At 47.7% G+C, this 69,299-nt stretch overlaps 4 protein-coding genes across 7 annotated transcripts; 1 reads left to right on the top strand and 3 right to left on the bottom strand.

Annotated features, from left to right (window-relative positions):
- Positions 1 to 9,557: 9,557 nt before the first annotated feature.
- On the bottom strand, positions 9,558 to 15,117 carry SAXO4 (stabilizer of axonemal microtubules 4). The gene is made up of 12 exons (XM_016200355.2): positions 15,009 to 15,117; positions 14,481 to 14,598; positions 14,082 to 14,235; positions 12,894 to 13,022; positions 12,284 to 12,347; positions 11,713 to 11,825; positions 11,250 to 11,309; positions 11,040 to 11,126; positions 10,624 to 10,737; positions 10,443 to 10,537; positions 10,060 to 10,224; positions 9,558 to 9,627 (listed from the first exon to the last, which is right to left on the bottom strand). The coding sequence occupies exons 1-12, from the start codon at positions 15,115 to 15,117 to the stop codon at positions 9,558 to 9,560; spliced, it is 1,278 nt and encodes a 425-aa protein (XP_016055841.2).
- A 14,615-nt stretch (positions 15,118 to 29,732) lies between these two features.
- Positions 29,733 to 40,222, bottom strand: SDHAF2 (succinate dehydrogenase complex assembly factor 2). The gene is made up of 4 exons (XM_016200480.2): positions 40,123 to 40,222; positions 37,143 to 37,366; positions 36,950 to 37,059; positions 29,733 to 30,211 (listed from the first exon to the last, which is right to left on the bottom strand). The coding sequence occupies exons 1-4, from the start codon at positions 40,156 to 40,158 to the stop codon at positions 30,081 to 30,083; spliced, it is 501 nt and encodes a 166-aa protein (XP_016055966.1). The 5' UTR covers positions 40,159 to 40,222; the 3' UTR covers positions 29,733 to 30,080.
- A 71-nt stretch (positions 40,223 to 40,293) lies between these two features.
- CPSF7 (cleavage and polyadenylation specific factor 7) lies at positions 40,294 to 61,836 on the top strand. Of its 4 annotated transcripts, none has more exons than XM_016200475.2 (10): positions 40,294 to 40,395; positions 41,013 to 41,121; positions 47,088 to 47,306; positions 48,146 to 48,249; positions 48,629 to 48,801; positions 51,621 to 52,035; positions 52,514 to 52,632; positions 54,776 to 54,944; positions 55,596 to 55,763; positions 59,820 to 61,836. In XM_016200475.2, the coding sequence occupies exons 2-9, from the start codon at positions 41,068 to 41,070 to the stop codon at positions 55,756 to 55,758; spliced, it is 1,416 nt and encodes a 471-aa protein (XP_016055961.1). In that variant the 5' UTR covers positions 40,294 to 40,395; positions 41,013 to 41,067; the 3' UTR covers positions 55,759 to 55,763; positions 59,820 to 61,836. The 4 variants fall into 4 exon arrangements, with proteins under 4 accessions (XP_016055961.1, XP_016055964.1, XP_016055963.1 ...); XM_016200478.2 differs by having other exon boundaries at positions 40,295 to 40,395; positions 48,629 to 48,774; XM_016200477.2 differs by lacking the exon at positions 40,294 to 40,395 and adding an exon at positions 40,439 to 40,468.
- A 1,707-nt stretch (positions 61,837 to 63,543) lies between these two features.
- TMEM216 (transmembrane protein 216) lies at positions 63,544 to 67,937 on the bottom strand. The gene is made up of 5 exons (XM_016200422.2): positions 67,872 to 67,937; positions 67,197 to 67,298; positions 66,382 to 66,474; positions 64,396 to 64,597; positions 63,544 to 64,113 (listed from the first exon to the last, which is right to left on the bottom strand). The coding sequence occupies exons 1-5, from the start codon at positions 67,885 to 67,887 to the stop codon at positions 64,098 to 64,100; spliced, it is 429 nt and encodes a 142-aa protein (XP_016055908.1). The 5' UTR covers positions 67,888 to 67,937; the 3' UTR covers positions 63,544 to 64,097.
- Positions 67,938 to 69,299: the final 1,362 nt, after the last annotated feature.

Genomic DNA, 69,299 nt, shown 5'->3' with positions numbered 1-69,299 from the left:
TCGTGGGCTCCTGGGGACCTAGTCCAAGTTCCTCATTTGGCAAAAAAAAAAAAAAAGAAAGTGACAACGTCCTTCATGCCATGGCCCACTCTTACCTGCACCCCCCAGAACTCCAGTCCTGGCCTTCATTCTGGTATTCATTCAACAAACAGTATGTCCCTACTCATGTGCCCAGACTATGAATGTAAACATATTAACAGACCCAAAACCCCTGCGTTTGTGGGAGTTATAGTCTTGTGAGTGGAGATAATACCAGAAGGCATTTCGGTGTGTCAGGCAATGATCAGGCTGCAGGCAGCAAGGGAGCGTGGCAGAGAGAGGAAGTGCTGGGGGCAGAGCTACCGAGGGCCTGTGGCTGTCGTGAAGGCTTTCACTTTGACTTTCGGGGAGAGGTCGCTGGGGGACTTTGAGCAGAGGATTGAAATGATCTGACATACGTTTTAACAGGATCCCTTTGGCTGCGGCTGCAAGAAAGGTGTGTGTGTGTGTGTGTGTGTGTGTGTGTGTGTGTGTGTGTGTGTGTGTGTGCGCGCGCTGGGGGTAGGAGTTTGTGTAACTCACACCCCTCTCGTCCTGGGCCTGGGCCTCTTGAGCAATAATGACGCTTATCACGTCCTGACCACCTTCAGCTCGTCTAATTTACCTTTCAGCACAGCTTTGCCAAGCCGGTGCTGAACTCCCCTTGCTCTACAGATGACAAAACGGATTCAAAGAAGGTAAGTAGCTTGATGAAGGTCACAGGGCTGGTGAGGGCAAGGCCAGGATTCAAACCCAATCCATCTTATTGCAGAGCCTGGACGTCTACTACATCTTATTGTCTCTCTCAGCTGGGGGAGCTTAGAGAAACCACCCAGGATGCCCAGATGCTTGCCCCGATCCTGCAAACAGCAAGAAGATTCCCAGGACTGCCCTACTTGGAGATTTTGACCCTGCCCCAGGGCTCAGTGTGTTTGCCCAACTGGGGGCATCCTAGAACCCACAAAGCAAGCCTAAGAACCCCAAAGCAGACTCAGGAAGGCACAGCAAAGAGGTCCCCAAGTCCAGGGTCAGCCTAGGGCTGTGATCTGGGCTCAGGGTTTGCCGTTAGCAAATTCCAGGCAATGCCTGGCCCGCCACTGGCCCAGAGCCCTTCATTAGGTAGCCAAACTCATGAGGCTAGCTCAGCCACTGCCACCCTGCTCCCCAGGCCCCCTAGAAACTGGAGGCTACATACACCTTGGGGATCACATTCCCTGAAACCAGAGCTCTTGAGAGTGACCTGGCAGGTCTATTGAAAGTTGAGAGTCCTCCCCATCCCTCCCAGGGACACAAGAGCTGGAGCAACAGAGGCCAGGGACTGAAACTGACTTGGTGCCGGGGATACACCTCCATGCCACAGACAGAAACGTAACCATCCTAATGGGTTTCGGGAGGACTCTACATTCTAAAATGGTTTCTGACAGGATGGCTCCTTCCCCCTGGAAGAGATCACAGTGGTCATGCTGGCAGCTGCCCTTAGTTAATACCTTCATAGATCTGTGGCCAAGTTCAAGTTGGATCTTCTGCTCTGAGACTGCAGACTCAGGTCCTGCCATGACCGCCAAGGACTTGTCTGGCATAGTGCCCCTCCCTGTCCAGGGGGGGCCAATGGTCACCAATTTCTGTTTCCCCCTTTTCTTCCTGAGCACTCAGCAGGCTCATGGGGTTGGACCCTGGAATGAGCACTGAGCCAACAGATCCAGTGGGCAGAAGTAATACACGCTGCATTAGTGCACAATCTTCCACATTTATTTTCTGCAGTGTTAAAGGTGAAAAGGGCCTGGATCCCTTTGTCACCATGTGGAGGTGAGCTATCTGACCCACATTAGACTCTGAAGCAAATGAGAAATAAATTTTAACATGTTCAGCCATTTAGATTTAAGGGCTGCTTATTACAGAATCAGCCTGGACTTACACATTTCCTCTCAGTTTCTCAAATGCACCAGCTTCGCCCCACCCCAGGACCTTTGCATATGCTGGTCCCTCTTCTTCCCCCTCTACCTGACTTCTTTGCTTATCCCTTAAGGTTTCAGCTGAAACTTCCCTCTCTCAGAGAATCCTTCCAGAATCTCCAGAGCAGGACAAGCTCCCATGTTATACATTCTTGAACTCCCATATTTCTCCTTCAAAGTACCTATTCCAATTATAATTATAAATAATTAACTAACTTTGCATTATTTTAAATCTGTTCCCTCCGTACTAAGATACAAGCTCCATGAGGGTAGGGACTCTGTTCAGTGATGTTCCATAGTACTCAGCACGGTACCTGCTGCATTGTTCCTACTTAATCAGTATGTGTTGAATGAGCGAACAGGGAGCTCCCTCTGTCCCACAGATTCCCTGGGGCCATCTGTTCCACTTGATCTACTCTCCCTCTTTGAACCTCAATTCTCACATCTGAAAAATAAATCTGAACTGGGCCTAGGGTGAGGTGAGCAAGGCACTTGCCCCAGACACAGAATTTAAGGGGGTGCCAAATACTCAGTAATCAAGATAAATAATAATTTAATGTAATAAAGACGGATCAGTACCAGTGCCACGATGAGCCCATAGCAAGAGGGGAGATAAGTAGTACTAATTCTGCCTGTACTTAAGATTTTTACATTTTGTTCATCATGGATTTTTCGCATCAATTTTGATATTTTAAATGATTGCATTAAACTGTTTTTTATCTGGATTACTCAGTTTTCTGGGACTTAAAAAATGTTTATTGTTGAGAGTGTTATAGATGTCCCCCTTTTCCCCCCTGCCCCCAGTGTTTTGGCACTTCAAATTTTGTGCCTGGGAAAGTGCCTCACTGACCTCACCGTAGTCCTCGCCCTGGAATGGGCACAGTCACTCTCTCCTTGAAGAATTATCGGGAAGCATCAGTGAGACAGGCAGTAGGGAGCCGGGAATTATCCTTTTGCTCCACTGTAGACAATGTCCTGGCATCCATTCACCTCCGTTCTTCCTAAATTCCAGTTCTCCCAAGGAAACTCGGAACAAAGAGGCAAATCATTGGCTTTGAGTTGCAAGAGGCTTTGAAAGCCAGAGCTGAGACTATAGCCTTGCAAGAGCTGAGTTTTGAGGGAGAAATCTTTTGTGTAGGCCCAAAAGCGTGGCTTTGAACTTGGAGAGCAGGGAGCTGATGCCGTAAGCCCTGGAGTGGGGAAGCACGCGTCATCACAGAAGCCACAGTCCCACCCAAAAGGGGATAAAGGCTGGTCGGGCAAGTGGGAGAGAAGAGGCAGAGCAGCGTCCCTGCCATGGATGCCGGCTGCCAAAGCAGTCCCTGGCCCTCCCTGCGCGGAGCTGAGCCTGAGGGTGGCATGAGACAGTTGCAGGTATATTTGGGGGACACCAGGGCAGAGGGGACCTGCACTTCCTTACCAGGAGTTGCCTGGGGATGCAACAGGCCTCCCACAGGCTTCCCTGACTTTCTGGAGAAGCCTGGGCAAGGCCTAAAGGGAGGTGAGCTGGCTCCTCCGCTGAAGCCTCGACATGGCCCTGTGTCATGAGGGGGAACCTCAGAAGCTTCTGCGCCCACAAAATGAGCAAGGTGTGGTGGAGAGCAGCTGATGGGCCTGGAGGAGCTGCGTGAGTGGGCCAGGTAAGGCAGCTGACGGGTTGAATGTGTGACCCTGGCAACCAGAGGTCAGCGTCACAGTTGCTTCTGGGCAGGTGTGGGAAGGACAGGGGGGACAGTCACAGCCCTCAGAGCTCACGCTCTCAGAGGGAGTGAACACGGATGGGGCCCCCCCTCCAACAGCAAGCTCCATGAACCTCTACACACACCCTCCCAGGAGAAGAAAGTGAGGAGGAGGGGCAGGGTCCCCGACCTGTTGGATTTGAGTCCCAAATGGACAAAGTCAAATTCAAAGGGGACTGACTTGGACTGGAAGCGACACCGCTGAGCAGGGGGTGTGATGCACGATGGACCCATGCCCAAGGGCCCCGTTTGCATTAGGGACCTCGTGGGTTGGGATACCACTGGGGCAGCTGAGGAAGGGCATTCTTTCCAATGCCCCACAAAGGGCCGGCGCATCCCGCCCAGGTGTGCCAGGCACTGGTCACACGGCGCACCCCACAGTGCTCGTCTTCTCCATGGTAACCCACGTGTGAAGGATGTTTGAGTCCTTTGGGCTGTCCAGCGTTCACTGCGCTGGAGAACCCCAGCTGCCCTACAATCCAGAACCCGCATGTGCTACTGTGCAAGCTGAAAACGCTGGGAACTCACCTCCCGGCTTCCTCTGCAAGTTGGATGCAGGCTTGTGATCTGGAAGCCACCCATCAGAAGCACCCACCCTGATTTTGTATTGAAAATGAGAAATGCTGAGAGGAAGGGACCAGGTGGGATCTCTTCTGAGGACAGTGGGCCCTGGCAGCAGGAGCAGTGTCCAGTGCCCACCAAGGGGGGAGGCATGCTGTCCCCATGGGCCCAGGCCCACGGGGCAATTTTGACCCTGGTTCTTGGCTGCATAGCCTCTAAGCTTTGTTCTCAGGGCCACCTGAAGATTCTGTGATCTCTGAAACCCTTTCAGTAAATTCATCTTCTGCTTAAACTAAACTGAGTTGCTTTCTGTAGCTTGCAAAGAGCTCTGGCTGTTGCCCACAGGCCAGGCTTCAGCAGGTGATCACTAAGGGAATCACATGGTCACAGGGAGGGACCTCTGCCCCATGACCCCAGAGCCTCCACTGTCATACACAGGAGTCCCCACACTGCCAGATGCTGCATATGTGCTCAGGAATAAGTTTGCCCACGTTCTTCAATGCCAGCCTTCTGCCCCTGATGCTAGAGCCACCTGCTGCAAGGCTCTTACCATAGGGACCTGAAGTGGCCACAGGGACCACACTGTGTCACTGGATCCATAGTGAGGCTGCTTGGGCCCAGAGCCTCATAAAGTCTTTCCGGAGTGCGGTTCCTTCAGCATCTCATCCAGCCTCTCTCAGGACAGGTGAGGGAGTCAGATGCCTTTCTGGGTGGTCTCTTTACCTGGGACCTCTGAATACACTCACACTCACACGCTCACATTCTCACATTCACACTCACATACTCACATTCTCACACTCATTCTCACTCTCTCACACTCACACACACTCACATTCACACTCTCACACTCACACCCTCAAATTCACACTCACACACACCCCCTTTTTTCCACAAAAGAAAACAACGCCCCATGCTTGTCACTGGCTGCAGATGGGACACCGGCTCTCCAGGGAAGCTTTCAGGCCCCACTTCTGCCCCCCCCCCGAGGCCTCAGTCCAGTGATGTGGTGTGAAAGGCCTGCACTAGGCGCAGACACCTGGTGTGCACACTAAGCCTGCTGGCTGGGAAGGTCGCTCCATCTCTCTGATTCAGGTTGACCTCGTTCTCACAAAGTTCCTTCCAGGGTCAAGTTTTACAAGTCAAAGAAGTTTCTTGGTAGAGCCCTGTCTGTAGCAACATCTTGAGAAGCAAGAAGTATGGCCCTCCTGGGAGAACCCAACAGACCCCACCAGAGCCTTGCAGAGGCCTTAAACAGAGGACGTGGGTGGGGTTTCCTGGCTGTTCTTGCATATTTGGCTGTTCAGAGAACATTTCCTCAGGAATGGGTGGCCCTCCAGATGGTCAGAGAGGAAATTGGGGATCAGATTTTGAGATTCAGGCCCTCCATCTGTCTGTGTAGCTTACCCACCCTCCTGCCACCTTCCCACACAGGGCTTCCCGCCACCCCTCTGGGCTCCAGTTCCCACGGGCAGATGCCTTTTCCCAGCTGGCCAGCTGTCAAGTCCATGAGCTGGTGGCTCTGCATGTCACCATGTGACCCAGGCCAGATGGTACCTGTCAACATCAGCTGCCACGGTGCCATGACGAGCAGCAGCCTCAAGCATGTCCATGTGCGTCAGAAGTGGAGCCTGGTCATGTGGCACCCAGTGTCTGTCCCGATCCTGCTGTCCCATCAGCCCTCGGGACTCCACACCCCCACAGCCATGCCGTCAGCGCAGCACCCACCTGTGTCCCCAAACTTCCCCCAGGGGGAGGCCCCTCTGTGTTCTTGCTGAAAAGAGAAAGGCCCACGGAAAATTCCCAGCACCAGGAAGCCGTGGGGGCTTAATAAAGGTTAATTATCGTCATTGTACACCTCAGAATGATTTCCAGAATATCCGTGGGGAGGGCGGGGCAGGAAGCTTTTGGCAGCAGCTACAGTTGGCACCAGCTGGAAGGAGTGACTCACCTGAACACCTAAACCCTGGTTTGCAGGCAGCTTCCAAGAAGTCCTGGCAGAAGCTGGCCTCAGGGAGGCGGCTCGGCCTCCAGGTAAGGCCTTGCTGGTGCATCACCCCCCAGGCTCTCCCAGGCAACAGGGGGCCTGCTCCCAGAGAAGGGTCCTGAAGGGCCCTGTCCAGGGCCAAGCAGGAGGAGAAAGGCCAGACCCTGCAGTGTGGCCTCACCAAGTCCCTGCTCCTACCAAAGTCTCTGTTTCCTCTGCTCCAGCATCAAGGCAGCTACTATTCATGAGCTAAGCACTTTATATGTCATTCGTTCATTCATTCAGTCATTCATTCGTTCATCTAATATTTACTGAGCCCATGCTGATGTGCTGGGCACTATCCTGGGCTTCAGAGTTTCAGCTGAGAATAGACAGGTGTGGTCTGTGTCCCCGTGGTTTCATAATTGAGGGGGGGACAGAGAAGGGCTCCTTAGCCTGGCTGACAAGGCCACTGAAACCTGGCCAATCCGTCTTCCCACAGGGATGCCCACCTCTCAGCCACACTTGTTCTCTGCCCCCTCCTCTGGCCAAAGCTTGGGCTGGCCCCTCCTCTGTGCCCTTGTCCACAGTCTTGCCTCCCTCAGTGCCCCAAACTGGCTACTCTGCCTTTAAAAAAAAAAATAAGTTTTTATTCATTTCAGAAGAGGGAAAGAGAGATGGAAACACCAATGATGAGAGACTCACTGATCAGCTGCCTCCTGCAAGCCCCCTACTGGGGTATTAAGCTCCCAACCCAGGCATGTGCCCTGACTAGGAATTAAACTGTGACCTCCTGGTTCACAGGTTGACGCTCAACCACTGAGCCACGCTGGCCAGACCACTCTGCCCATTTAATTCAAGGTCTGCTGCAAGCGGCAAAGACCAGGAAGCTCGGTGTGACTTGGGGTCCACTCTGGCTCCCACCAGGCTGCTGCCACTCCAGACTCTCCCTCCACCCCTCACCAGCAGGTCCCCACCCATGGTCCTCACTGGCCATGTGACCTGGGGCGAGTCACTCCACCTCTCCACATCTGTCTCCTCACCTGGAAGATGGGAAATCTAGGCCCTGCATCAAGTGGAGGCTCCAGAACCACTCAGGCTTGATATTGGCCCCTCCTAGACCCCCTTCCTGCCACCCCACACCCTGGGCCACCCTATCCTCACATGGTTTCTTAGGCTGGGGCCCAGTACACAAAGAGGGAGGCCAGGATGAGCTGCCCGGAGAGAGGCTGCAGGGGAGAAGGTGGGGGCTAAGGGATCACAGGGAGGCTGCTCAGCCCCCTCCCCTTGGGCGGGGCCCAAGTCTCCAGCTCAGGAAACCATGAAGCAGCCCCAGCTCACATGGCCTGGACAATGGGAGAAGGGGTGGTGACAGAGAGAGGGAATGGTATAATCAGGCTCCAGTGTCCCCGACACTGACACCGACACTGACACCGTATCTCTTACTGAGCCAAAGGGGGGCGGTGAGCAGGAAACACCAGCTGTTAGAGGACACCAATGGGAGGAGGAAATGGAGAAGTGGCATGGGGCAGAGGGTGTCTGTCCTGTGAGTCTGTCCATCTGTTTTTGTGTGTCTGTCTATGTGTGTTGATGTGCCCATGTGTGTACGTGTCTACATGTAGAAGCATCTTGGGTATTTATGTGAAGACCTGTGTTTATGTACATGGTTGTTTCGTGTTTCCATGTGTTTCCATGTGCGGTTGTGAGCCTGTGCATTTGTCTGCTGGAATTTTTGTATCCATATGTATTTGTATGTGCGTGTCTCCAGGGGTCGCATCCATCTTGTATTTGTGTGCGCTTTGGGGTGTGTGTGACTGTGGGTGAGAGGGGTTGGCTGACCCACCTCTCCCCACCTCACTGTGGCCAGACCTAGGTTGGGGTCCTGCCCAGGTGGCAAATCTTTAGTTTGGTGACTCACCCCTAATGTTGGGTGCCATGGACCAGCTGGCTCCAACCATGGTCTGTGGGGCTGTCACTGGGTCCTGAGTCTGGCTGGGTTTGTAGCTGAGAGACTCTGTGTCCCCTCCGCCTCTCCTTCAAAGCTGGAACCAACCGGAGCCACCCACATCCCACATGGAGCCCCAGCCGGGCCACGGACTGCTCCTAGGCCTGCTGCTAAGGCTGCTGTGTACAGCAGAGCTGCTCCCCAGACACCCACCATGGGCCAGGGGAGGGTGGGGGAGCAGCTGCTGGATCACTGAGTCACCCTTCTGCTTGCTGGGCTGGCCTGCAAGCTGCAGGGAACATCCTCAGCCTAGGGCAGCTGCTGCCTTTCTGTCCTGTGTGACCTTGAGCAGCTCATGCACCCTCTCTGGGCCCAGTTTCCTCATTTATAAAATAAGGCTCTGGTGCCAGCAGGGCCCCAGCACACAGCTGTAGAATTGTGCACCGCACAAATGCACCTGGAGAGGCACAGGTGCTGAGTGGCAGCCCAGACTCCGCCTTGCAGGCTGGGGGCTCCCGTGTCAGGCAACCACCTAGGGGTGCCTTGTTCCCATTCTCCCAAAGGGCCCACCCCGAGGCACCAGCCTTTCCTCCCAGACCCATTCCTCCTGTGTTGGTGTCCAGGTGTCCATCCATTATGGACTCTCCTCCTTCTGTCTCTGGAGAGATCTCTGGGGCTCCTCCTGACCCTGTCCCCCCCTTTCCTTTCATCCACCCAGTGTGGGCCCAGAAGAGCCTGGAAGTCTTCCTGTTCCTTTCTATAGACCAGGTATCTGAGGCTCTCAACACCCCCCATCTCTGCCTCCCCCTCCTCCCTGGCCCACCTGCCCTCTCCCCCGGGCTTTCTCCCTCCACACTTGACTGAGCACTTAGCACAGCCCATAGGAGACCCCTTAGACCCCTTGACAGGAGAGAAAACTGAGTCTCAAGAGTGAAGTCCCTTGTCCTCAGTGTCACAGTGAGTCCAACTAGGCCAACCTGACTCCACCCCTGGCCCTCCCCCACCCCTGCACCCCTCCCCCGCCTTCACCCCTCCTTTTCCCAGCCAGCCCCGACAGTGACAGACACACTGCTCTGCTCTACTGCTCTTTATTTCATTAGGAAAGTCACTGGGGGACTCCCGGGGGCACTGGGGTGGGGACAGGGACAGTAGCCGGCTCCTGTCCCATTGGCTTGGCAAACCTGTGGGGAACGAAGATAAGGCCTGAGGGGCTCTGGGTGGTTCTGTGCACTCACCTACCCCCCCCCATTCTGGGGCTGGGGTCCCCAAGCAGGACTTCCTTGGCTCAGGGCTTGGGAGGTGGGCTGGCCCTCAATAGCCAACCCCAAATGGGAAGCAGCGGCAGGCGGGACCCCCCAGCCCTTACCCAGGCCTCAGGCTCAGTGGGGTGTGTTGAAGCGGCTGCTGGGAGGGGCGGAACGGTAGAAGGGGTCCGTGGAGATCAGGGTCCTGCAGGTTGGAAGGGGACGAGACGAGGGAGGGCTGGGGCAGCGAGCCGGGCCTCCTCTCCTGCCTGCCCCTCCCTGAGGGGCCGGCGCTCAGCCACAGCCACCAAGCCACAGACATCCCTTGCCTGCCAACTCGGGGCCATTGTTGGTATAAACGTCATTTTTGAGGAATTGAGTTGAGCCAAAAGGTGTCAGAGTGAGGCATAGCCACAGGCCATTCAGTTTCGTGTCCCCCCTCCTCCCATCCCCTGCACACAGCTGGCCGCTGGTCCCTGGGGAGAGGAGGGGAGCGTGTGGGCAGGAAAAGCAATGAATGAGCCAGCGAGAGGAAACGGGCTCTCGGAAGGACAGGCAGATGGAGGGAGAGAGCAGAGGCTGGGGAAGGGCCTGGAACCAGCCAAGGACGGGGGGGTGGGGGGGGGGGGCGTGCTACCTTCCCACGTGGGGGTGCAGGTGCCTCAGGGTCTCCGCGGGGTTGGGAGTGGCCTCCATGCGGGTGACTGGATGGCTGAGGGTGTAGCCTCCCGGCTTCTGCGGCTGGATGCCCCCTCGAGTCCAGCCCTCACGGTCTAGACCCTTGGGGATGTTCTCGAAGTACCTGCAGCACAGGAGGGTTCGTGGGTGGGCAGCCGGCCTCTGCCCACCTCTGCAGCCTCTCGCTCCCCCAGCAGGACTCAGCTCCGACAGCGCACAGGCGGCCTCGGTGTTGGTCTTCCTCACAGGCTGTGAGCTCATTCCTTATTACTCGTCCTGGCTTCGGCCTCCGTCTGGAGCGCCGGCCTCACAGCCCCAGGTTCGGGCAGGGAGGGGGCTCACCCTTGGTTGTAGGTGGTCAGGTAGTGATTATCCACGTCAGGGTCGTAGGGGCTCCGGACATAGCTAGTGTTGTTGAGGCTGTACCCTGTGGGCTCCTGCAAAAGAGGGATAGAGGGGGGGGGGCCTGCCAGGTCAAGAGTGGGTAGGGATCGGGGGTAGGGGTGGGTGTCCCAGGCTTCACCTTGTTCCCCACGGTCTCCCGGCCAAGCAGGGCAACATTGGTCTGTTGTACCCGCTGAGGGTGCTGGTACTGCCAGTGGCTCATGCTGCTGAGCTCTGGGCCGGGAGGGGGCACCTGTAGGGACAGAACCACAGACGGGTGGCTGAGTGGCCAGGCTGAGGCAGCATGGTGGAGGGAGGTCAGGCAGAGGCACATGTAGCCACAACCTGCCCCAGACCCACCAGCCCATCCATGCCCTCCAGCCCCACTGAATTCACTTTCCAGCACACCCTTTCTTTCCAGCCCCTAGGCCTTTACCCTCCACAGGGGAACAAATATCCTGACTCTTCCCATCCTTCAGGGCCAGCTCAAGTCCAAGAGCCCTCTGCCCCTTTCCCCTGAGTGCCCCTTCTCTGAGGGAGCCCAAGGCCACTTACTCTGGAGTTGAGCATCCTCTCGTTCACTCGGCTGAAGGCTGTGTCCCGCTCGGAGCCTCTGGCCAGCTGGGGCAGGACCTCGTCCCCCTAAGGCAGCAAAGCGGCCGCTAGCACCGAGCAGGCCCCTGCTGCGCCTCCCGGCACACTGTCCTAGCTGCCCCACAGAGGACCCCAGCCTGGGGGGCAGCATCCCTCCCCCGCTGCGCTTACCCGAGGGTGGGTCATGGGGAGAAAGTCCGACTTGGTGACACTCCGGCCAGGAAGGAGGACCTGGAAAGAGGCCGGCAGAAGAGCGTCAGCCCGACAGAGGCAGTGGCCCCTCGTCCTGAGCACAGAAGAGGGCTCAGCACAAGGGTATTGCTGGGGCAGCTGAGGAAAGGGAAGAATGTGGGGGAAATTGAGGGGAGCCATGATGCTGAGGGGCGCCGGTAGGCAGGGTTCTTGTCTGAATGCTGAGTGACCTTAGTTGGCTATGCAACTTGTCCTCTTTAGGCCTCAGTCTTCTCATCCATAAAGTGGGGATACTAAACCAAAGTAGTAGTTTTCACTCAGGCTCTTTCATCTTATGTTTGAACAAAAGGTTCTGCAGCTCACATGTTTTTAAATGCTAGGAATTCCCAGGCTGGAGGGCTTTCACCTCCCTGAGATTCTAGTGGGGCCCAGCCCAACTTACCGGGTCCCCAGGGAGGACCTGGGAGGGCGGCTGGAAGACAATGGGGTTCTTAGTGGATTCCTCAGTGAAGCCAGTCTCCTCCTTGGCCCCGATTGATTTCTTCTGCAAGAGATCTGCAAAAGACAGGGCCCTGTGCTCCCTGGCCACCTGCCCCCACCCACAAGGCCACCAGAGCCTCAGAGGTGGGTGGTGTGGGGGGGTGGGAAGGGAGCTGGCTCCACGGATCTGGAGGCCTGAACCCCCAGGATCGTGGGCACCAGGAGGAATCCAGAATCCAGGACAGAGAAGGAGACAGGAACAGAAGGAAGGGCAGGGCCGACAGGCCGGTGGGTGGCTGTGGTCAGGCTCAATCAGCCCTGCAAGGTGAGTGACCTGTCCTTTGGGCTTTGGCAGGCCTAAGGCACTGAGGTCGGCCCGGGGAGATGGTTCCCCCACACTGCCTGCAAGTCCTTCTTTCTTCCACTGAGGCCCTCTTGGTGCTGTGCCAGCTCCCGTCTCCCAGGGGTCTCTCCTGGGGTCGGGGGTAGGGAGGTCCAGTGGGAGGGAGGTAAGAGCTCAGACAAGTGCCCACCTGGCTGGTTTGAAGGCTCCTTGAGATACTTGGAATTATACTCGGAAGCCATGAAGCGCGGGCCCTGGAACACAGAGGGTGGAGCATGGGGGACGCAGGAGGCCACGGCCCAGAAGGCGGCCGGTGGCAGGGGTGGCTCTTTGGAATCTGTGCCCTGAGGGGACCTGCGTGTATGTTCTGAGCCGTGGGGGCCAGTATGACACCCTTGACACAAATTCCTCTCTGATCAGGCATCCCAGTGCCAGGAATTCACAAGGTCACAGTTCCCCTGCAACAATGAAGACGAAGTCACATCCTGTGCTGGTCTCCTAGTGATGAGCAGCAGGGCCTGGGACCCCCAGGACCCAGACCAGGAGGGGCCCAAAGAGGAGAGAGACCGAAGGAAGAAGATGGTGCTCATGTGTCCGAATGCGGGGAGGAGAGGAGGGAGCCTGCTGTTAAATCCTAAGACACACCTGAGGGCCGCTTCCACACTCTCTTGGAAATCAAATCCTTTGCTCGTCCCAGTGAGCCAGCATTTAGTGGGCTCCTTGGGTGAATCGGTGCAGAGGAAGGAGAAGGGAGTGTGCCCTCACCCAGTCCCCAGCCGTCCTGGGGTGCAGCCACTCACGTGTCCGGCATTCTCCCGCTCCAGGGAGCCCTGGCTCTGCTGCTGGTGGAGCAGGGGCACGTGCTTGGGCTCCAGCCCCGTGATGGCCTGGGGCCCGTAGTCCTGGGTATCAAAATGGACCTTCCGGACCTGGGAGGAGGGGGACACCAATTACCCACCTGGTGAAGGGATGGCAGTCACTTCCTAACTGATTCTGCCCTTGACCCCTACAGAGTATCTGCAGGGCAGCCTAAGGGCTCCCTTTACAATGAGGTCCTGCAGTATTCGCAGCGCACTCAGAGTAGAACCCCACGTCCTGACCACAGCCCGGGAGGCCTCCGGCTCCCTACTCCTCTCCAGCACCTGCCTCCTTGCTGTCCCTCCTCACACCAGACATCCCCACCCCTGCCTCAGGACCTTTGCACTTGCTGTCTGCACCTGGAACACTCCTCACATTGCTGCATCTGAACGGAACCTTAACCTCCCTCAGGTCTTTGTCTAACGTCTCCATAGCAACCTTGTCTGACCCTCCTGATCTGCAGTTGCAGCCCCTTCACTCCTGCCTCACTCCCTGCCTCCTCCCCGATGTAGCTTCCCCAGCATTTATCACCCTCAAACGCAGAAGAGATGCTCAGAGCACTGGCCGAATGAATGAATGAATGTCTGGTGGTGATGGTGACGATAAGGATGGTGATCATGACAAAGACAGGAATGGAGAAGATGGGGATGACAATGACAAAAGTGACAGTGCCAATGATGGTGGGAATGGTGAGGCGGGCTTAGAGATGTGGGTGAGATGGTAGAGAGCATGAGGATGGGGTTGGGCTTGGAGTTGGGAGGGAAGGGACTGGGGAAGGGCATGGGGAGGGAAATGGAGGGGGCGGGATGGCAGCGGTGATAGTGGGGGTAGGGGTACAGGAAGAGATGGGGAGGGAGAAGGAGATGGGGTTGGTGGAGATGATGGTGATAAGGGTGGGGACAGAAACGGAGGGGCAGGTGATGATAGGGACAGGGTTGAGGAAAAAAGTGAAAAAGGTGAGTGGACGCCCCTCTCCCAGCCCACACTGTGGCTCCTTCATGCACAGACATCTCAGCCTTAATCAGTTCTTAGCAGGGCAGTCCCAGCCTGCTGGAGGAATCCCCATTCTCTCCACCCCCAGCCCTTCTTCCACCCCCCAGCTTCCCCCCTCCCCCCGGCCCAGCACTGACCTCCTTGGTGGAGGGTGCCGAAGTGGCCTTCTCCATAGAGTAGCCAGAGTTGGCCTGGTACACGGTACAAGGCAGTGGGCTTATGCCGTCAGGCACCTCCAGGGGGCGGTAACTCTGACTGGTTACTGTCTGGAAATTGTTCCGGGCTTGCTCCCTGAGGGTAGGGCAGGAGCAGGAGCCATTACCCCCGGCCTGCAATGCTTATCTCCAGAAGCTTTCTGCCTCCCTCAAACCTCCGCTGATGCCTCAGGACTCCTTTGGGCCCCAGGCTAGGCGCCATGCCCTGAGTCCCCCAGGGACCCAGACCTAGACAGGCAAGGCTCAGGGTCCCCAGGCATGGATGTCCTGAGAGCTAAAGCCCAGCAGCACAGGGGGTGAGAAGGGGTATACAGACCGTACCCCATGGCTGGGTTGTCCGGGGCATTGAGACCGGCTTGGTATGAGACCACGGGCCGGTAATTCGATTTGTAGCCAGTGCCTTTATGAGTGCCTATGCGGGGCTTGAAGTCCTCCCGACCTGCCGGAGGGGAAGCAGGGAGGCCGGGCCCTGGGTCAGCAGAGTGGGAGAGCAGAGGGCAGGGCTTCCCAGGCAGGGTCAGCTTCCCCCAAGGCTCAGGGTCCCAGTGATGGAGAAGGCACAGAGCCAGGGGCAGAAAAAAGCCTGACCTGTTGGGATTCTGGCAAGGGCATGGAGTCAACAGGAGGGATGAGGTCAGTATGGCAGAATCGCAGGATGGGTTCAAGGGCAGGGACTACAGGGCAGGGCCAGCCAGGCAGTTGGATGTGGCCACAGCCCTTAGGGGGCTAAGGGGGCTGGTCAGTTGAGTATGCTGGGGTCGCCCTGCATGTGTGATAGGCCAGGGGGCTGCTTCTCTCCCAGCAGGAAGGCCTCCCTCATCCTGCCTGTGTTCTGGGGTGGCTCCTCACCATAGGCTGTGCAGTAGCTGGTGGCGTAGAATTTCATGGGGTCTGTGCAGCCCCCTGAACTCATCTTCACATAAGGGGAGGCAACCCCCAGGGGGAGTTTCCCCATCATGATGCTGTGGGGCAGGGCCCCTGGGGGCCTAGGAAGGAAGCACAAAGAATCTCGGACGTCCAGCAGCCCAGAGACCGGTGGCTCAGACTGTGGAGACCACAGAGGTGGTGATCGAACCCCACCCAGCTGGCCCTTCCCCCAGGCTTGTCCCTCTCCACCAACACCCACACCTCAAACTGAAGAATTAGTCATTGTCAACATTCATCTCCTGTACACTGTGTCTCACTTCACTTCCCTCACACCTTATTATGAACTCCCATTTTATAGCTGGGAAACCGAGGTTCCAAGTGATGACGGATTAGCTCATAATAGAGGGTAGAGCCAGGACTCAGGCCCAAGGTACCTGACTCCTCTGTCCCTGATCTTAACCCCACACAGAGTCCTCTGGGGGCTGATGGCCGGACAACCTCTGGCCAGTCTTGGCTACTCTAGCCGAATGCCCATTCCCAGCCCCAGGCTCCCTGTCTCTCCCTTCGTTCCCTGGGCCTTGCCCACCTCCTGCCAGAAGTTGGCTCTGCTCTCTCCTGGGCCCAACCGCAGCTGCCCCACCCTCACCTGCCCTCCGCAGTGGCTCTGAGGTCCGGGAGACGCTGCTGGAGGCAGGAGCTGCTCCCAAGAAGCCTGGGCCCTCCCGGAGGTGGCCAGGGCACGAGAAACAGTGAGTTGCCTAGCAACCGGCGCCTAGCAACCGCGTCCCACGCCTCTGAGGCCCTTCTAGGGCCAGGGCCCACTGAAGGGCCGACCTGGCCAGGAGGGGAGCGCCAGGAGCTGTCCAGGCCAGGTCTTGCTTCCCCGGCCTCCCCCTTGGCCACCCTCCCCACCAGGGCCCTGAAGAACTGTTTTCTGAGTGACTCGAAATAAAAGATAATCCGGAACGATCACTCCCATTTATTGAGTACCCACTTCTCACCAGACACTTTACATCCTTTATCTCCAGTGCTCTCAGCAGCTCTTCCAGTAGCTATTATTCCTCTTGTCCCATGGGGAAAATGAGGTTAGACAAGCAAAGTGGCTGGAGAGCTTGCAATCAGAAAACAGAGCTGACAGTCAGACCGGGTGGGTCCAGACCCTACTCTCAGCCTCTCGGTTAATTAACGTTGGCTGTGTTCTGCTAGCGCCAGATCTATGCCCAGCTCCTCTCCACACATTATCTCCTATAACCATCCCCAGACCACCCTGCCAACTGGGTACTGTGTTTAGAGGCCCAAGAAACCACAGCAGTCACCAATGTGGTTCAAACCGGATCTGTAGCCTTTGATGAGGTACTTACCCTCTCAATGCCCCCATTTCCTCTCTTCACCGAGGGCTGTCACTGGCCCTGCCTCACAGGGCTGTTGGCAGATTTGATGAGAGCATGGACTCAGCACCTGACAGGTCATTGATGCTCAGTTTTTAAAGCTGCTATTCTCAGCCTTATTTTACAGATGGGAAAGGTGAGGCCCAAGGACAAATTGCCCTGACCTCACAGTTGGCGGGGGCAGAGCCTGGACTAAACCACTGGGAGTGAGCCAACTCCCAAGTCCCTGCTCCTACTGGGAGGGCCCACTTGGCCCACATTGGCATGTTAGACCTTGTAAATGCTTAACAGCTGGATCTCTGGAGAGGTGAGGGCGGGTGGGGGCCCTGATTTGTAGCATTTACCAATTTCTGGAGTATAAAGACTCCCATCATGCTGCTTTCAAACTACCAACGCAAAGTCACCGAACTGGAAGCTGGGAAGCCGAGCTTAGTGGCCCACTGCTACACAGTATTTCCACCATACGGGAAGTCATCTCAAGATTACTTACGAATGACGGAAAATGTAGTTACCTCACGAGGAGGTGATGACTTTGAAGTACTTATTTTATTACCTTCATTTTTAATGTGGCCAGGTTTTCCTTTTTAACAACAGCTGAGTTCAACAATCAGCTTGTAAACTTCCTGGAGGTTTCCCCTTCAGCTCTCCTGCTCAGTATGAGCACCCCTGCCCCTAGGGGAGAGTGAGGTATGAACCCAGGGGAGGGGGGAAGGGGGTGCCCTCACCCAGGAGATGCCCTTGCTGCACTCACCCTGAAGTGACTGCCAGGGAGAGGGCCTGTGTCTACATCTGACCCCTACAGTTAGGCCCTGGACTCAGAGGTGACGAGGACCCAGGGGAGGTGTGGTAGGCACCTACCCTCCAGAGTCAGGATTCTGTTCAGGGATCAGAAGCTGCAAGGACAGGGGTGAATGCACAGCCCTGCCCTCCAGTGAGGAGCTCCCCGTCCAATGGCCGAGGCTTACATGAGCCCCACCCATGAAACACAAGATAGGGTCCCATGGGTGGGGGCTCACCCAGGGCAAAGGGAAGGAGCAGCTCTCCTCAAAGTGTCTGTAGAGAAGTGGTCACAAGCAAGAGCTCAGACTCTGAAGCCAGCTGGCGTGAGCCCTGCCTCTGCCACTTAATAATTATAAGACTTGGTGCCCAGTTCTTGTGCCTCAGTTTCCCCTTCTGGAAAGTGGGGGTAACAATGGCAGCTACCCTAAAGACTTAGGGGCTGTGGTACACCTAAAGACTTAGCCATGTACCTGGCACACTTAGGTGGTAGATGCCATCTTAGAGTTAGGAACAGGTTGGCACAGGTTTGGGCCCAAGGGTTAAAAACAGGAATTCCACACTGCCCTGCTCTCACGGAGCCAGGGTCTCAGGCCTAGGCAGTGTGATGCAGCCAGAGAAAGCCCCATTTAAGAGCCTGAGAGGCCTGAGTGCAAGAGCCGCTTCTATCGCTCCATAGCTGTGCGACTCTGGCCTTCACCTCTGAACCTGTTTCTGCATCTGTAAGGAGGAACACAGGGCCTACCTGGCAGGGTTGTCTGGATTTGAATGCCCTCTGCAGCAGATGGAGGTGAGAGGCTGCACTCTATGAGGCTCTGGCCAGGTTTTCCTTTTAGCAGGGTGGTGAAAGGTTTGAAATCCTCCCTTAACGCTGTGAGGGAAGTTCTTGAGGTGCTGGGACCCCCTGGACTGAAGCCTACAAAAGACTGGGGCAGGAATTCCAGAGGCAGAGGCCCTCTCAGTCTGAACTCCCATCAGGGCCACCAGCTGTGGGCTTCCCGGTAGCCTGTGGGGGTTTTTTGCTGTGTAGCGACACCCAGCGGCTGTAACTCAGAACTGCAAGAGATGCAGCAGGTGCTGACTTCATAGACTCCCGGAGATGCGCAAAGAGGGAGCAAAGCAACTAGATTGCCCCAGGCAAGGCTGGGATGGAGTCAGCTTTGACTCTGGAATTGCACCGCGCCTGCTGGGGCGTGCTGGAAATTCTCTGTAAAGTGCTGAGACTGTAGCAGTGGTCTCAGTCCCTCTTGGTTCCAAAGGGACGGACTGGCCTGGCTAGATGGGTGACCTTGGTCTTTCTAGACTTGCCCAGTCCTGAGCAGTAAGATTGATAAACTACAGACAAACAGGGGCTGGCCATGAACATGGTGTACAAGTATCTCCTTGAGTCCCTGCTTTCAATTCTTTTGTGTATGTATCCGGGAGTGGAATTGCTGGATCATATTATACTTTGGAAGCCCCTGTGCTCTTGGAGGACAGGGCAGGCACAAAGAGTAATGTTTCCTGGGCCCTGAGACATGGAGTGCTGGGGAGGAGGGATGGGATCTGGTGTTGCTCCCAGGTAAGGCCTGTGCTGAGCCCCTTTCGCCTGGAGGGAAAGAGGCAGACGCGCTAATGTCTTGGGTGAACGGAGGTCACATCCCTGCTCCTTTCTGAGCCTCTTCTAAAACTTGGGTTTGATGTCTGTCTCTGGTACAAATAGTTCTGTGTGACTTTCCTTTCTTTATCACCCGTCCCTGGTCCTGCTACCTGTGAAAAGGAGGGTCTGGTCCAGAGCAGGAGGTTCGACTTACTTGTTTTTGGTTTGAGATGTGTTTGTTGTTTGTTTGGTCTTAGGCCTTGGAACTCTTTCTACAAACAGATATTGGAATGATGGTTGTCCCCGCGCCTATCCCCTCCACCTCCATCTGTGAGGCAGCAGGACCCCAGCCCACCCTTTTTCAAGGTCCTTCTCCTCTGCCTGTTACAGGGGAGTGTGGCCTGGCCTTCTGGGGCCTCTGGGCCTCCCCTGGCAGTCTCTCCCAGCCCACACCCCCAGGTGTGTCCACAGAGGCCACAGGTTCCACGGAACAGAGCTCACCAGACCCCTCATTCTGCCTCGGGAACACTATTTGAGCCCAGATTCTTCTGAGGCCACCTGACAAATCTCACCCAGAGCCTGTTGCCCCTATTGTATGATCACCTGGATCCCAGCTGCCCTGAGTGAGCCTCCGGGGTGGAGCAGTTTGAAGTTGGGGCATGGCATACAAGGGCACTGACGAGTGATGGGGATGTGCTTGCTATGGGTGTAAAGGCTGGGCGCAGGGAGAGGGCCTGCAGACAGGCCAGAGGACTTCAGGCTCCACTGTGGATTTTCCCATTTCCAGCTTCTCTGCAGTGCGACTGGGGCTGCCTTAGTGAGGCAGGAGAGCTGCGGGGCTGGGCCCCTAGAACCCCCCCAGTGGGAAGTGCTCTGAGGCCTGCTCACTGCGCTCTCACCACCAGGAACAGAAATAGCCGGAGCTTAATGGCCTGAGTCCCATCTCTCTGTCTTTCTCTCCCAAAAGGAAATGACTCCCCTGATGCCCTAGCGCTCTCTCTCCACCTCGCATTGTGCTCGCATAATTCCCCCCCCTGGGCGGACGTTTCCTGGAAGAAATCTTGTGTTTATTTGATGGCTGGTCTGTTTCTGCCTGTTCTGTTCTTTTACTGTCTCCTCTGGGGGAACTGGTTGATCTCGCACGAAGTTTAAAAATGCATGACTCCTGGGGAAGATGAAATAAGATGAAACAGAAAATAAGAACCCAATCCCAGCCCTCTAATGGGATAGAGATATTTTGGGCAGTGATGAGAAGGGGTCAAGAGGGTGGGTTCTGGATGCATTGAGATCTGGGTTGGAACCTGCGGCCTTCGTGAGGTCAGCGTTCTCAGGCTTCCTTAACTTCTCGAAACCCGTTTCCTTAGCTGCACGTCGAGGTCACAGTAGAACTCATGCAGTTAGGCTGAAGATTCAGAAAAAAACAATATTTAAGTGCTAAGCACGCGGCCTGGCATAGAGAAAGCACTCGGTAAGTGTTTATGGTTTACTTGACCTTTCCCAGCCTCCCTTGCACTTAGATAAGGGCCATGTGGCCAGTTCTGGCCCATGTGCTGTGTGAGAAACTGAGAGGTGCCACTGCTAGTCTGAGATTGTTAGGAGTGGCCGTGAGTTTTCACTTCTTGTGGGTGGGGACCCCATGCTGGGTGGAAGAGCTAAAAGGATGCAGCCTGGACCACTGAGTCGCCACAGGGAGGTCGGCTGCCCTGGAGAGCTGCCTTTTCTCATCACGTGGGCATGTGATAGACAGAAACCTTGCTGCTTCAAGCCCTGGGGGTCTGGCATTTTGTTTGTTACTGCAGCATAAGCAAAGAACTGAAGATTTGAGGACTTCTTGGGAAAGAGGTTTAGATATGATTCTGTGTATTAGTCAGGCTTTTCCACAGAAACAGAACCAATAGGATGTTTATAGAGAGAGAGAAAAATAGATTTATTATAAGAAATTAGCTCATGCGATTCTGGAGGCGGGCAACTCCCAAGATCTGCACTGTGAGTCAGTAAGCTGGAGGCCCAAGAGAGCTGGTGGTTTGATTCTAGCCTGCGTGTGAAGGCCTGAGAGCCAGGAGGGCCGGTGGTGTAGTTCCCAGATGAAGATAAACAGGCTTGAGACCCAGGGAGAGCCACTGTTTCTATTTGAATCCAGAGGCAGGAAATGAGCAAATGTCAAGTTCGAAGCCAGGCAGGCAGGAAGGATTCGCTCCTATTCTGGGGAGGATCAGTCTTTCAGGCCCTCAACTGATTAGGTGAGGCCCACCCACTTTAGGGAGGGCAATCTGCTTTACTCAGTCTACTGAATTAAATGTTAATTTCATTCAAAAATACCTTCACAGAAACACTCAGAATGATGTTTGACCAAATATCTGAGTACCCTTGTAGAACCATTTCAGGACTCTCCGAACATGCCCCGCACTGTCTCACCCCCTTGCTTTTGCGCAGGCAGCTCCCTCTGCCTGGAATGCCTTTCCCCTGCTACGATGCTCATTCTCAGTCACTTCTCTGCTTATAACTCTCTGATAGTTTTTGGAGGAAAAGCCTCGAGGAGCTCATTCTAGAGCCGAATCAGAGGTTTTGTTTTCACAGATGAGGCCATTTTATTAAGTGGTACTTGTGTGTTATCACAACTAGAGAGTGAGGCAGAGAACAGGGCCTAGATGTATGTAGGGGGGAGGAGGGCAGAAGATGGGACAGATCAGAGTGACAGTGGCCTCGAGGAAGACGTCATTGGGACACAGGCAGCAGGTCCCATAATGCAGCGTGGGGGACACTCCCCCATGTTTTAGGAGGGATGCAGACAAACAGATTCTTAACAATGTATATACTTCAATTACTTAGTAATGGGAACAGTAAATTTCTTATGAGAAGCCAGTAGTGCAAAGGGGCTGGGAGGACTAGCATGGAACCAGGCTGCCTGGCTTCTTGTCGCACCTCCCCGACCCACCAGCAGAATGACCCTGGACAAGTGGCACAATTTTTCTGCACCCTTGTTTCCCAGTTAAAGTGGGCATGACCAGAGTGCCTCTACCCTTCTTCACGAGAAATAAATGAGCTAAATTAGAAGCATACTTCACACCATAAGCTCATCTCACTATTATTAGCCTCAGGATAAAGGTAAAAGAGGCATGGTCCTGGCTGTCTTCTGGACACTGACCAGGACACCGACCACGTGACCACATGAGCTTCCTGCCATGTCAATGGACAGTGTAGGTGGGAGGTATCACTGGTGTGGGTTTTTGAGCACTGAATTTGCACACCCAACACCACTACAAACATTCCTCCTGGGTACTGACAACCATTTTTTATGTCACAAACTGATAAACATTTGTACCAGAGAAGGCAGTTAAAATCTTTTGGTTTCTCCACCTACATGCATATGGCTGTTGGCATTCTCAGTGCTGGTTAATATCACATGTAAAAAAAAAAGAAAGAAAAAAGGAGACTTGCTTTTTGATGGAGAACTTCATCTTCATTTTAGATATAAATGACATTAAACCAAATATCCTTTTATGACAGATGAGTCCTAACCAGTTCCATTTTTTTCTCAGTGAGGAACTTACTTTTAAATATGAATTTTTGGTCACTCAACTTGACTACTTTATTTGAACTTAATCTTCAATGAAACTTTCTATTAAATTTTTAAAAATTTAATAACATTGTTGTTTTGTTTGTTTTCACCGTTATAGACGTGATTTTTTTTTACCAAAATGCCAAAGCAACCCAATGGGAAAAGAAATCTTTTTAATAAATGATGATGGACTAACTGGGTATCTGTATAAAAAGAAAAGAACCTCAACCCTTACCTCACACCATACATAAAAATTCACTCAAGATATAAAGAGCCCTTCATGCCACGGGGATAAGCAAAGACTTCTTAAATATGTCACAAAAGCAATAACCATAAGAAAAAAAGCTGATACATTGAACTTCATCAAAATGTAAAACTTCAGCTCTTCAAAAAACACTGTCGAGAAGATGAATATATAATCCACAGACCGGGTAAAAATATTTGCAAACGTTTGTCTAGCCAAGGCCTGGTATGCAGGATATATAAAGCACTCCTACAGTTCAATAGTAAAATGACAACCACCAAATTTTTTAAATGGACAAAAGATTTGAACAGATACTCCACAAAAGAAGATAGATGTATGAATGGCCGATAAGCATGTGAAAAAGTATTCGACATCATTAATCGTCAGGGAAGTACAAATGAAAACCACAGCGAGGCGCCAGTACCTACCCACCAGATAAGCTGAAATTTGAAGGACTGACACCACCAAATGCTGACAAGGTTAAGGGGCAACTGGCCCTCTCATACATTGTTGGTGGAGGTGTAAAATGGTACATCAACTTTGGAAAAAAATTTGGCAGTTGCATTTAAACTAGACATATGCCTACCTATGACCCAGTGACTCTACTTCCAGATACTTACCAAGATAAATAAAACATTTGTTCACAAAAAAGACTTGCTTGTAGTATCTTTATTCATAATAGCCCAGGACTGGAAAGAGCTCAGGTGTTCATCGATAAGAGAATCAATAGACTACACGGGGTGGAGCCAGACAATGTAATAAACAATAAATAGGGACAAATGCTGATGTGTGCGATGTCAGGGATGAAGCTCAAAAACATTTTGCTGAGTGGCAGCAGACACACACAAAACAGTACATTCTGAATGAGTCCGTCCACATGAGATTCTACAGCAGACTAAACTATCCTATGGTGGGGATCAGAGATGTGGTTGCCTGAGGGTGTGGGGAGGTACACGGAGGGGACTGACTAGGGTGATGGTAATTTCTGTATCTTGATAGGAATTTGATTGTCAAAAATGCACTTTTTTGGTCAAAACTCAACAAATGTGCACTTGAGGTTTGTGTATTTCATTGTATGTGTGTTTGACAGTGAAAGACAAAAACTTTAAATAAATATCAAAGTCTAGTTAATAATTTGCATTCTGAAGTATTTAGGGGAAGTGTCCTGACGTCTGTAATTTTCCCTGAAATGTAGCAAAAAGTAGATGGTTCCATGGGTGGAGGGAGGGATGGAAAGAGAGACAGATATGTGATCGATCAAGCAGAGTTAAAAAGTAAATGGAAGAACCGAAGTGCCGGATATAGGTGTGTTCACTGTAAAACTCCTTCAACATTGTTGTTTGTTTGAAAATTTTTATAGCAAAATGTTAGAAAAATTCGGTAACATCCTACGCATTTGTTCTTAATTTTTAATTTAGGCAAGTGACATAATTTTTCCATTTCCAGTTAAGATGAACAGTTTCCTTTTAAAATTAATTTGTTTAAATAAAAAAGTGACTCAACTGAAGAATGATAGTAAGTAAATACTGGTATAGATGGTGCACGGATACGGCCAAGCTCAAGTGGCAGGAGTGCACGGGCTCAGCCCGGGACAGGGCGCTGACGTACCAGGTTCTCGGGGGCCTGGGCGCAGGCCCTGTCTCGCTGCTTCCCAGCTGTGAGCGTGGGCCAGCCGCTCTGGGCTTCGGTTTCCTCGGGTAGAAACCGGATAGTGCAGCTCCTCTTACAGGAGGCTTGTTGTGAGTATGAATGGGACAGAGCAGGGAAAGCATAGCTTGGGAGGCCACATACCCACACAGGACACTGCCACCTGGGACGCCAGTCTGAGGGACAGGCTGGGGCCGGGAGTGAAATGGGCGCGTTGGGGCGAGATCCTAAGAAGGCCCACCAGGTTGGAAGGGAAGGAGAAAGCCCAGAGCGCCACGCAGACACGATTCCTAGCTATTTCTGCTTCTCCTGCACACCCCCCTTGTGGGAAATGAGGTGCTACCCCCAGTGGGGGGGGGAGAGGGTGCCCTTGCTCCAGGGCCTTCGGGTGCAGCGTCCATTTCCTGAAGAACGCCTGGGTTTGGAACTTTGCTTCTTTTAACCTCCCAGGTCTTCCAGAGGCCTGGGCAGAGAACCAAGAGTCTCCGGTTTCCACAGTGCGAGAGGCGGCTCTAATTCATTAAGCCCTCCGCCCCGGTCCGAGGGCATGCAGCCACCTGCAATGCTCAGGGCCAATCCTCCGGGCACACTGAACCTTTGGAACTAGACAGGGGTTGGGGGGGAATCTTAGAGCAGGAGGCCCAGGAGGCCTCTGACTCCTGCAGACCCATAGCTCTCGCTGTGGGAAAGTTTGCTTTGAACTCTGCAATCAGACTGACACGTCGATTTTTCTTTTTACTCATCTCTTAAATAATTAGAAACGCTTTCTGTGTACCAAGCCAGGCACTAGGGATATAAAGGTGAACAAAAATAGGTCTAGTCCAAATCCTGGTGGAACTTAAAATCCAGTGGGAGACAAACGGTCATCAGAGAATCACCAGACAGATTTAAAGTTGAAAGGTTAGGGAAGGCTTCTCGGAGGAAGTGGCCCTTGAGCTGAGATCTGGAAGAGGAGGGGGTGAAGAGGGAAAGGGAGGAAACAGCACTCTGGGCAGAGAGAACCGCATGTGCAAAGGCCCTGTGGCGGGAGGGGGTCATGAAGCAGATGAGGGCTTGAAAAGCTTTGTAGAAGTTGGAGCACAGAAGTTGGCGAGGAAATGGGTAAAGCATGAAGCCCCTGACTTGATACAGTAAAGGTTTCTGTCTCATTCTTACCATTTGAAAGAGTTTAGGTGACCTTCCTCTGTGTAGGCACCCTGTCTGGAGCATGTGGCTTGGACGTCTGCAGCAGGGTAAGCTCTGCTTGCGAGTCATGAAATCAAGAGTGAAAGAATCGACAGTGGATTCCTCAAGGACAGACAAGACACATTCCTCTCCGATCCCAGCCCCTAGTGAAGCCCATGAGAGTGTGTCTTTCAAATTAGGTTGCTGAGCATCACTCTTCCTGTTTGCACCAAGCAGGCCGCCTGTTTCTACTTGTGCTAGAAACACAGTATCTACGCAACATCTACTAAAACCTTCACCCCTCTGGGTGACTCTGCTGAGGAGGTCTGAGCAAGAGGGAAACAAGGGTCCTGTTCCCAGGGGCCTAGCATCAGAGCCTCTGGCCTTAGGAGGAACCAGCACTGGCTCGTCCGGATACAGTACTGGAGCCAGTGGGTGCGATGGAGGTCGGGCAACTCATCTTGGGACCCTGGAATGGGGGTCACATGGCCTCCCCAACCAGCTACACCAGACTCTCGGAGCCAGCCTCCGACTGGGAGCAAGCTTCACCTCACCGGGCCTCACTTTCCGCATCTGTCTCATGTTGCTGTTGTGGGCAATGAATGACTATCTGCGTAACGCTCTTAGCAGCACTGGGCACACCATTAGCTGACAATACCACAGCTGTTATTTCTATTGAGTGTTAACAGGGTGTCAGGTACGTACTAAGCACCTTCCATGCGTGACTTCATCTAGTCCTTATGCCCACACAGGAGGTGAGGCCCTTTCTCTTGCCTTTTCGCAGATGAGACAGAAGCTCAGAGAGATTAAATAACGTGCCAAGGTCAGCCAGCTGACAGATGGTAGAGCCAGGATTCCGACTTAGGTCTGATTCCCAAGCAGTGGCCCTTAACTGTCTGCTCCATTTCCCACACGTGAGCCAGGGCAACACCAAATGTGAACATCTCATTACATACTAACTACGCCGAAATCCACTGGGAAATAAAAGGTACATCTTAAAGTATAATTAGCTTTTTAAAACGACACACTGTGATGTGTAGTTACATAGAACGCGTTGCCACTGTCCTTTTAAAAATCGATTTTTAGGGAGAGAGGAGAAGTGGGGGAGAGAGAGAAACATTGATTGGCTGATTCTTGTATGTGCCCTGATCGAACCTGCAACCTTGGGGTATCTGGATGACGCCCTAACCAACTGAGCTCCCCGGGCAGGGCTCATTACCCTTTTTATTTTTTTAATTTCTATTTTATTTCATTATTATTTTCTAATCCTCACCTGAGGATATTTTTTCCACTGATTTTTAGAGAGTGGAAGGGAGGGAGGGAGGGGGAGACAGAGAGAGAGAAACATCAGATGTGAGACACCTCGATTGGTTGCCTCCTGAACACGCCCTCACTGGGGCCGGGAATCAAACCTGCAACCCAGGTGTATGCCCTTGGCCGGGAATTGCACCTGCAACCCTTCGGTGCACAGGCCGATGCTCTAAGGACTGCGCCGCACCGGCCAGGTCCCATTGCCCTTTTTAAAGAGAACACTCCTCTCCTTGGCAGGAGTGTCTGGATTCTGGTGAGGGCTGGGACCCAGCAACAGACGTGAATTCTCCTTTTGTAGTTTCAGGTTACAAGGCGCTAGATTTCTCCACCCACATCTTGGAAGACTGATGCTGTCTCGGACACTTCACCTTTCTTACCATCCCTCTGAAATGTCTGACTGCTAACAGATGTTTCTTAAAGCCAAAAGAGCACTACTTGCCTCAGGCCACTTGTCCCACTGATGTCATTTTGCCTGACTGGGGAAGAGTCTTACACTACTCAGAGGGTTCACTGGGAAACAGGTGTCACAAGGTGGCTTAACTAGCAGCTCATCAGCTTGACAGCCACAGGACAGCAGGTCCACCATACCCAGACTCGACCGGCTGTACTAATAAGGGGGCTGTCAGCTCCAAGTCTCCCAGACCTGCTTGCCATTTAAGGCCGCTCGAGCGTCTGTATCGTCGCATCTCCCTGTCTAGCCACAGTAGCAGCAGATGGACTGAAGGATAAATGTGAATCTTTTTCCCTGGTGATATTTCAATAAGAGCCAGGTTTGTGCCGGTGCCATCCTGGCTGGAGCTAAAGACACAGACGAGATGACCTCCAGATAAAGCCCAAAGCCAGCAAGAGATGCCTCCCCAATGACCCGGGAAAGATTTGCTCCATCTGAGGCACAGAGCTCGGGCCAAAGGTGTTTGGCTTATGGATTTTAAAGACTTAAAATGATTCAGTGAGAAAACGATGGGAAGAGAAGAGCCTTTACTGACTCAGTTTGATGTGTTGAGCGGGAGCCTGGAGATAGGACTCGTGAGACCACTTCAGATGGGTCGGGGCAGGGCCAGATGCTCATCGGCCGGCGCAGGCTGGGAATGGGGTCAGCAAGCAGCCATGCGTCAGGCTGAGAGGAATGAGTCCAGCTTCTGTTCACCACGGACCCTTGGGGGCTGCTGGCCCTTGCTATATGTTTGTTAATTTTTTTTAAATGCACTGTGGCCGGCCTAGTTTTACTTAATGCCTAATAAAGGGAAAAACTTTACATAGCACCCCTGGGTCTGACACTGAGCAGCTGAAGTTTGCAAGATCCTTCCCCTTCAGAGATGACACAAGCCAGCAGCCTGGGAGGAAAACAATTCCTTTAGCAGCGTGCCATTCCCAGGTGAAAGTGGCAGCAGTTGGACAGTGTGTTAAATGAGACAAAATCAGGGTAAGGAGAGATCAAACCCCAGGGGAAAAAAGCCCCAAGTGCATACTTGGCTACCGGGGTTTATTGCGTCAGTGTCCAGGATAGATGGGCAAGTTGCTGCCCAATCTGTGTGCACTTCTTCCAGTCCAGATACATCTCTGTATAAACTCTGCCTGTTTAACTTTCTCCCCACAGTACAGCAAATGAGGCAGAGAGAATGGCCAGAGTCTGTGGGAAGCTCACAGGGTGACATCTATCTTCCCGTCTGCCCTGGTCTGCCTTCTAAATCTCATGCCCACTCCTTGCTTAGGTGAGAGCCACAGATTTTTCCATCAAAGGTCTTGTCACCAGGGTCTGTTTTCTCTCCAGGCTTCACTGGCTGGTAAGACACCCATGATTCTTTAATAGGCTCGGCTTTCTATCTGCTGATGACTGCCCTGTACACAGCTCTGATGACCTTCCTGACACGCCAGGCAATGTTGGGAGCCAGCTCTTAAGTCTCAGGCTGAGGCCATGACCAAATGCTGACACCTAATACCTACTGAGAACTTACTGTGCGAGGGAGATCACGCAAGACCTTTGCACGCTGTGTCCCTTTCTTACCGGGATCTTCACCACTGGTTACGACAGGGAGCATCACCATCCCCAATTTATAGATGAGGAAACCAAGGCTCAGACCAATTCCTTTATCCAGCAAGCGGCGGAACCAGGATTTGAACTTGTAACCAGAAGCTGCCCCCTCTGTGACACACGGGTCACACCTCAGAACTGTTGTTTCTTTGCTACAATTTTCCAGAGCATAGATGCCTACTAAGCGTCCACAGTGAGGCAGTGTGTTCTAGTAGGAAGTTCATGAGTCTTGGAGGCAGGCTGGACTAAATGAGATTCTGGCTTTCTGACTGAATAGCTACTTGACCTTGGACAGATTCCTCTGAGAACCCCTTCTCGTCTACAAGACAGGCAGGAGCCACTCGTCGGGAGGAGCGTTGCAAGGCCTTGATGAGATCATGGGAATGAAGCGGGTTCTCGTCCCTTTGTCAGGGGAAATGAGGAACAGGCAGGACCCTGAGGAGGCTCCAGGGGAACCCGGGGCTCTACAATGCTGGAAACGTGTACTTTCTCCCGCACACAGCTCTTGTGGCCGCCAACCATCTGCTCATCAGTTCTGGCTGCCTTCCTAAGGCCACAGCATTAGATGGTGCTGGCCCGGGCTTGGTGACGACCATCCTGACAGGACCACAGTCCCAAGGGCAAGGGCCCTCTAATGAGGCCACTCCCGGCAAGGTGAAAGTCTTCCGGCCCTGGAGCTAAACACTTTCAACTAATCCATTCTAACATGCTGTGCATGTGTTTGCCTCTTTGCCGAGCACCTCTGGCGGAAGCTGAGTGAGAACACATCTGCTTCCCCACAGTGCCCTCCTGTGGCAGAGGCCGGCCAGAGTCCAGACGGGCCTGACGGCCGGCGACACTGACAAATCGGTTTTTTCTTTTCAAAAATATTTTAAATTAGCTAATTTTCAAAGTAGTTATTGGGCATGTAGAATTTTTAAGTAGAAGGAGAAATCACAAAAACTATTAATATTGCAGTTTTTCTTTAATCAGTTTTTTACAGGTAAAATGAAGTAACACAAAATCTGCTTCTTTTTAACTACTTTATTTCAGAAAAACTAGTGAAAGTAAATTCAGCACTGTTGGCTGTAGGTGAATCTTAATTTTAAAGGCAATTTCACACACAGCTGGGTTGCTAGAGGAACCCCTCCCACTTCTAAACCACTTTTGAGGCCTGGAACTGAATAAAAAAGTGTTAGAATGAGACACTGAATGTTTGTATATCCTGGAAGAGAGGTGGGTTCATCACTGGCGGCAGGACGAAGGGTCCGGTGAGCTGAGTGTCTAAGGAAAAGCAGGAAGTTGAAGCCAGTATCCATCATAAGCAGTTAGGGTCTGTGGACTGAGCCCCCTCGGCAGGTAGTGGCGCGCAGCTCAACGTGGCTTTTCAAAGAGGTATTCAAGATCTGGGGCGCGCAGCCTCTGCTCCTTGTTTTTGTTTTTAGCAAAGTCTCTCAGCAGTGCCATGACTTCATTTTCAAATATTTCTGGGGCCGGTTTTGCTTCTGCAAGGGAAGAATGGTCAGAAAGAATGTCAGTCAGTCAATATTTAGGCAAAAGGATCTTGAAACTTGAAACTCTGGCCTTGGCCGAGAGCCACGGTAGATACACAGACTGCCTCCATTCTTTCTCTAAATATACACGGCAGCCTATTCCTGGAGCGGGCGAACAATGGCTGCCTGTATCTGTAACTAGTTTTATTGGAACAGCTGCTCCTGCTGGTTAACATCCCATCCATGGCTGTTGCTGTGCTATGAAGACAGTCAGTGCAGCAGAGACTGTATGGCCACAAGACTGAAATATCTACTCTCTGGTCTTTTATAAACAAGTTTGCTGCCCTCCAGCCTGTCCTATCTCGGCTACGCTACTTTGCTCTGCATTTGGTATTTCCGTTGTTTTCTGGGCAATGTGTTTCCCCTTCTAATCTATAAATTTCCTGAGGCAAAGGTCCTTGGTGTAAGTAACAGAAACTAATAACTCAAGTAAAGTTAAGCAAAAAGGAATTTATTGGAAGGCTGTGAGAGGCACACAAAGGTGACATGAACCTGAGGAAGCAGATCTGAATGGACAAAGGCAGGAAAGCGCAGAGATGAGATGCCAGCCTCAGGCTAGTGGGAGGGGGTTTGGCAGGATGCTGCTTACCTCCAACCTTTCTTTCCACCCTGAGACAGTCAAGATTCAAATGACAAGCAAAGCCTCCCATTAGAAAAGCTTAGGCAATGAGTTCTGGAATTACTCTCCTGTCACAACTAAATACAATGCTAGTAGGGGAATTTCTCAAAACCAACTTTGATTCCCCCTCACTGAGCACAGGACCCAGCATCAGAGGGCCAGGCATTATAACCATCTTTGGAAAGAACACTGCTCTCATCCTAACAAGAAGCCAGATAAGCTACAAACACCTGCTCTACTAATGACTTCAAGAAAACTGATGCCTATAGTTTATCTGGCTTCTTGTTGTTAGGATGAGAGCAATGTTCTTTCTAACTTTCAACATCCTAGGGGGGAACCCAAATCTCCTTGATAAAATGCTGAAAACATTCAGAAAGAAAAGATATATACAAAGGAACAAAGACAGCAGACCTTGTGTCAGAAACTAGGCAAACCAGAAAAGGCACATGGTAACAATGGAGGAATTTGAAGCTGGTGGTAAATGAAGGCAGCCAAAGCAACAACCCAAATCCGGCTCAACTGAGCAGACAGACTCAATCCTTTGCACTAGCACCCCAGCAAAAAATAGCGTCCTCTATAAATTGCTGAAAGAAAAGCTGAACCTATAGTTCTATATCCAGTGAAAATAGCTTTCAAATATGACAAAAGCTGAGAGAATTCATAATAGCAAATCTGCACTACAATGAATATTAGAGGAAATTCTTCAGGAATACCAGATAGAAAGATGGATCTACATAAAGAAATGAAGACTCCACAGACCAGTAAAGTGAAGGTAAATATAAAATATAATGTATGTTAGCCTTGGCCAGTGTGGCTCAGTTGGCTGAGAGTCATCCTGAGCAACAAAAGGTTACCGGTTCGATTCCAAGTCAGGGCACATGCCTGGGTTGTGGGCTCTATCCCCAGTAGGGGCCATGCAGGAGGCAGCCGATCGATGTTTCTCTCTCATCAATGTTTCTCTCTTTCCCTCTCCCTTCCTCTCTGTCTAAAAAAATATATATTTAAAATATATAATATACATAATGTACTTTATACGTTAAAATGTAAATGTTATGTATATATTATATTACCCATGTTTACATATAAGATACTACATGTAAGTTATAATTTCTAAAGTATTCTACTCTTTTCCTTATTTTAAATTGCTCTTTAGGTAACTGTCTAAAGTAAAGCAATACAAATGTTTACAGCATAAGTAAAAATAAAAAGTATGCCAACAACAGCACAAAAGACGAGAGGGAGGAACTGGAGCATGCTACTGTAAAGTTCTTACATTAAACATGAAGCAGTATAACATTACTTGAAGACAGACTGTGATTAATTAAAGATGTATACTGCAAATCCTAGGGCAATCACTAAAAAGTTATAGAGAGAGGTATAAATAATGAACCAACAGTGGAGTAAGATGAAATTTAAAATACTAAATTTAAAAGTCCCATAGAAATACAGGGGAAAAGGAACAAAGAACAGATGGAAGAAACAGGAAACAAAGAGATGGTAGATTTTAATGCAGTCACATTGATAATTATATGTAAATGGCCAAAACATATCAATAAAAAAAAAGAGATTTTAAGACTGGACAAAAAGACTATATATGCTGTCTACAAGAAGTTTAATTTAAAGTAAAAGCACGGTGCGGCAGGCAGACTTCTAAGTTGGCCGCAGTACTTCCCACTCGCCTGGTATACGAGCCTCGTGCAACCGCCACGGCTGTGAACGGGATTAGGTTATGTTCCTACGGCACAGTTGGCCTTGGGACAGGGAAATTATCCAAGTGGTTTTGACCTCATCACATGAGCTCTATTGAGCTCTATGAGTTTTCTCCAGCATGTGACAGAAGGGAAAATCAGATAGTTTTGACACATGAGTGGGACTGCATATGAGGGAGGATCTCCATCGCTGAGATGGAGGGGGCCACAGGGCAAAGGTCTAAGAGTGGCTTCTAGGAGCTGAAAGAGATCAACAGCTAACAAGACAATCGGGATCTCAGTCCTACAAGTCACTCCTAACAACCTGAATGACTTTCCAGACAGGAATATAAAACAGGACTCTGATTTTGGACTGTGAGATCTGGGCACAGCTTCTGACCTATATAACCATGAGCTAATAAATAGGTGTTGTTTAAAGCCACTAAGTTTGTGGTAATTTACTACACAGCAAGAGAAAACTAGCATAAATGGAAAAACACATACCATGCAAACACTAATCAAAAGAATGCTGGAGTGTCTAAATTATGATCAGACACTTCAGAACAAGGAGTACTAAAAGCAATAAAGATAGACATTACATCATGATAAAGGAGTCAATTCATCACGAAGATGTAATGATCCTAACATGTCTCCATATAATAACAGAGCTTCAAAATATATGAAGCAAAAAGTGAGAGAACTGAAAGGAGTAATAAACAAATCCACAGTTACAGAATCAACCAACTTGACCTAGTTGGCAACTATAAAACACTTCACCCACAAGTGCAGAACACAAGTTATGTTCAAATAAATGCACACAGAACATTTATCAAGATACCCACATTTCTGGCCATAAAACAAATTTCAAGAAATTTAAAATAACTGAAATTAAAAAAATAACTGAAATTATACAAGTCATTATGTTGTCATAATGGAATAAATAACAGAAAAATATCTGGAAAACCTGGAAATATTTGAAAATTAAACATACTTCTAAATAACTCACGGGTAAAAGAGGATCACAAGAAAAATTAACAAATATTTTGAACTGAATGAAAATAAAAACGCAGCACGCACATCCAAATCTGTAATATGAAGCTCAAGCAGTGTTTAGACAGAAATTTTTAAAAATTTATTTATTGAATTTATTGAGGAGACACTAGTTAATAAAATTATATAGGTCTCATGTATACAATTCCACAATCCATCCTCTGTATGTTGTATTGTGTGCTCACCACCCCGAGTCCAGTCTCCTCCCATCACCATTCACCCCCTTACCCTCTCCTCCCTCCCCGCCCAGACAGACATTTAAATGCTCAAAGTGAAAAAGGTCTCAAGCGAGTCAGCTCAGCTCCCACCTCAAGGAACTAGCAAGCAAAGCAAATTCAGCCCAATGCAAGCAGAAGAAAGGAAATAAAGCTAAGAGCAGAAATTAATGAAACTGAAAACAGAAAAAGAAAAATCAGTAAGATCAAAAGCTGGTTCTTTGAAAAAATATATTGATAAACTCCAAGTGAGACTGATCAAAAAAAAAAAGCCCACAAGTGACCAATATTAGAAATAAAGGAGGGACCTCACCACAGCACCTCAGACATTAAAATACCATAAAAAAGAAAATACTACAAACAACTTTATGCTCATAGATTCAACTTATGTAATATGGGCAAATTTATTGAAAGACACAAATTTAAAAATCTCATCCAAGAAGAAATAAGATAACTTGAATTGTTACATATGCATTAAAAAAAAAAATTCTGACTTTCCAGTTAATAACTTGTAACAAAGAAAACCCCAGATTCAGAAGGCTTCACTAGCAAATTCTATCAAATACATAAGGAAGAAATAATACCAGTTCTTTACAAACTCTTCCTGAAAATGGGAGAGCACTTCACAACTCATTTTATGAAGCCAGACTTACCCTATCAAAACCAGATGATAACATGCCCAAAAAATTACACATCAATACCTTCACATACAAGATCTTCTCTAAAATGTTAGCAAATCAAATCAATATCATGACCATGTGGTATTTATACTAGGAATGCAAGGTTGGTTCAATATCTGAAAATCAATAAAAAATTTCATCATCTCAATAAACCAAAGGGGGTAAAAAACCGTATCACTAAAGAAATTATTGTCTCTATAGATGCCTAGAAAGCACCTGACAAAATTCAGTATCTTTTCATGACTAAACTCTCCATATACTAGAAACAGAAGGAAACTTTCTCAACCTGATAAAAGGCATTTACAATTAATCTACAGCTAACGTTATATTTAATGGTAAAGACAGAATATTTCCCCCCTAACATTGGGAACAAGGCAAGAATGTCTGTTCTCGCTGCTGCTATTCAACATTATACAGGAGGTCCTAGACAGTGCAATAAGGAAAGTATTTAAAGGGCATACAGCTTGGAAAAGAAAGAAAACCACCTCTGTTCACATATTATACAACTGTCTACATAGGAAATCACAAAGAATCTATAAAAAAGGATCTAAGTGAGTTTAGCAAGGTCACAGTATACAGTCGACATACAAAAATCAATTGTGTTTCTACATTCTACCAACAATGGGAAATTAAAAAAACAACTTTTAAGTTCCATTTATAATGGCACCAAAATACATAAAATACCTAGCTGTAAGGCTAGCAAAATATGCTGAAAACTGTAAAATGCTGATTGTAGCTGGCAGACTTCTAAGATGGCCCCCAATGACCTCTGCTTCCTGATATCATGCCTTTGTGTGAGCCCCCCTCCTTGAATGTGGCTGGAGCTAAAGACTTGATATTAACCAATAGAACATGGCAAAGATGATGGAATGTCATTGCTGTGATCAGGTTACAAAACACTGACACTTCCATCTTGCTAGTACACTCTCTCTATTGCCTTCTTGGTTTGCACACTTTGAGGAAGCAAGCTGCCATGTGGAAGAGGCAGCTTCCAGGCAACGGCCAGCAAGGACTGAAGAGCCTGTGAGGAACTAAATTCTGCCAGCATCGGAGAGAGCATGAAGCAGACAGATCCTCCCCTAGTCAAGCTTCCTGATGAGACCCCAGACCCTGTGATGGCACCTTGATTGCAACCTCGCAACAGACTGAAGGACAGAACCCAGCTAAGCCATGCCTGGATGCCAGACTCACAGAAAAAATGAAATAATAAATATGGGGTGTTTTAAGCCAGTAAGTTTTAGAGTAATTTTTTATGTAGCAATAGGTAATATAATGATTAAAGAACTCAAAGGAGACCCAAATAAATGGAGATATAGTGTGTTCATAGATTAAACAATTCTAAATTGCTAAAATAATCTTCCTAATTCATCTACTGATTTAACACAAACCCCATCAAAATCCAATCAGGATTTTTTTTTTGAGAAACTAAACAGCTGATTCTAAGACTATAAAATTCCTAGAAGAGAGAAAATCTTTGTGACTTTAGATCAGGCAAGTTCTTTGACATGGTACCAAAAGCACAATCCACTTTCACATTTTATACTTGAAACCTACAAAATAGGTTCTATTTTATGATGCATATTGAGAGGAAACAGAAAAACATGAGACTCAGAGTGTGAGAGAAATGGGTGAGATATCCCCTAATATCAATTCTCCCATTTTTCCTTGATAATAGAACCCCCAATTTAGTTGGACACATGGAATTGACTATATTACTTCTTTATGGTGAGGTATAGCCATTTGACTAAATTATGGCCAATGGAAAATAAGTGGAAGACGGTGTATCATTTCCTGAGAAGGATCCATAAAGAATGGGGCGTGTTCTTCTACATGCTTCTTCCTAGCTGAAATATGGGCACGCCAGACAGAGCCTCAGCAACCATCCTGAATTACGAAGTAGGGAGTGAAGGAGCAGCAAGACAAGAAGACTCAACCTTGTGACTCTTTAATACCCTTCTACATGCCTACTTTGGACTTCTGTTATGAGAAATAGAGCTTGGTCTTGTTTAAGCCATTACTGTTTTGGGTTTTTTTACTCACAGCCAAAACTCATCCTAATTCTACACAGTGAGTTTTCATTCCTCACAAAGGCAGTGCCCGAATGAGACTACCGAGGAACTCTTGCTATGCAGGCGATAGAGCTGTCTGGTTCCACTCCATGCCTAGCCTAGTTTTTCTTCAACCTTCCTCTGATATCTGTACAATTTCACTAAATTCTCTTTTTGCTTAAGTGATGCTGAATAGGCTTGTATTGTCTGCAAACAAATAACCTTAACTAATCAAACAAATTTTGTATACTTTAGAAAAATGTGAAGAGTGCTGGGTAGAGTGTCTATTTGCATGAATAAAGGGGGAAAAATTGCCTAGGATATAACTCCAAACTTAAGTCAGCCCAAGTCATCCTATTTTTCACATTACATTGCTTTTCCTGCCAGTACCTGTAGCCCAGTAGTAAATGTCCCAGTCATTGCTGGGCTCATTAATCAGGCGATCATAGAGGTTCAGCTGTTTCTCTGTCATGTGGTGCAGATATTCTTTAGCAAAGAGGCTAAAAACAAGAAAGAGAGACAAAGAAGTTAAAAGGCCGTCTCCAGTCAAAGAGAAGTGACACTAAGACTCCTGTTTCCCTACCTAAGCAGAATGCAGTTCTCCAGCATTCCCCTCTTTCTGCTCTCATAGACCAGGCGGGCTCTTTTGGTTTCTATGGATTCATCAGTTCGCTCCTGCCATGGAGGCAAAGGGATTTCAATCATATCTTTCTGGGAATCTGTCGGGCTGCCACCTCTGTAGAAACGGCTGAATGATGTCATGCTGAGCAAAGGAGACACTAGGTGTTGCCTTGACAGAGCAAGCATCTGAAACAAATAAACCAAATGTTTTTTTTAACAATATCAAATAACATCATTGTCACCTGCTCAATACTTACTAGGTACTAAATGCATTTGATCTCACTCAGTCCTTAAGTTATGCTGATACTGACCCCACTTTACAGCTTGGAAGTTGAGGCTCACAGAGGTTAAAAAACCTACAAAGGTCACCCAAATAGTAACTGCAGTTAGAATTGAAACCTAGCCCGGCCAGGCGTGACTCAGCTGTTGAGCGTCGACCTAGGATCCAGGTGATCGGGGTTCGATTCCCAGTCAGGGCACATGCCCGGGTTGCGGGCTCTATCAATGACTCTCTCATCATTGATGTTTCTATCTCTGTCTCTCCCTCTCCTTTCCTCTCTCTGAAATCAATAAAGATACATTTAAAAAAAAAAAATTGAAACCTAGTTCTAACTGCAAACATGTTTTTAACCAGTGTCCTTCCAGAAATTCTTCAGCAGAAATATTTTTTCCTTCCTATGCATTCCCTTACGGTGTGGTTTGTATTCTAGTCACTTGACTGTGTTAAAATCTGAGCATACAGGGCTGGCATGGATCCTAATCCTCCAAGGGCTCCCAATCTAGCGACAGGCAAAGACGATCAAGATGTGATCAGGCGATAACGTCAGCAAGATGGCAGAATGGGAAACCCCCCCACGTTCCTTCCACTGAGACATCAACTCCACAATACATGGATCAATTCCCTTTATGAGAAATCCAGAAGCCAGTTAAGAGGCCCTAAACCCCAGGCAAGCACAAAAGCTGCTGCATCAAAGCTGGAAGGACAATTCCTCACAATCATTCATCATAGTCCCTCCCCGCTGGCAGCCTGGTGCAAGTGAAGAAAATTCTTAGCTCCTGGTTTCTCCTTGGGAAGAGAAGCCTGAAACATGTCCAACATGGAGACTTTTCAGGGGGCTGCCCGATCGACTAGTTTTTGTCCTCTCTGAATCTAAGTGCTGACAGGAAAAGGCAACAGGTTGGGCACTGCTGAGAACAAAGGTGAGGGTTTGGACTAGCACACACCCACTCACCATGGTCCCTGCCCCTGGTTCAGCACACAACAAGCAGGGGGAAAACCCCCAACTCCTTAGCTTCTCCCTGGGGAGGTAAGAGTTGACATGTATGTTCAACATTCCAGCTTTTTGGGAAGATATCTGAGAGAATGGTTCTGTTTTGCCTGTCTCAGAGCACTGGTAGGACCCAGCATACTCTACATGACTGGGGACCTCTGAAAACAAGAGAGCTGGATGGCTTGATGCTGCTCCAGAGGACCCATGGTACAGCAGACAGAGGCCAATACAACTTGGCAGCCTCTCCCTTGAGAGGGGAAAAAAGAGTGGAGCATGCATCCAAAATTCCTGCTTTTTCAAGGAGCTGCCCAAGAAACTGGTTTCTGCCCTGGACAACATGGCTCAGTTGGTTGAATGTCATCCCATCCACCGAAGGTAATGGGTTCAATTCCCAGTCAGGGCACATGCCAGAGTTTCGGCTTGATCCCCAGGAGGGGGCATGCAGAAGGCAGCAGATTGATGTTTCTTACATTGATCTTTCTCTCTTACATCAATGTTTCTCTCTCTCTCTCTCTCTCTCTCTCTCTTCCCCTCTCTCTCAAATCAAAAGCATGTCCTCCATTGAGGATTTAAAAAAAATAAGATCCAACTATATGCTGTTACAAGAGACTCATTTTAGACATAAGGATACACACAGGATGAAAGTGAAGGAATGAAAAAAGATATTCCATGCAAAAGTGAGCAGAATGCCCCTACTCACATCAGACAAAATAGACTTCAAGTCAAACTCTCATGAGATAAAGGACATTACATAATGGTAAAAAGGTCAACTCACCAGGAAAATATAACAATTATAAATATATATGCAATCAACATCAGAGCACCCAAATATATGAAGCAAACATTGATAGCCCTAAATAAATAGCAACACAATAATAGATTTCAATACCCCACTTTCAATACTGGACAGAACATCCAGACAAAAGATCAATAAAGAAACAGAGAACAACACTATAGACCCAATTAACCGGACATATACAGAACATTCCACCCAACAGCAGGAAGAATACACATTCTTCTCAAGCACACTGGGAACATTCTCCAGGACAGATCGCAGGTTAAGTTACAAAAACAAGTCTAAGAAGATTGAAATTATACAAGACCTTTTCTGACCACAATGGAATGAAACTAGAACTTAACAGCCAAAGGACAACTGGAAACTTTAGAAATATATGACATTAACACACTTAACCCTGGTTCAAATGAGTCAAAGAAGAAAACAAAAGGGAAATTAGAAAATACCTTGAGACAAAAGACACAACATTTAAAATATCAGGTGCAGCAAAAAGTAGTACTAAGAAAGAAGTATACAGTGGTAAACACCTACATTGAAAAAGAAGAAAGACCTTAGGATGCGACGTGAAATCATGTTAGGTATTACAAAGACAAGAAGAGAGATTAGGGGCGCCCGGAGGTGGTCGGGCCAGCTCCACCAGGGCAAGAGGTGAAATCTGAATTGGGTCTCGCTGAAAGACTAATCACTCAACCATACTTCGGCGATTTCAATCTCCTAATTTTGCAAGATCGGCCTGTTTTTGGGTCTGTCCTTGCCCTGGGCTATCACGCAGCTGGACGCTCCTCGCGGTCTCCAAGACTGCGGAGGAAGCCGAGACTCAGTCCCTAGAACTTTCTCTGTGGCCCTCCTAGAACCCTGTAACTTCCTCTCCTCACCCGCGACAGAGCCGGGAAGACCGTGGCCAACGCCATTTTTCCCCAGCCTGTACCGGAAGCCGACGACCAGCCACTTCCGGGAACTCCCGGACGCCCGCCTGGCGGAAGCTGCGTCCTGAGCCGGAAGACACTTCCCTGCGCATGGCGGAAGTGGCTGTGCGTATGACGCCCGTGGCGAAGTAGTGGGGGGGGGAAGGCGGGATCTGGGGGCCGAGAGCGGTTCGCGCGCTTCGGGCCTAGTCTCGACTCGCCGCCTCCGCCGCCATATTCCCGGTAACGGGGGCGCGCGGCCGGGGGCCAGCTGGGCCGGAAGAGGGCTCGGGGCCGGAGCGGAGGCAGGGAGGGGGTCGGTTGAGTTTGGGGCAGCGGGAATCGGCGGACGGAGGGAGGCGCGGGCCTTTGTGGGAGGGGGCTGAGGGCGCTGGGCCGGGTCTGCGGGGAGGGAGCGGGGCGGGCCTAGCTGGGAGCGAGAACGGGGCCTGGGTGGGAAGCGGGGGCGGCTGGAGCTCTGGGACCCACGGGGACTGTATCCGGGCCGCCTTGGGGCCTAGGCAGGTGCGCCAGGCTGGGGCCGTGGACTTTGCTTCGGGCGTTCTTCGCGGCGCCGTCCGAGGGCTCCTCCGAGAGGCCTGGACTTTCCTGTCGCGCCGCGGCCAGCTGCGGCGCTGCTCGGTTCGGGCCCGAGGGTGATGGGCAGCGAGCCCCGCGAGCCTCGGCAGCCTGGGAGAGCGAGGGGCGGCGCGAGGCCGGGGGCGGGGCGGAGCGGGTGGGGCCGAGCTTGGGCTCCCGGGAGGCTGCGTCTCTGGAGACGGGAGGTTGGTAACCATTGCCCTCCTTCCAACCCGGGACCCACATGCCATCTAACTCTTGCTTCTTTCTGGATATCGCAGTGGCATCTTTCTTACTTTGTCCGTTTTCCGGGCTCGCGATCTGCCTTCCGGAGCCATGTCAGAAGGAGTGGACCTGATTGATATATACGCCGACGAGGAGTTCAATCAGGTGAGGGGTCATCGAGAGCAGTGGGATTTTCCTGATCAGCCACGAAATCACTTCTAGTATAGTTGCAGTGGTTCCAAGTTATGCCAGTCCTTGAGGATTTGCTAGGCCTGAACGTGCCTCTATCGGGTCCGACATTGCCCCTCTAGCACAGACTTTCAAGACTTCTGACCATTCTGCTTTATATTAATTTAAATCTCCAGGCTTAATTTGAAAGACTTTGATTTATGAGCAAATAAAAGTCAGGTTTAATGGAATGGAGAATCAACCTGTGGAATGTGCTGCCCCAGGAAGCCAAAGTTGGATGTCTCTCTTCTCAAAGACTAACCACACTTAAAAATTAGAATTATGTTTTCTGTAGTATTCATGAGGACAGTGTTGATACCTGTTCCTTTGTGATTCTCTCAAACTGCAGCTGGAAAAATGTTAGTTCCCTCTTCCTCCCATAAGGCAGTGCAAAGGCACAATATAAACACACTCTAACATTTATTTTCAACTATATTCTGATTGTTTTACATTTTCTATAAGTAGCTTGATTCCATTAGGAGGTCCATAGGCATTTTGGTGTAATATGTCTTGTGGATGAATCTAGTCTAATTGGGGGGGGGGGGTTAGGGGAGAGGTAAAGGTATGGGACAAACGTAAAAAGCAAGTGTACGTACCCTAAGTTGAATTTGTTGGTGCCTTTATGTTACGTCAAGGAAAATTATACAATGATTTCTCTTGAAACAACAATGTGATGTACAGTTTGATTGTGAGCTCTTGAGCTCACATCTCAAGAATATTCCAAAGTCTCTATTTAAAACTAATGATTTTCAGCATCATTCTACTTGAGTAAGTGGATTGTTTCCATTGGCATCTTTTAATGGGTACACTTTAGGACTTGAAGAGAAGATAGAACAGACTAAAGAAGGAAAGTAAACCGCTTGGACTCTGATTTGATGCAACAGAAGAGGCTGAAATACGTGCTGGTTTTTCACTTGGCATAAGTTTCCATTAAAAAACCTTTTTTAATGCATTATGCCTTTTTAACATGGAGATTTTAAAGCACAAAATTAGAATAGGGTGATGACCTTGTACCCATTATACAGCTTCATCAGTTATACTTTTTAATTGTCATTTTCTAGTCTCTTCAGGTAAACTGGATACATCTACATGTGGTTGTTGATTGACTTAAATACATTAAAAAATTTTAAATTCCAACAAGTCAAATATTTATGGGTAAAAAGAAAGGTTTAGTATATTAATTAGGTTACAAACCATTGCTTTCCTGAGTTTTCTGTGTTACTTTGAATCAGACTTTTACTGCTTTTTAACAAATTATGGTTGGTTGGTTTCTTAAATACAAGATAGCAAGAAAAGAAGACTCCCTTACTGGAGTTGGCTCACTCCTGTAGGTGGATAACAGCACTGCTTTGGAAAATGGGCAGAAAGGGGTCCTTGACCACAGGTCTAGCCACATGTGGTCTAAGAAAGTGAGATTTCATTATTTCCTAAGCAGTGTAAGTTGTAGGTCATAGACAAGACACAGGCCCCGTCCAGAGGTCACTGTTTTGTCAGAGTAGAAGTCATTGGCCTCAACAATTTGTGTCCTCTGGTCTCTTGTTAAAAAGGATTTTTTTATGGGTCTAAGATAGGCCAAAGATGGTGTGTGGAATCTAGTAGACATTTATACCAAATGGACAATATTTGATGCTCAGCAAGTTGAAGAAAGTGTAGATTTTTGAATGTCTTTTGGAAGGTTGGGGAAGGAGTGCTTCCCCCCCAGTCAGTGAGTTAATTTTTGGCAAAGCTGGTTTTAGTGTTATTTGGAGGCTGCTAAAGAAAAGGTAATAGCTTTGTCTGGCTAGGATTGTTAGGAGCAGGCTTAGACTGAAGACAGACAGTATAGGGCTTTAGAATGTTTTAAGAATGTTACTGATTCACCCAAAACTGACCCATGTGCTCAAAAATTCCATCACATGTACTTTGTTCCCTGAGGGAAATGAATGCATTTCCTCGGTGGAATCCTATAGTGCTGACTCCCTGATCTCTTACATGTGCTGCAAAAGCCTGTTTACAGAGCTGCTTTACTCCTGTTACATAGGGAGTCTGGAGACCCAGAGCTGGTTTCTCCTGAGTGTTCCTTGTGCAAGATAGGCAGGCGCTTTGCACAGTATGCCCAGTTCTCTTTCTTACTTCCATCTACAAGTATTTACTGAGCTACTTTTGTTTGCGAGGCACTGTGTTGGGACTAGTGAGGTAAAAGGGGGGGTGGGGGGGACATCCATGTGCTCAAAATCGGTGTTCCTGGTGGTTGAGGGCAATGGACTATGACGGAAGGGGAGACCATGAGGTCAGAATTGTGGAAATGGTCATAAACCCTAAATTTTTTAGCTTTGGCTACAATGAAAAGAAACAGTGTTATCAAGTAGGTTGCTTTGAGAAAAATAAATTCTAGGCTTTATTACTTCCCCCAGATATCAGGGAAAGGGGGTTGGTTGTTTAAACTCAAAATTCCGCTAGTTCTCTTGTTGACCAAGAAGCTTCATGAGACAGTCACAGTTCTCCCTATGCTGTTAAACACAAAATTCTTCATGAGATAGTTACTCAGTATTAAATATATACTTATTTTTAAGCAAAATTTTTTTTTATTTTTCTTTGCTTAAGTAAAAATTTTGTTCACTTAATTTGTAAAATTAGATTTTGCCTTAACCTAATCCATCAGTACATAAATCGTCCGTGTGTTTGGTAATCAGAAAAACTTCAGATTGTTATCTGTTTTTTGTTTTACTAACCAAAGAAGTAAATGAATTGGTATTTCTAACAGATTTAAATCCAAACATAAATTGATACCTTGTTTCTTCAATAAAATTTTACCTCAACACAATCCTCAACAGACCTGCCCTGTGCATCGGAACAGTTCCATCAACTTCTTTGAACTGAGGCTCTGTGGCCCAGAGACACCATTTGAATCTTGTGACAATTTTGCACTTGTTGAATTCTTTTGTGTTTCTTAAAGCAGTAAGGTAATCCGTACAGTAGGTTTTTCCAGGATTGAGTCTATCATTTTCTAGGTACCCTGGAAGAGTAGATGGTTTGCCTAGGCTTATAATACAGGGCACTTCCTGGTGATACGTTTCCCCTCTGAGCTATCCAAATCTGCTAGTTTGCTACCCAGTTATTAGTGGTAGTTTTTGTATTACAACTTTCAGATACACATCTCTGAATCACAGGTACTGCATGGAAAGAATCCCAATTGGATTCCACTGACTATCCAAGATCGTGTGTTTAAGTTCCATTTCAAAATCCTTGATTAAAAGAAAGGAACTTAGTGCGAAGTGGTGCTCTCCAAGGGCTAGGTCATTGGAGAGGATCAAGTGCTTTCTCTCCCTGCACCACGATAGAGTACCGTAGCTGGATAGGAATAAGTCAGTCAGTGATTTAGCTAGAGTGGGATTGTTCAAAACGAAAGGGCTATGAATTATCTTACACACAAAATATTTGTCAAGTTGGCCCTACCTTTGTCTATGCTTTATTCAATTTATTATCCACCCTGCACTCTGCAATGTTAGCTTTTCCCTATTTTTTACACACCTGTTTTTATGCAAGATCCTTAGTTATAGGTTTGCCTACCCACAACAGCCTTCTAGTGCTTGTTTGCCTTACTGATTCCTTGTTTTGTTTTGAAGCTGCCCCTAAAAAGTTTCTCTTGCCATTCTCTTTTTGATATTTTAAAATGGTTTTTTTTGTGTGTGTGTGTGTTTTAATTGATTTCAGAGAGAGGAAAGGAGAGGGAGAGAGAGAGAAACATCAGTGATGAGAGAGTCATTGATGGGCTGCCTCCTGCGCGCCCCCTACTGGGGATTGAACCCGCAACCCAGGCGTGTGCTCTTACTGGGAATCAAACCTCAATCTGGATCCTAGGTCAGTGCTCAACCTCTGAGGCACGCCAGCTGGGCTCTTTCTGACATTTTTACAAGGTTTAAACTCCTCCCTTATGGGGTTTCTTAGAGTATTTGTGATCTTTGAAATTATTTACATGCCTCAAGAAGTAGAATCCTTTCCCCTTCACTAGCAGAACAATCCAATAATACTATCTTAGTGTGCATGCTCTTCCATTGTACTTCAGATAAGCTGAGAAACTAAAAGATTGTTTCCAAAAGTTTGTGGTGGTATATAGGTCTAAGAATGAATCTGGTAGTAAATCTCTCCTCTCTAGCCTTACTTCAGAATCAACAGTTCTTGTGTTGGTATTGAAGGGAGCTTCCTGTCCTGAGTTTAGACGAGGAAATGACTCTTCAGAGAACTAGACAAGTTACCTAATGTAGGTTTTTCCTTTATTCCATTTTTTTAAAAGACAGCAGTGACATGAATGAGCTGTGGTTTCCATAAAACACTTTGAACTTCTCCCTATCTTTGTCATTTTGGCAGCTTAATCTTTAGCACAGTTTAAATATTAGAGTGTTAGCTGAAAAAAATACTTGTCTGATCCTTTAAAATAAGATCTGAGATAATGACATTGCAAAATCTGAAACATTAAGATCCCTTGATAGTAGTTCTTATGGTTTTGGGATTTTTGGTATATAGTGTTAGTCAGCTTGGGCTTCTATAACAAAATACTAAAAACAGGGTGGTGGACAACAGACATTTATTTTTCATAGTTCTGGAGGCTAGAAGGCCAAAATCATTTTTGGGTTCTAGTAAGGGTCTTCTCCTGGGTTGTAGACCACCAGTTTCTCATATTCTCACATTATGCAGAGCAAGCAATCTCTCACTTGACTTTTAAAATGGCACTAATCTCATTTATGAGGGCTTCACCCATAAGACCTCATCTAATCCTAATTACCTCCTAAAGGCCCCCCCTCTTAATACCATCACACTGGGAAGTAGGGTTTCAACATACGTGTGCTGGCGGGGCACACAGTCAGTCCATACAGTAATATATCACATAGGCAAAAAGAATCTTCCAGAATAGACATTTACGTTGTAAATGCTCACTGTGACATAGTTTATGATATGGGTTCATCTCTTGTTTTCTGACCCTTATGTTTTAGAGAACCTTTCACTATTTGTGTGTATCTGATATTGTTCAAAGATGTTTCTTACGTAGGCGTCATGGTACTATATTGGATCTGCATGTCACTTGAGAAATAGAACTTAATGAGGGAAAATCCCCCAGAGTTACCACCTTCTTTTTATTTTATTCTTTTAATGTTTCTTTGATGATTATTAGAAATATAGGATTGTATACTATGAGTTTTAGAGCTTCCCTAAATCACCTGTGTAAATCAAATAATTTAAACCAGTAATTCCCATTCTTTTTTGCATTTTGGTTCCCATTTTAACATGCCTTTTCCCTGCTTTCTGTTTCTTATTAAATAGAATAGTAAGTTTTATGTAACTCTCTTTTTAAAATATGTATTGATTTCAGAGAGAGGAAGGCGGAGAGAGAGAAACATCAATGATGAGAGTCATTGATTGTCCACCTCCTGCATGCCCCCTACTGGTGATTGAACCCACAATCCGGGCATGTGCCCTGACTGGGAATCAAACCACGATCTTCTGGATTATAGGTTGATACTCAACTGCTGAGTCATGCCGGCCAGGCGTAACTCTTGATTTTGAAAATGCATAATATACTGAAATTAAATTTTCATTAGTGCATCTTAGATGTAGTCTTTAGAAGCTAACCTCATTTATAACAGTAGTAAATGCATCTTTGCATTCTTTAGTCACGTGCCTTTTAATTCTCTCAGGTGACTGGAGCTAGAAACATTGCGGACACTTACAGGGTCTTGGGAGAAAAATATGCACGAGCATAATTAAGTGTAATAGTTCTAAATGAGGAAGTTTTCCTGACCTAGTTCCCTAGAGTGGAACAAGGAAGTTTTGTGTGTTTTGTAAAGTATTTATAAGTAAACTAGAGTGAAATAGAATGAAAAAGTGAAAGGTTTGCAAACCCACCTTTGCTGACCCCCATCTCTTAGGACCCAGAGTTCAACAATACAGATCAGATTGACCTGTATGATGACGTGTTGACAGCCACTTCACAGCCCTCAGATGACAGAAGCAGCAGCACTGAGCCACCTCCTCCTGTTCGCCAGGAGCCGTCTCCCAAGCCTAATAACAAGACCCCTGCAATTCTGTACACCTACAGTGGCCTGCGTAATAGGCGAGCTGCTGTTTATGTGGGCAGCTTCTCCTGGGTGAGCGTGGGTACCGAAAAGGCTTATGGGTGGGCTGGAGGGAGAGCACTGGGAGGTGATGGCATTTTCAAAAACCAATGTTGCACTGTTTTGTGCTCTGATGGGGTTGGATTTCTTTTTCCTGGGATCAGGTTGGATTGATCTCTGAAAGAGAACTATCCTGAGGACGTTCTGGTGCCGAAGAAAGCAATGATTAAGTGGGTAGTTGCTTTTCCTGTCATCTTGTTACCACCCCTGACCCTGGGGCTTTATGTCTAGCAGGGTCATCTGTGGGATGAGATTTCAGAGTGAATACCTTGAACTCTTGGTGGTCATTAGATGGTCCTGTGATAATGATGGGTGACAGGGATCAAAGACCTTGATAGCTCTAGTACACTCGGGGTAGGTGGTGATTGTTGTTCTGCAAGTTATTGTGTGACTTGTTTTTGGGCTGGTGGAGGGGGGCATTACTTTTCCAAATTAGAAAATGTATATACTGAGGGGAAAGTTCCTGACAATGGTCAGTTCTAGCATATCAGATCTGTAATTCAAAGCTGCTAGTAATCAGTGTTTGAACTGATGTCCAGCCAGCCCAAATGACAGTCAAAATTAAGCTAGGTTTTAATCTTAGTCTCTGAAGATGGGGATTGTGGAGGGAGGTGGTTTGGAATTCTCTATGGGTGAGGGCAGAAAGAAAAGCCTGCACTGACTGAGACACTGATGGGCTTTCGGGTTTCCTGTGGGAGGCCATTGCTGTGAACAGAATCCTAGGTTGGGGGAAGGATTTGGGATGCTCTGGATTGGGGGCGGGGGCAGTGTAGCTCCTGACATTTCTTCCTTTTCCATTTTGCCGGCCCCAGTGGACCACGGACCAGCAGCTGATCCAGGTTATTCGCTCTGTAGGCGTCTATGATGTGGTGGAGTTGAAATTTGCAGAGAACCGAGCAAATGGCCAGTCCAAAGGGTGAGGTCTGGATTTGAGAAGCCCCTTTAGTTTGTAACCATTGGGAAATAGGTCTGCACTATATTTTGGCCCTGGATTTTAATCCCTCTGGCCCAGCCCAGTTTACTGCCTTGGTTTTGGCAAACTGCCTTAGAATGGAGTCCTGGCTGCAGTGTAGTAGAACATCTACCCTTTGAGGGGCAAAGAAAGCTGATTTCTAATTTTGAAGAAGTAGGAAGATTATAGACTGACACCTTTTTGTTGGTGGCGGTTGTGTGTGTGTTCAGTAATAGAGGATATCTTTTTGCTTTACCAATTTTCACTAAAAGTGGAAGAGAATTTCCTTGTTCCTCTCTGTTGTCTGGTAATCTCACTCATTTTTTAATTTTTCTTCCTCAAGGTATGCTGAGGTGGTGGTAGCCTCTGAAAACTCTGTCCACAAATTGTTGGAACTCCTGCCAGGAAAAGTTCTTAATGGAGAAAAAGTAGACGTGAGGCCAGCCACCAGGCAGAACCTGTCACAATTTGAGGCACAGGCTCGGAAACGTGAGTGCGTCCGAGTCCCAAGAGGGGGTACGTGGAGACCATCTGTACGAATGGGGAATTTGTTTTCTGTGGTGTAGGCTGTGGATTTGTTTTCTGTGGTGTAGGCTCAGCCTACAGCGTAGAGGAATTTGGGGGAGGGTGGTAGTGGTTGTGGGTGGTGGCATGGTCAATAGGTCGGCCCAAAAGTGAGGCTCGTGTACGAGAAAGAACACTGCTGGGAGTCAGGTAGGTTCAGGTTATAGTTTGGTTCTGCCACTAAGTCACGTGACCTTGGGCAAATCACTTTACTGCGTGCGCTTATATCCCCATCTGAACTAGATACATGATGTTTAAAGTTCTTGTCAACTCGAAATTGTGTGTTTCTGTCTAAAAAATCTGTAGAGTGTGATTGGACTTAATTGTAAAATATGCCTTTCTATAAATTATCAAGGAGCCACCCTAAAATAAAAATATGGCTGTAATATTGTCAAAAACCGAGATTGGAAGGGTGCTCTGTGAAGTGCTGGAGAATGAATTTAACAGTGTTGCTCTAGCATTGTGCAGCGGTGCCCTTTCAGTTACCAGATACTTTAGTCTGCTTAGAAAATATTTCTTATTAGTAAAGACAGTTGTGTCATGCTACCTTAGCTCGACGTTAGTTTCCCTTAATCCCTTTATTCTGGCTGTGTACTCGTCAAGCCACCTTCTGATACTGATTTGGTTTCCCAGCTAGGCTCTCCTACTGGGAAGAGACTACTACACTGACCAGCTGACACAAATGTTCTGGTCTGCTTGGCAGTTCTCTTTCTCATTGCAAATTAATAAATTGGCATTCTGGTTTATGAATCAGTCTCTTATGAGTTTGGTTAATGCGAATCATTCTCTTAGGGTTTAATCACCCCAAGGTGAACTGTTAAAACTGAGTTTCTGAACCTGTGAAACCTTAGGACCAGACCTTGGATTGGCCTGACCTCACAAGGTGCAGCCACCCTGCAAGGCCCTGCCTGAAACAGCCAACTGCCTTTATTTTTCTTTGACTACAGTGAGTGGCTTTTGGGGTTGGTGGCAAAAGTCTTCTCAAAATAGTGCCTTGTATTAATAGGGTGGTCCACTGGGATTTTGTATTGATTGATTGAAGGTGGAAATATAGCCACTTGTCTCTTGTCTAGGAATAGCTGTTCTTTTAACTAGATTGAGACCCTAGATGGATGTGGTGTGAGCTCCCATTACTCTGGGTTAGAAGGCACACACTTTTCTTCATTGACAACTTGAATTTTCAAGTCCCTTCTGTTGTAGAGTCTTCCTGTAAATCAGCCCTCTTCAGACTTGTCTAAGATACGTAATTCTACAGCTGCCTCAGGGTTAACTTACGTTCCTGCGTTCACTTGGCTGTTTATTCCTTGGTGTTACCTCTCTTTGCTGAAATGGTGGTGGTGACTGAGTGGTGTTTTTCTGCTGTGTCATGTTGATGCACTTGGCTTCTGTTAATTCACTGAGTACAGTTGGTAGACTTCCTTTGCTTAAAAATGGTTGTTACTCTTGGGATTTGTAGCCATAGATACAAAACAGAACCTTGCAGATGAGGGACAGTAGAAGCGAAGGTATCTAACTTTCAGAGATCACACTCGCTAATACCTCCTCTTCCTTTGGTTTGAGAGAACTTGGGAAATAAGTTGTCATGTGTTTGAGATGTGAAAAGCAAGAGAGTGCTATGATAGGCACTGGTGGTATACTACAGTATAGAAACCATGGTGGTTTCCAGGGTGATTAATTCCACCTTATGCTTTAACCAGAAGTTGGGGTTTACTAACAAGTTTTAGTTTAAGGAGCACCCTTTTTTCCACATTTGTCTGCTAATGGCATCTTTCTACCTCCAAGGCTCCCAAGGCCATGTGATTGATTGTGTTCTTCTGTTGGATTCCATGTTAACCAGGTCTAAAGTAGTCTTAAGTTGGGGAGAGGGAACAAATTTAACCAGGTGACTTCACAGTACAGAGCCATGTTTCCAGCTGTGTACAAACATGTTCTGCACCCTGTTGTGCGTAACCAGACCAATGTGCTGTGATGGTGTTCATGGTATGCCACCCTGTGGGGTAGAACATTTAGGCCATTGAAATGTAGTGGGAGTTCCCGGATTTGAGGCATGTTTTGTACCAGGCTTTTGCTGGGAGTCCCTGCTGTCAGCTGTGTGCCATCTGCTCATTCTGTGGGCAGGTCTTTTCTTGGCTTATCTCCCATTTTCTCTTTACCTCTCAATCTCCAGTCTTCTACTCTTTGTTGTGTGTCTCTTTTTCATCCCAGTTATCAGTTTTGGCATATGGATGAAGTGTCATCCATCCCTTGCCCTTCCCTCTCTTTCCTCAAATTCCCTAGTCAAAGTGCCTTGGCAAGGAGAAAATTCCAGGTGAACAGCCAGATAGGGAAGGTTGACTAGTACTAGTCTAAGGAGAGAGGCCCTGAATTCTTATCAGGGGTCATGGAATTTCAAATCAGATTGAGTCCAGCTGATCAGTAATGAACATACTTCAACACTGTCATTTTCTCATGGGCTATTACGATCCTTTTTCACTTAAAAATATAAAACAAATCTAAGGATAAATAACGTGAAGCACTGAGAATTCTAGGTAAAGAACATTCTTTGACATACAGAATTTAAGGTGATATTGCTTTCTGGGTTTATGTGTTAACTAAGTTGCTGCTGACCTTTTTCTCTGAGGCCAAAGAAAAGGCAGTAGATGATTTTACCTTCTTTTTCAGCCACCTGTTACCTTCCTCAGTGTGGTGTCAGATGACTTGCTGAAGGATGAACTGGTCCTGTGGGTGTGCCTAAAGCCTGGGCAGTAACAGTGGTTCTTTTTGCTTCATAGGAATACCTCCACGGGCTCACTCCAGAGATTCTAGTGATTCTGCTGATGGACGGGCCACACCCTCTGAGAATCTTGTACCCTCATCTACCCGTGTGGATAAGCCCCCCAGTGTGCTGCCCTACTTCAACCGCCCTCCATCAGCCCTTCCCCTGATGGGTCTGCCCCCACCTCCAATTCCACCCCCACCACCTCTCTCCTCAAGCTTTGGGGTCCCTCCTCCTCCTCCTGGCATCCACTACCAGCATCTCATGCCCCCTCCTCCTCGATTACCTCCTCATCTGGCTGTACCTCCCCCTGGGGCCATCCCGCCTGCCCTTCACCTCAATCCAGCCTTCTTCCCCCCGCCAAATGCCACAGTGGGGCCTCCACCAGATACATATATGAAGGCCTCGGCACCCTATAACCACCATGGCAGGTAAGAGCTGTCTTCCTGTAAGTCTGTGCCAGGTCAGGTCGGGTAGACAGTGAAGCATTTGTTCTTCCTGAGGACAGAGTGAGCACTGACTCTATGTTTCCCTGGTGGAAACTCTGGTCATAGTGTTGGGTACTCACCATCAGATAATGTTCTTATTCAATGTTTTGTTTGTATCTTAAACTCTTGACCCAAAGCATGTCATTCGTATATCTCTTTAAGGGGCTTAATTGAAATGAGTGGTGTAAGTGGCTGTTAGGGAGGCTGTGAGTGTCTGGCACTGCTGTTGGGTTATGCCAAAATTACAGAAGTATATGACATAAATCCTGTTGACGAGAACGTGAACACACAAAACATGTGAACAGAAAGAGAACCATGTAGGAAATTACACAGGAGAGCACGATTAAATAACATGATATTAGAGAGGGTAGTAAAGATAGTAAGGGGTGTGGCACTCAGGACGGGTATTATTTCTGTGCAGCCGAGATTCGGGCCCTCCGCCCTCTACAGTGAGTGAAGCAGAATTTGAAGAGATCATGAAGCGAAACAGAGCAATTTCCAGCAGTGCCATTTCCAAAGCAGTATCTGGAGCCAGTGCAGGTAACTAACCCTTACCTTTGCTGCCTTCTCCTTGCCTTTAGTCTTTCCGTTGTTTTTCCCTTTTTCCATGTTTTGTCATTTCCATCAGCAAGAAATTTAACAAGATAAAGTCGGAGCATTGTTAGATTCTCAGGAGTGGCACAGGTTGAAAAGCAATATGTAACCTAATTGCTTGGCTTTTGGGATCTCTCATCATTGTTTCTATCTCTCCTTCCATCTCCCCTTCCTCTCTCTCTAAAAATCAATAAAAACATATATTTTTAAAAAGCATCATAAAGCATGTTTTTTTTCTCCATGTTTTTATTGATTTTAGAGAGAGAGGAAAGGAGGGAGAGAGAGAGAGAAATACCCATCAGTTGCCTCTTGTATGCACCCCAACTAGGGATCGAACCCACAACCTGGGCATGTGCCCTGACCAGGAATTGAACCGGTTACCTTTCAGTGCACAGGGCTGACGCCCAACCAGCTGAGCCACACCAGCCTGGGCATAATATGCTTTTATAGCTAACTTTTGCCCTGCTGTCAGTATTAAGTGGTCATAACCAGAAGCCAAAACTTGAGAATCTTTGGTTTCTGAAAGAAGAAATACAGGAAGTTGCAGGGTTCTGGTCCAAGTTTCACTTATGACATTAGTCATATTCACTTACTTCCTGTGTGTTTGCCACGTGGATGTAAATGTAGACTGTTCGATCTCAAGTTAACCCTAAATATTATCATCTGTTTTCCATGATTTCTCAGCTTTGGCTGCAAAATTTGAATCCACAGAGTAGGTGAAAGACAGGAAGTATACATACTCTCTTATTTTTTTTCCCTCCAGAAAATCTTCATTGGCATCTTAATAAACCTTTTTAAATTAAAAAGTAATCTATGCTCATTGTGACAAGCCAAATGTACAGAGGACTGTAATGAAAATAATCCTTATGCTCCACCATGTCCTTCCCACCACGATGCTCAGAAACCGAATCTCTAGCTCTCTTTGTTGTTCTCATTCTAGTCATTTAAGCCACAAATATTTGTGGGACGCCTATAAAACAGGCAAAACTTTCCTTCCCTGGTAGAGCTGACATCCTGGTGTTCCTGGACCCCTCCACAGTTTCTGTTTTATCCTCGTTGCCTGTGCAGAGGACGCTCCCAGTCCTATTCTCACTGGACCCCGTCTGCTCTCATGCTTTCCTTGCATTATCTTTTGTCCTTACTGCTCCTGACATAGCTGGGAAAGGCTTTGTGCAAGTACCCACCCTGTTACCTCTGTTCCTGCCAGGCATTGCACAGATTCGGGAAATGAAGGAGCTAATTCTTGATGACAGCATAATTTAAATAAATCATTTTGAATATACATGTGTGTGTGTATACATGTGTATATGCTGTATACATGTTTTAGATATACATTACATATGTCTGCACACATCTGACTATAGATTTGAGAGAATCTTGACAAAAATATGCAGTATTAATAAAGTCCTCTACACAAGACCCACCTACAAGTCTGCCTTTTACAGTTTGTGCTTATCCTCCAGATGTTTTTTGTACATATAACAACGTATGTAATTTTACTGTTTTTATAAAAATGAAGTACTGTTTTGTAACTTTCAAGTTACAATATATTCTGGACATGTATTATATCATGTGTAACAGTACCTAACTTTATTGAACCCTTACTATGTGTGTGACACTGCTAAGCACTTTACATTGATTTCTTTGTTTTTAACAACCATGTAGTAGTCTGTACAACCAATGATCTATAATTATATAGCCTATTGTTTGTAATTCTCTAATACAACAAACAATGCTGAAACAAACATGGTTAAACCTATACATAGTTGTGGATAGAAGTAGAAAATTTTTAGAATTCTTGGGTCAAAGGTATGCACATTGTTTATTTCAATGATTGTTGTCAAAATAACCCTCAGACAATGATGCACTAGTTTATACATCCACTAACAGATCTGAGAACATGTGTGATTCCAGACCATTGGAATGCAGGTGCTGCCCAGTCTTATACCTCCCACTTCTGCCTCATCTATTTTACTGTGTTCTGTGGGACGGCTAGTTACTCTTGGTTTGTGTCCTCCTGAGTTCTCCTTCTGGTCCAGTTAGTTTATTGCCTCTGCTCATCCTTGGCCTTTCCCATCCATCCCTTCAGGGGATTACAGTGACGCGATTGAGACGCTGCTCACAGCCATTGCTGTTATCAAACAGTCCCGGGTCGCCAATGATGAGCGTTGCCGTGTCCTCATCTCTTCTCTTAAGGACTGTCTTCATGGCATTGAAGCCAAGTCCTACAGTGTGGGTGCCAGCGGGAGCTCGTCCAGGTGAGTTGGTGATTGCTTCAGTGGCCTGCCAGCCCTGAGCAGCACTCTTCCAGGGATTAGCAGGGGGAGGAAAGGAGCCCAGGGTATCTGGCAGGGACCTGGCTGAAAGAGCAGACCTAATCCTCATGCCTTCAAGGGGAAGAAATTAACCTAGCATTTACAGTAATAAATGTTATAATGTCTGGAATCTGTGTTAGGTGAGGCAGTGGTCTTATTTAGGAAAAAAAAAGACTGGAATAGCTAAGAACATGGGCTTTGGAGCCATATGTGCTTGGGTTTGAATCCTAGTTCTGTTCCTAACAACCCGTGTGACCTTGAGAATGGAATTACTCAACTTTCCAAGCCTTATTTTTAAAAAGGGAACAATAGTAGTACTAATTTTACAGATTTTATAGGCCTGTTGTAAAGATTGGGTGAGATAATGCACATAAAGCTCTTAGCACTGCACTTGATACATTAGTAAGATCTCAACAGATTTAACTGTTTTCGCAAAAAAAGACTAGTCCTTAAAGAGCTATCTCCGTCAGGCAGCAGGTTCGTGATAGAGTAGTGGAAGACTGGTTTAGGTAAATACTAGAAGACACCAAACACAACACTTTTGGAAGGAATGTGGTAGGCCTTCTGAGCGAGGCTGAAGGATCTTTCTAATAGGAAAAGACATCGGTCCCGAGAGAGGTCGCCTAGCCGGTCCCGGGAGAGCAGCAGGAGGCACCGGGACCTGCTTCACAATGAAGATCGGCATGATGATTATTTCCAAGAAAGGAACCGAGAACACGAGAGACATCGGGATAGAGAACGGGACCGGCACCACTGAGAAAGGTGGGATGAAGCCCCATTCCTGGCTGGTGGAGGATCTTTTATGAAAGAAAAATTACTAACTGAAGACTTTTCTCTCTCTCCTTATATTTTATATATATTTTTTATTAATTGATTTGAGAGAGAGGAAGGGAGGAAGAGAGAAATATCGATTTGTCTTTCCTCTTATTTATGCATTCATTGGTGGTTTCTTGTATGCGACCTGACCCGGGGTCAAACCACAATGCAGCCTTGGTGTATGGGGACTATGCTCTAACTAACTGAGCTACCCGGCCAGGGCGCTCTCTTTTTAGAGCAAATAAAGGGAATGGGGGACTTATGATTTAGGTAACTGAAAATTCAGAGGGCAGATTTCCTGCTTGTCAGGCGTCTCACCCTGAGATGGACCTGAGATTAAGCTATTTTTGTTTCTTGGCTGCCTTGCCCTGGTATCTGAGAGAGCAGGCAAAATGGCTGAGCACACAGTGTCTGCAGGCAGTACCCGAGTGTGAATTCTACTCCTCCAGCCATATTACTTTCTGTTCCACAGTTTCTCATTTTGTGAATGAGAGGGTGAGGAGGAGGAATAGTTCTGTTTGGTATCTTTGGGTGGATAGATGGATGACTGGATGAAGAAGGGAAAGGAAATGCCCCTCACCATCATCACCTGTGAGTCCCTGAAGTTCACAAGCAATAACTGGACTGTAAACAGTTGGAAAAGTCTGTTGTATTTTGCTTAGTGACAACCTACTAACAAACAAGTCTTGATATGTTTGGCTACTGCCCTCTACTATGTTGTTTGACGTTATCTGCCATTAACTTAAGCAGAGTTTTATAGCTGGGAATTTTGTCATCTTGTGTAGGTGACAGATAAAGGGGTAAATGAAAAGTTACTAACATCTTTTACCTGCCTGCCTTCTCTGTTCTTAAACCACTCATTCATTCCACAGAATCATAGAGTGCTTGACATCACCGAAATCTAGGATACCCCACATAAAATTATGAGTTAGGTGGTGGGTTCTAGATACTTTTTTCTAGATTTTGCAACAGGTTTAGTTTTGGGAGGTGCCAATTCTATGAGAGGTGGAGCCCACAAACAGTTTTGCCCTAATTCAGGCTCAGGGAATGGGTGGAAGGCTGTGTGCAAGAGTAGGTCTTTGATCCAGTCTCATCGCTCTTGTAGCAGTAGTACATTTCCCTTCTCTTGTTGGAGTTAGCACAGTAGCTAGTGTTGCTTATGGGTCCCGTATCTCTGCTCTGGCCCAATCCTGTAGCCCATAGTGTGTCCTTTGGAGCTAACTAGGATAAGGGTGACCAGGGAAGGACTTGTTCATGCAGAGCACAAATTACAGTCTCTGTGACTACGTTCACTTCAGTAGTTAGAAATGTAACCACATGTCACTATTCTTCATGGCTTCACTTCTAACAGCCTTTAGACAGAAAAATGGTGAGATCCTCTGCTCATTAGTACTTTGGGGATTGAACATCTGAACCTGAGACTTTAGCTGTCATTTTGCTTCATTTCTTCCACCTGTAAAATGGGACTGTTTTCCCCATTATGATGATGATTCAGTTTGGATAACTGAAAAATTCTGTAACCCACTAGTTCCCTGAAAATGGTCATTTGGCTGTGGCACAGGCCACAGAGAAGATGAGGAAAGTGAACTCAGGCAGGGTTCCAATTCCCCAATTTCTCTTACGTTGGTTATTCCATCCAAATAATAATGTAGTCCAAGAGGACTGAATCCGACACCCTAAAAATGTCACATTCTTACCCTAATGACTTCATTCCATCTGCAGTTACCAAGTTATGACTTAGGAGATTTCATGTCGGGGAGATGCAGCATGGGCCTCATTTATCTCAGGGACTTTACAAGCTCTATGTACATATTTTTTACTTAGAAAATAATAGTATTTGTAGTGTATGAACAGCTGTTCTCTGAGAGCAAAAAGTGTGTTCCATCACGCATCAGCAATAGATCAGCAATCCTTCCACAGGATAGGCATCACTTCTGGGGCTTGAAGTCTGATTGGCCCACTGCCGTACTCTCTGGCTTCTGTCTGCATTCAAACATTATTACCAAAATGTAGCCATACTCTTTTGAGAATTGGGTGCTATAGTTTATTTCTCTTGATGCACTAGTTATCCACTGTATTTTGTTTTGTAGGGACAGTTCCCAAAGTGCATCTCTTTCAGGCTAATGTGTATATGCTTTGGGGTTTGAGGATATTCTTCAGTCGTCAGTGGTTTTTATTTTTTGTAGTTCTCGGCGATTGTCTCATTATTTTAGGACCTTCTCTTGAAATATAGTCATTTTCACCTCATTCCTATCCTCCTGGTCCAGTGAAAACAGCTTTCTGCTCAGTTTTGATCCAGTGCAAAGATTCAGAAGCCCAAATGGTGCAAAATTGAGAAAGCACTGAGGGCTTCAGTTTTCCCTATAGGAGATGAGGCAAACCTGCCTGCATAGGTGTTTAGAGAAGCCAGAGCGCAGGGTCCATAACTGGTTCTGAGGCTGCTGAGCTGATAGTTCTGTTTCAGAGTAAAGGGATCATGCAGCTTGTGGGAGTTTGTTTTCTTTTCTGTATAGCTCCTTCAGTATACAGAAGTGCATACATAAAGGGTGAGCACTTGTGTGGGGGCTATATTGCCAGCTTGGACATTATTAGAAATCCTAAGCCTGAATTTAATCCTTTTTTCATTTAGCTGTTCTATTTTATATGGTCAGGCTGACCAGACCACCCCTGAGATTAATATTGTGACATCAGAGGAAGGGTTGAATGGACTAGGGACCTTAAGTTAGGTAGAGATATGACAAATAGCTTAACAGTGCCTTTCTGTTGGGCAGAAGTTCTTAACTATGCTTCTTGGATAGTGACTACTGATTATTTTTCTTTTACTTCCATGCTCTGCTTTATGTTCTGGCCTTGCCAGATCACTGCAGTTTGGTGTTACTGTGCTTCTTGTCCCCTTACGCACAGCTGTTATCTGGGAAAAAAATTAAAAATTTCTTGAGTTTTAGTACAATTTAGAACACCTCTGCTCTGTGTGTGCGCACACACATATTCATAGAATGCTGTTTGAAGTATGTTTACCAGAGCTGCTTTTTTTAAAATCCTTACCCGAGTATATTTTTTTCCATTGCTTTTCAGAGAGTGGAAGGGGAAGAGAGAGAGAAAGAGAGAGACACAGTGATTGGTTGCTTCCCACAAGTGCCCCAGTCTCTGCAGGCCGATGCTCTATCCACTGACCCAAACCGGCTAGGGCCAGAGCATCTTTAAAAGAAGAAAAAGTTTAGGAGTTTCCTGTTTAAGTACATGCTCCCTGCCAGGGCCCTTTGGGTTTTGGGGGTTAATGGATTTGGTTATGCACACATATGATTTGTCACATTGGACCTCCCATTTTCCCTTTTTTTTTTTTTTTTAATATATCTTTATTGATTTCAGAGAGAGGAAAGGAGAGAGAGAGATAGAAACATCAATGGTGAGAGAGTCGTCATTGATCGGCTGCCTCCTGCACGCCCCTGACTGGGGATCGAGCCCGTAACCCAGGCATGTGCCCTGACCGGGAATCGACCCGCGATCTCCTGGATCCTAGGTCAATGCTCAACCACTGAGCCACGCCTTACCGGGCCAGATTTTTTTCCCCTCTTAAGGTAAGCTATGACTTGCTCAGAATAGATTTACTGAAACACAATTTAAGCTCACCATGTTCTCTTATAACACCTTTTCTTGAAATGTAGTTTCTATGTTTTTCCAGCCCAAGTCTCTTTTTCAAACTGCTTTGAGACCCCATTTCATTGTCTATGCCCCACCCCCAACCATAAAGTAAGATGTCACCGCTTTTTTCTTCCTACTCTGTAGTTTCTCCTCCAACCAGTCCCGCACTACTCACAGTGCAGACGCTCCCAGACAATCCTGCTTGCTTGCTTTTACTTTCCCAGGCTTGCATTCTCCTGCCCTGTCTACAGCTCCTACTTCATATGTTGTGACTTTGGAAAATGCCAGTTTAAGTCATTTAAGCCCGTTCATCAGAAAGTAACCTCTAATTTGTGTTCTTTTCTGATGTTCTCATTGCAGGAGTCTGGTGGGAAGCGAATGTTTTTTAATGGACTTGCATCTCCTCACCTTGATCAGGACTAAAGGACGGAGGCCGCTCTACCCCTTCCCCTTCCTCCAAACCCCTAACTCCCTCCAGACACCCAGGGAATACCCTCTGCCCTACAGGATTGAAGACTGTCTGGCAGCCTTCCCCGTCCCACACCTCCTGTTTGCCAGGGGAAGGAACCTAAAGACTTTGTGTGGTTGGGAGGGGAGACAGACAGGAAGAAAACATGTACAGCCCCCTGGTCTCCATAGAGAATGGTGCTTTGTTCAAGGAAACATGAGTTTCTGATTCTCCAGGAGTAGTTCAGTGGTGAGGTTGATGGGAAGACTTCCTTCTCAAAGAAAATGAGTCCTTCATGTGAGATCTAGGAGAGGGACTGGGTGTGCCAAAATATGCCCAGGGTCCTGCCCTCAGCACTAGGTTTGATGGGGCCAAGAGGGTCCAAACCCCTTGCTAACATACCACTTCTTTGTTTAACTCCTTTACCTTCCTAGCCCTTTGAGGAGGGACCATGAGAACAGAAATTTATGAAAAGCTTCTCTTGCTTTTCTTACATACTGACGGTTTGTTTCCCTGACCCCCCAGAGGGCTGAACCCTTCCAACTCCCTGCTGCCCAGCCCCCTCAGTGGACTTGCCCCTCCTAAGCAGAGAAGGCGCATGAGGTTGCTGTCTGCTGGAAGCCCTGCAGAGCCAATTACCAGCCTCTGCTGCTTCGTGCTTGGTTGCCTCTTGCAATAACCAGCTCTACTAGGTGTTCTTTTTTCCCCCAGGGCTTTGCCGTTTCACACATGGAGCCCTTCCCCAAGAAGGCTGCTTCCTTGTTTTAGAGGAAGGTACTGCCATTGGGAAGGTGGGGACATTGGACCTCAGCAGTGAAGAACCCTTGTGAAGTACCAGGAGTGGGGAAGGAGGCAAGTTGGGCAGGATACAACCTACTTCCATAGGCTTTTCTTTTTTCAGGTTTGGTGTAAGCATGGGCTTGCATCTCCCAGGTACTAGTTTTACTTACTGTGGGATAACCTGGCACTAGTAGACAGGTAAAAGTCACAAGTTTGGTGTCTTTTCACCTTTTGACTATTGATTTAGTAGCTCCCCTTGGTCTGCCTGGAGGTACTTCCTGCTTCTGATAAAGAGCAGGGAAGAAGTGGAGCCTGACTTGAATGAGCTCAGAGGTCTAAGGACCACCACTCGGGGGGCCATTATCCACACAGGCATATGGAATTGCTTTTCCCATAACATCTAAATTGTGATGTTCTTGTTGCTGAGGGAAGCAGCAGCAACAGGGTCCTGCAGTACCCGTGGGGTGGTGGGTGCTCTTTGCATCTACAGGGCATGTGGCATGAGACTTAGCATGTAAGAGGTAGGGTCATTGGAGACCCTTCTGGCTCAGGGAGAGACTGAGTTGGACTGAACCCTTCCTTTCTTCCCTGCACGTTTCTGACATAGCCCGCATTCAGTCACTGAGGGAGTCCCCCGGGCTTGGAGAGGCACATTCCCATGGGACAGAGGCTACAGGTTTGTAGCTCTTCTTTCCCCTGTCCCAAATCCCATCCCCACCTCCACTTCAGAACATGGCACCCCGCCCAACTGGCCAAGTGTTAAGTGATGTGCTTATCCTTGAGAGCAGCTCCAGGTGTCTTCTTAAAATGTAGAGAAAACCAAGTAAGGTGACAGTGTAAGGAAAAAATATATAGAATACCAGAAAAGCTGTTTACCCGGAGAATTTTTTCTCCCCATTTTTTTGTTTTGTTTTGTTTTTACTCAATGACACAATTTTTAGTTTTATTTCCCGATAGCAAAAGGAAAAAAACCCAACCCTCAAAAAGGCCAAGGCCCCGTCCCCCTGTTGTCGGTGATTTGTTTGTCTTTCCGATAGGTTGAAAATTGTGTAATAAACTTGATGACGCTGTCAATCTTTTATACTGCATTGTATTTTTTTCCTTTTGTAACAAAGTATTTTTAAATAATAAATGGGGTGTGTGAGCTGTCTTATGGATTCTGCATTGAATAGATTCGTTGAGGTGTTGGGTGTGGGCATGGGCTGATGCAGAGGCTGCGGGATGGTAGTAAAACCCTGAGCTCTTAGCTGGAATTGCACATAGGGCATGTAGTTGCTGCAAACCTTTGGAAGTGCCCCTTGAAGTTTAGCTTTTTTTCCTTAGCCACTTAAACAGTCTGGTTAAAGAAAAATTCTAAGTCATCCTTTACCAAGATTCCTAAGATTTATTCCCAGAATAAATGTCCTACCTTGCACAGCTCAGTCCTGATGTCATTTTCAGGAAGGAAAGAATCCTCTGCTAGGGGTGAGAAGGTACGATTGCTAGTGCCTGCTTCCATCTATTGCTCTGACCATGGACAAGCAGTGGAACCTCAGGCTCTTTGATCTGTAAGATGGAAATGATAGCTGTTCCGTCTTCCACACAGCATGTTTTAGGAACCAGAGAGAAATGTGAATGAACATGTTTCGTGAAATGAACTATGAAAAAGTACAGATTAGAAAACAAGTGATCTTGGGATTCCAGAAAGCTGCTGGCTTCTTAAAAAGCCAGATGAACAAGAGGAGAGTTATATGATAAGCCAGAGACCAAGATGATACATAATGTGTGTTGGGACCAGTAAAGGCAAAACCAACCTAAAAACAACCTTTAGCAGAAGGGAAGTTTGCTAGCACATCTGAAACTTGGGAGAAAAAATAGTTGGGAGTGCCTCAGAGTTTACACCTGTGTGCTTAAGTTGAGGTCATGGTCAAACCTGCATCTGTTTGCCGTGCTTACTAAATAAAATGCCTTTCCTATGTGACAGACCAATCTCTACACAAAGACTAGGGTATTAGAGGGGTTTGTGATTAAAATATCAGGAATGTTCCTATTGGATTTTTCGATATTGTGTCGTGGTTGAGACCTGTCCACTGTGGTTGTTGGATAGACCCCAGAGGCAGACAGGACGCCAGGGCACAGAAGGGATAGAAAACAAGAAAAAGCATCAGTGCACTGGACAGTGGAGACCATACGATGAGAATGAGCCTGCTCACAGGAAGTAGGTGCAGTTAAAAACCATGGAATGCTGAAAGGCTAATTACTTTTTACTTTGAGTAAGTGTAGATATTCTAGGATTCATCTGACAAGGGCCCTTGATTCAAGTTTGCCTAAAGTAGTGGATTCTGTCGTGGCTCCTGGCTTCTTGGGGCTAGGAAAAAAAAGACCACTACCTAGCAAGATGAGAAAGTTCTAAAGATGATTACTTGGAGAAGGGAATGATACACTCATCTAGGGCAACATTTCTCCAGCTTAAAAAAATAAAGTAGGTGTTCTTGTCAATCTGAAACTTTAAAATAAGTGACCAAAAAATATTGGTAAGTTTAGAGTGTGCTGCTTCCAATTACTTCTCACCCTGGAAAGGAGCTGACAATTATCTGGAAGAGGAATGAGACAAGATGCTGGCTTTGGGCAGAGGTGAAGATTAAAAGCAATCTTTTGCAGGATGACAGACCTGAAGAAGATAAGGAAGCTGGTGGTGCCTTTAGGAACAAATCCAGGCTGGAACTGGGGAAGAAAATCAGTGGCACAGCTTCATCGCTGTCTTTTCAGTCCACACCGGATCCTTAAGCGCAGCCTGAGAACAAGCCGCTGGGATAGTCTCCACCTTCTCAGAGTGATTGAATTTCTAGGGACAGGTCCCAAAAGGAAAAGGCTGCACACCAGAAAATATGTATTTATTATAAAATAATGTTTCATGATGAGAATAGAAAAATAATACTATGAGCTAGTAAAAAAGTCCTGGAGCTCAGTCTCTGAAGGGTAAGAGGATTTTGCGTCACTTGGAGGACAGCATCCTAAGGCTCTCTGTGCTCGTGTGACAGGTGTTGCGCAGCACGTACAGGGTGCAGGGAGTGTGGCTCAGGTCCTGCTGGAAGCCCAAGGAGCCTACATGGTCCACACAAAGTGCTCTGGCCACAATGATCAGAGGAGAAGTTGAGGTCAGCAAGGAACTGGTTCTGAGAATGGCCAGGAGGAGGACAGCCGTGGCCCTCCCTATGCTGGAGTGTAGAAGAGTCTCTCAGGCTGATGGTCCTGTTTAGAAGACGGTGCCCACTGGCCTTATGCTCGGTTTGCTGCCCAAATATCTGCTGAGGAAAAGCTGCAACTCTCCCCAGCACCACTTAACCCATCGTTCCTCACGCACGTGGTTAAGGTACCAGAAGTATGAGTGGTCTCAGCCGCTGAGGGCTGCTGGCTGAAATTTGTGTACTTCAAATCCTGTCCATACTGATAAGAGAGAGAAACAAAATGTTAAAAGACCAGTGAACACGTGCAGCTGGCCCGAACAGTTCTATATGCCAAGCCTCCTGGTCCCAAACAACAAGGGGAGTATCTTCCCTAAGTGGGTAACTGCCTCCCCTAAAGGGGAAAGGCAGTCCCACAGACACCTGTTTCCCCCTTAAAAGTCCACTAGACCCCTCAGGCTCCAGAAGCACAGTGAATCCCTCCCTAGGATGGGATGGGAAGCCAACCCTCAGGTGATGGGAAATGGTCCCTTAGCAGCAGTACCTGGAGAAAGCGGCCAGGGTGAGCACCTCAAGCAGCAGCTCTGAGCCATAGAACACGAGCAAGATGCCGTTCATGATGGCTTCTAGGCGGAGAACGTAGGTCTGCAGCAGCAGGTAATAGGAGGCCATCATGGCAGAGGGGAAGGTCAAGGCCACACTAATAGCTAGTGGCATCTTTCGTTGGCAGAGGTTTCCCTTTGTACCTGTCAGACACAGCCCATGGAGTCAGCTCCAAGTGGCCAGCTTTCCCTGGCCTCAGAAGAAAGGTGGGTGGGATGTGATGGACTGGCAAGGCAGAGAAAGTGACCCTGCATGGGAACATGCAGATTTATAAACGGGGTTCCCACTGTGCTAAAAATGAGAGGCTTTGGAGGAGTTTAGGATTGAAGTCATTCACTCCAACGGTCCTGCTTTCGGTCTGGCTGCCATTCAAGGGATGCTGGGATCTTTATTGGGGGGAAATTTTTTTAAATTATAAAAATAATATATAATCATTGAAAACTTTTCAACTAATATATAGAAAATAATTTTAGAAAATATAGAAACTGAAAGAACCATGCTCACTCCCTGGAGATAGCTATTATTAGATGTATATTGTTTCAGATTTTTTTATGTGTGTACCCTCACATATTGCTATTTATTATTATAAATATCGGATCATCCTCTAATATTATTTTGCAACTTACTTTTTTCCATTTAATATAAATCAGACATCCCTCTACACATAGCTACCTTATTCTTTCTTAATGGTTATGAATGATTTCATTGAACTAATTCTGTAACTTATTTAATTAACCCCGTATTAATAGCTATTTAGGTTGTCTCTACTTTTGATGTTACAAGTATGTGGCAACAAAAATTCTCACATAGATATCTCTGCATATCTGTGGAAGTGTTTTTTTCAACCAGTTCTAGAAGTGAAATTGGTAGGTCTAAGAATACAGATTTTACACAGTAAAACTGTTAGCAAAAACGATGTACTAATTTATATTCCCAGAGTCTGATTAATATAAATAACCACGAGAGTATGGACTATAGAGGCCTAGGCCTCATGCCTATTCTCACACTGGGTATTGAGAATCTTTTTAATCTGATGGGTGAAAATGTTCTTTTGTTTCAACTTACTTTTTATCAGTGAGTTTGGGCATTTTGCCATGTTTATTGATTCTTCGTAATTATTACTGTGAATTACCTATTAATGTCATTTCCTAATTTTAAAAAAATTAGGTTGTCTTTGCCCTGGCCAGTGTGGCTCAGTTGGCTGGAGCATCATCCTGTGCACTGAAAGGTGGCAGGTTCGATGCCAGTCAGGACACATACCCCAGTTGCAGGTTTGATCCCGGTCAGGGCGCATGCCGGTGGCAACCAATGGATGTTTCTCACATCAATGTTTCTCTTTCTCTCCCTTCCTCTCTCTAAAATCATTTTTTTAAAATTAGGTGTCTTTTCCTTAGTGATTATGTGAGCCTGCATATTTATCCTTTGTTATATGTATTGTGAACATTTTTTTCTGTTTGTGTTTTAACACTGTTCTCAGAGATGAGATACTCTTAACTTGTAAGAGATTTGCTCTGTATTTCTGAGGATATAAAGCTTATCCTAAAGAAAGTCTTATTCAGAGATGTGGAGGGGAACTTAGTGCTGATCTGTGCAGGTACATTTTGTCCTGGACATGGAGTTACAGCTGAATCTAGTCTCCCAGGCAACTAGTGAGAGGAACCTGGCACTTTTATGGTAGTTAGGCAACTGGGAAGGAATGATCTAATACCTTGTGCTACTCCCCATGTCTAGCCCTACAGAGTAATGGACAGGTGAGTCTTGACCCAAAATATAAAGCAGTTTGAAACTTCAGAAAGGGAGTAATGGGATATGGTACCAGATCCAATCTCCTATTGTGAGCCTAGGTTATGTACTTTTTCTTGTTAATCAGGTTACAGATACCAGCTCATCTCATAAGGAATGGAAATGTTTTCTGGATAACACTCACCAAAAAATAGTCGAATCACTTCAATTCCAAGGTAAAGGAGGAGCATCACCACATCGAGTACTAGATTGGCTGTTGGATATGGTAGCAGGAGACCTGCCAATACGAAAGTCAGAGTTTGCAAACAAATGTGACAGCACCCACAAGAACTCCCACATACTTGGTAATAAAGAGGATGAGAGTTTTATCAGTTTTCCATGAACTGGTTAGTGAGATGTGGGCAGGATCTGTTACCCTGCTGCAGGACAGGTTAACTCACAGTGCAACTGTCTGTTAGGGCAAGGCTCATTGTTATGGGGTTTTACTCCCAACTCCAAAAGTCTATAGGACTCCACTCTCCAACATCATGAGAGGTACATGGGTACACAGGCTGCTGAATAGTTCTGAGGGTCACCAATGGGCTTAAATTTAAAGTGGAGTTCACAAAATGGGGGGAGGGGGTTCAGAATGGAGAGGCCCACATGTCCCAAACAAGGAATTCTTTTTTCTTTTTATTGATTGATTTGAGAGAGAGAGGGAGGGGGGAGAGAGAGAGAGGAGACGTTTGTTGCTCCGTTTACTTATGCATTCATTGGTTAATTCTTGTATGTGCCCTGATAGGGTCGAACTTGCAACCTTGGCGTATGGGGATGATGCTCTAACCAACTGACTACCCAGCCAGGGCCCCGAACTCAAGAAATTCTGGCTGGGAGGCTTCCTACTGAATCGTTCTCAAGGAAGCCATCCACTGCCTTGCAGTGAAGAGGAGCTGCAGAAAAGAAGTGGGCTGAAGCGGGGAAGGGATTTGGGGCCAAGAGTAGTCAAGCCCCTTGCCTTACCTTTATACAGAAATATGAAGAGTTCCAGCAGGAAATAGGTAGCATAATACCACCCATTCAAAAAGAACAGGATTTCCAGAGGGGTGGAGGACAGCCGTTTACCTGAAAAGGCACAAAGAAGAGGGATGGGCGGGAGGGCAGCCCAATCTCTGAATGATCTGTGTCTAAGTCGGAGAAAACAGGAGGTCGCAGCCAGTGGGAAGGCCACTTGGGACGCTTCTGGTTGCTGATAATGAGGGTGTGTGTGTGAGTACAGGATGTGGAGGGGGCTTCATTCAATCCCATCCTTTCCCCGGAATCACCGTCAAACTCCACTCTTTGGGCTTCAGGGATGAAAATCAAGACCCCTCTAAGATCTAACCCCATCACTGCCTGGGAAGGGGAGACTGGGGCGCAGAGACCAGCACTGGCTTCTCTGAGGTCACACAGCAGGCTAGTTCGTCACTGGGCCGGCCTAGAAGAGGCGCAGCCAAGGATTTAGGGGCATCTGACAGATCCTCACCTCCAGACCTTCAGACACTCAGGGCGGGTGGAGCTGCGAAACCCCCCTTTGTACAAGTGAGGAGCGATGTCCCTAACACCCGAGAGTGAAGGGTTTAGGTCGCGCTCCGGGAGAGAAGGGAGAAGGGGGACTGAAGGGATCAGGAAGCGACTCACACACCTCCGGGATCTCACCTCGCGGCGCCATCATCAGTCCCCATGGAAACTGCGTCCCGGGCGGCAGCGGCTCCCGGAGCAGCGAGGCGCTGCCGGAAGCGGGGACTGAGCGGCCCTGGCTCCTGGCCCCTCTGCCAGCCCGCGGCGCTCTTCTCTATGGTTAACGGTACCTGGAGGTCTCGCGCAGTCCGAGCGCGTGCGGGGAGCCTCGCCGCCCGCAAACGGCCTTCGCTGGGGATTTCGGTTCACCGACGCTGGGGGAGAACCATGGTCGTCCACGGAGTCGTCCGCTGGACTCCGGGACAGGGGCAGCCCCCGGCTCCCTCCCCCCAGGTTACAGTGCGTTGGCAGAAGTGGCCAGTTGTGGCGGTGTGACCACAGGGTTGGCACATAGGCCCTAGCTGCCCCCACCCGCGATTCTCTTTTCTGACAAGGGTCTGACAATGAGGAACGGTGTGCACGACCGGACTCTGCGAATGCGGGGTGCGGTGAGGGGTCATGCGGCCAGCAGGCAGTCTTGCAGGGGGTTTAGGCTCTTTTGTGCGTCGAGTTTATGTACCAGGTAATCAGAAGGCACCCAAATGAACCGGAACTGGCGGCTCCTCTCAAGCACGTGAAGACGACGTGCAGACGAAGCGCGGTTAACACGTGACCCGGGACCCGTCGCGCGCGCGCTGCGGGAACTGAAAGGCGTTTCCCAGAGATGGTCTGTAAGCTGGGGTCTGAGGCCTGAATACGGTCACTGCCCGCGGGGGAGTAGAAGGAAAAGGAGTTTTGGGTGGACTCCGGCTGACTCGGCTGCCAGCCCCGTCAGTCAGGGTAGGCCCGGAAACCGATGGCGCCCTCAGACCAGGTAATTTGAGGGGAGTGACGGACCCTAAGGACCGCGCCGAGCCCCCCAGCTGGCTGGAGTGGCGGTGGGGCAGTCATTGTTCCTTGGCGAGGGGAAGGAGCAGAAGCAATCCCCTGGACCTGCAGAGAGTCGTTTGTATGCCTTCTCCTTTGGGGTAAGGGTGAGAATGTCACGTTTAAGGACGGGTGTATCTTAGTAGGAATGGAACTACGAGGGAAGCTCAGATATGTGCAGAGCGGTGCGTGTGGAAGTTGAGTAGGTAAAAAGGTGGACTCTGTTACCTATTTTTTGCCTCTTATCCCCACACTGACCCTTCAGTCGGATCTGTTCTGTGATAACGGGCTGGACTCAGCATTTCTCCCTTACAGTGAGCACAGGGGCAAACTGTCAGTAGAGGGCACTGGAGGGACATTGAAGGAAGTAAAGGGCTCGTCTTCCCAGCTCTTGTGAGTTCTAGTTTGCTTTTCCTTGCTCCTGCACCATGATCTATCAGCAGTGCACGAGCATGGGGACATTGGGGACATTAGGTGGTGCTCTGCTCCAGCTGCACACCAAGAGCAGGCACTCCCCTGGCAGCCTGGCAGACTGGCCGA

The sequence above is a fragment of the Miniopterus natalensis genome, chromosome 11 (genome assembly GCF_054644295.1).
Source record: "Miniopterus natalensis isolate mMinNat1 chromosome 11, mMinNat1.hap1, whole genome shotgun sequence".
NCBI lineage: Eukaryota > Metazoa > Chordata > Mammalia > Chiroptera > Miniopteridae > Miniopterus > Miniopterus natalensis.
Note: the sequence above shows the minus strand (reverse complement) of the source record. Positions and strands in the feature narration are given on the sequence as shown.

Coding starts and splice junctions, on each gene's coding strand:
- SAXO4 (XM_016200355.2), bottom strand. CDS start 15,117: ATGATGGGGAAACTCCCCCTGGGGGTTGCCTCCCCTTATGTGAAGATG. Junction 12,348..12,893: donor AGCGGGAGAATGCCGGACAC/GTGAGTGGCTGC, acceptor TCTGTGTTCCAG/GGCCCGCGCTTCATGGCTTC. Junction 10,538..10,623: donor GGGAGACCGTGGGGAACAAG/GTGAAGCCTGGG, acceptor CCTCTTTTGCAG/GAGCCCACAGGGTACAGCCT.
- SDHAF2 (XM_016200480.2), bottom strand. CDS start 40,158: ATGGCGTTGGCCACGGTCTTCCCGGCTCTGTCGCGG. Junction 37,060..37,142: donor GAGAACTGCATTCTGCTTAG/GTAGGGAAACAG, acceptor TCTTGTTTTTAG/CCTCTTTGCTAAAGAATATC. Junction 30,212..36,949: donor CATTTACTACTGGGCTACAG/GTACTGGCAGGA, acceptor CTTCCCTTGCAG/AAGCAAAACCGGCCCCAGAA.
- CPSF7 (XM_016200475.2), top strand. CDS start 41,068: ATGTCAGAAGGAGTGGACCTGATTGATATATACGCCGACGAGGAGTTC. Junction 52,633..54,775: donor AGTATCTGGAGCCAGTGCAG/GTAACTAACCCT, acceptor CCATCCCTTCAG/GGGATTACAGTGACGCGATT. Junction 54,945..55,595: donor GCCAGCGGGAGCTCGTCCAG/GTGAGTTGGTGA, acceptor TCTTTCTAATAG/GAAAAGACATCGGTCCCGAG.
- TMEM216 (XM_016200422.2), bottom strand. Junction 66,475..67,196: donor CTTCATATTTCTGTATAAAG/GTAAGGCAAGGG, acceptor TCGTATTGGCAG/GTCTCCTGCTACCATATCCA. Junction 64,598..66,381: donor AGTGATTCGACTATTTTTTG/GTGAGTGTTATC, acceptor TGTGTCTGACAG/GTACAAAGGGAAACCTCTGC.